The sequence below is a fragment of the Netta rufina genome (assembly GCF_964035555.1).
Source record: "Netta rufina genome assembly, chromosome: 26".
NCBI classification, from domain to species: Eukaryota; Metazoa; Chordata; class Aves; order Anseriformes; family Anatidae; genus Netta; species Netta rufina.
Window position 1 is genome coordinate 3,662,600 of NC_140150.1, and position 68,329 is coordinate 3,730,928.

The window sequence follows — 68,329 nt, forward strand, 5'->3', positions numbered from 1 at the left end:
CCAGGGGAAGAAGCCGCTTCCTTTTGGGGGGGGGGGCAGCAGCTCCCTCTCTCCTCCAGGCCTGCCCCCAGGATGCATTTTCTCTGTGATGAGCCAGAGATGATGAAATTTCAGAGCACAAAGGGGTGTTCGAGCTCGTGGCCTGGCTTCCTGTGTCCCACACGCCGCAAAATTTCACCCCTGCCTCGAGCTGAGTCCTTTCCAGCTGCCCAACTCACCGGCACCAGGGTGACCCAGCCAGCCCGCTGCACCGAGCACCTCCCAGCTCAGAAGTGACAACCCTTTGGGGTTTTCCCTACCCGACAGGTCCGGAGTCATCGGTTCCTGTTATTCTTTGCAGAGATGAATTTCAGCAAGCTTCACAGCTCCCCCTCTGGGGCTGTCAGTATCAGAATAACCGCCCCGGCGGGAGCTCCGTGAGGTTAATCCGCTCCTGGCTGGGGTCACACGGCTGTTCAGGACCTGGAAAATCCAAACTCCTCCACCTTCTTTGAAATAATCTGCGTGTGACTCCGTGAGAACACGTGCACTCCTGTCCTCTCTCGGTTTGATGCCGATCTGACTGGGTTTTGTTGGTGCTAAGAGGGGAAGCAAGAGGAAATGTTCCCATCTTTGGGATGCGCTGCGTGCAGGACGACAGTTTTCTCACCCAGATGACCGAGTTCACACAACTCCAGAGGAAACTGGCACCACAAACCAACCCTTTTTGGCCCTTTTTTTCCCAGCGGCGAGGTCTTTTCCCACTCCACATGGGCTCCAAGCTAAGGATGCTGCCCTCCACCTACCGGCACAGGCTGCCAGCGTGGTCCTGCCTGCTTCCAAATTCCTTCCCTTTCCCACCAGATCCCTGGCAACATCCCTGAGCGTGGCTCTGAAGCGTCCCTTTCTTCACCGAGTCCCCCCTTGGCTGGCTAGTCTCCTCTAGTGGCTGCGAGCAGCTACTTCAGAGACATGCAAAAAGAGAAAACAAACCAAATCACCAAGAAACTGGACCTTCACAGTAGGTGTTGCTTTGTTGTTTTTGTTTTTTTTTTTTAATCTCTCCCCTCTCCAGACAGAAGCTCTGCATCACAGAAGAATTACGCATCCATAAAAAGGGATTTTGTACCAATAATTTCAGGGCCTTCAGCAGACATTTAGACCGGCGGATCTCTGCCAGGCACTGGGTATTCTGCCCGTGACCGAGTCCAGCATGGGCTGCGCTGCTCTGGGAAGAGCCTTCCAAGGCTTCAAGCCCGTGCCATCAATGAGAGCATTTTAACGTCACATGGGGCTTTTTGGCATCTCTGGAAGCACCCCCCAAGGCATGCCAGGACTTACAGATGGGAAAGTGAAACGCAGAGGAGCAAAGGGAATTGCCTGGGGTCACCGGGCAGGCTGGAAGGCTGCAGAGCCAGGAGGAGAGCCCAGAATATCCCGAAGCAGCCCCAGTAACTGCAGCACCCAGCCTCCCTGCACCCCTCAGAACCCCCCCGCCCAAGCCAAAAGTTCTTGGAGTGCAATGAGCTGGAGACTGGGACAGTTTTATTCCTGATTTTTGCCTATAACATTTTGGAAGAGGGAATAAAGGCTATTCAAAAGCGAAAAACCCATCAGCACGGGGCTGCTAAGTGCTGTTATTTACACAACAGCTCCCACACGTGAATAAAGCAAGTAATGCAGCATGGAAAAGAGAGCAAAACGCATCAGATTCTGAGGGGTACACACAAGCCAGGCCTAACGGCTCATCCAGAAAATTGATGCTTAGGATGCAATTTCAGCAGCCTCACCTGCAGCAAGCTGCCTGCAGGGAGAGAGATCCCGAGGGGAGCACCGAGTGTGGCTGCTCGGGCAAGGAGGCACCCAAGTGGTGCACACCTGTGTGATAATCCATGCTAGGATTAGGCAAAACTTCCTCAGAAAGACTTAAATTAGCTAGCTGGGAACTGAGGACAGACCTGGGGGGCTCCCTCTTCCCCACAAACACTGAAGGAAGAAAGATGGTGCCCACGTTCTCCATCACTGCTCAGCCCCTCCGCTTTCTGCCTCCCCAAAAATGCCCCCAGGCTGCTCAGGAAGGCAGCAGATGCTCTCCATGTGTATGGAGGGAGAAAAGCACCACACGGAAAAGAGTCAGCAAAAGGGCAGGGAGATCCAGCGGTTAGATCTCCAGAGAGGGAGAGGGGTGCTGGGTCTTGTTCCACCTTCTTCAGGATTGTTTTTTGTGTGTTACATGAAGCAGTTAAAAGAATAAATACTGGGAGACAAGAAAAGAAAATCAGGATTGTTTCTTTCCAGGCACACGATGTAAATAACAGTGAAAAGTGACATGACAAAATGCTGGAGGCAAGAGATCAAGAAAAGACTGTCCTCACGCAAGCAAACAGGAGTTAAAGATCAGTTGTACTGTATTTATAACGCACCATTCACCATCTCCACAAGATAACACTGCTGATAATTCCCTCAGCCCCCCACGGTACAGACAGGGAAGCCAGGGCGAGGTAGCAGATAAGAGCAGCACAACGAGGTCCTGCCCTGCACGCGTCCCAAACACCCAGTTTTACCCCCTCACCCCACAGCATGCCCCTACCTGAAGTATTTCAGGGTCTGGCTCCACATCACCGACCACAATTTGCTTCTCATTTTTCCTTCTGCTGACTCTGACGGCTGGCATATTGTGTTACGGAGAGAAAACTCAGCCCCCAGCACTCCGATACACGCAGCACCTGGCCACCCTTGCACGTCCCCTGGATTTGCTGCAATCATCAGCACCCACAGACTTGTTGAATTAACCTGATGCTGAGCTGAGGGGCTTCACTCTCCTTGGGGTACCACGTCTGGCATCGACCAGCCCCAAACCCCGCGGTGCTCCCACGGACAGCTCCGGCTCGAGGTTTTTTTTTTCCAGCAGCATCACTGCACTCACGTTTTCAGCCCGGAGTTCACACCCCTCCCACCCAAACAACGCAGGTCGTGCACTTCTCAAGAGTTATAATAATAATAGTAAAATAATAATAAAAAATAGTAAAAAATAAAAAAAAAAAGTAAAATAATAATAAAAGAGATATAATAATAATTCAAAAAATAAAAAATAAAAAGAAATTAAATCTGTCACGTTTCCCCCTGTTTTGGCTTCGTGTGGCACGCCAGCTGGCTCCGGAGCATCCAGACCTCCAGGAGCCCCTCGGGTGGAAGCCCCAAGGAGCTCAGCACCTCCAAATGCAGTGTTATATCTGTTATATCACCCGGATATATCCATATTTATCTATATTTATCTATATATAATGTTATAACACCTGGATATATCTGTATTTATCTGTACCTGTTATAACACACTAAGGGGCAGAGCACCTGCCCTACTACGACCGCGCTGTTACGGGGTCACTGCCGGTGCCGAGCAACCCCACCGCCACCACCCCACGTTCCAGCAAGCCCCAAAACCCCAGGAATTCACACCAAAACCCCGGCCAGCTCCAAATCCCCCTCACAGCACACCCAACGCCCTCGCTGAGCCGCAGCCCGGGGGAGCTCGGCTCTCCCTCACCTCACTCTCAGCATCCGGGGCGATTTCGCTGCGATTTCACCAATTTCGCCGCGATTTCACCCATTTTCGCTGCGATTTCGCTCGTTTTCGCTGCGACTCCGTCGTTATGTCCCCGGTCTCGCTGCTTCAGGCCGGCAGCAGGCGGCGGGGCAGCCCCCTTTCCACCCCCACGGCCCCGGCAGCCGCCCCCTGCCCTTCCCCTCCCCTCCCCTCCCTTCCCCTCCCCGCCCGTCCCCCCCCCCGTGCCTCCTCGCCGCACTACAACCCCCACAATGCCCCGCGCGCACCCCGCGCCGCCGCCATGCCCCTTCGCGCATGCGCACAGCGCAGCCTACCTGCAAGATGGCCGACACGGCGCCCGGCGGTTCCGGCACGGTAACGGCGGGGCCCCCGCTGCTCCGGGCCGGTATCCGGAGAGGGGGGGGAGCCCCCGGGGGAACGGCAGCGGCTCGGGCTGCTCGCGGAGCCGCCAGGGCTGAGGCCTGCCCCGGGGGCTTCCGGATTTGTGTGGGGGGGGTGAAGGGAGCGGGGCGCTGATTGGCTGGAGGGAGGGAGGGGGCGGGGCTAGGCAGCGGGTGGTGATTGGCACGAGGTTGAGCGCTCTGATTGGGCGGCGGAGAGGGGGGCGGGGCGGTGGTGAGCGGGGGCGGGATTTTTTTTTAAAGGGGCCGCGCTCAAATAGTGAATGCATGGGCAGTTCGGGGGTGTGCACGCGTGTAGCGTGTGTGTGTGCACACAGATAGATGTGTGTGTCTGTGTGTCTGCATGGCTATGCATGTTTGCATATGTACATGTGTAGTGTGTATATACATGCAGATGTGTATGTGTAGGCGTGTCTGTGTGTGTGTATGTGCATGTGTAGGGTGTGTATGTGTGTCTGCAGATGTGTACGTATATGTGTGTGTGTGTGTGCGGATGTACATGTATAAGTATCTATGTGTGTGCATATGTACATGTATAGGGTGTGCATATATAGACGTTGATGTGTGTGCATGTCTATATGTGTGTGTGCATATGTACGTGTGTAGTGTGTGTATGTGTGCATATATGTGGAGGTCTCTATATGCATGTCTGGATGTGTGTATGTACACATGTGCATGTGTAGTGTGGATGCATATGTGTCAACGTGGATGTATATGTGTGTATATATGTGTATGTACCTGTATATGTGTGGACGTGGGTGTATATGTATGTATATATTATATATATCTGTATATGTGTGGACATGGATATCTATGTACATATGAGTGTATGCATATGGACACGTGTAATATCCATATATGCACATACGTATAGACGTGTATGCATGTCTATTGGATGCGTATGCATGTATACATATATAGGGTGTACATACATGCACGTCCAGGTAGATGTTTATGTGCATATCTACACATGTGTGCATGCATATCTACATGTAGTGTGTATATATGCATATACTCAGAGGTGTTTATGTACATTCACGTCTCTAGATGTGTGCATGCATATCTCCATGTGCACTGTGTGCATATATGCACATATATGTATGTGTCTAGGCATACAGACGTGTATAGTGTACATACCTGTGCAGTGGGGGACCTCTGGGCCCGTGCTGAGCGCTGGCAGGGTGCAGGTGGCCCTGCCTGGGGGTGCAGGGCAGGCTCAGTGCCCTCTGCCCCGTGGGTGCTGGTTTCATGGAGCAGCTCCGGGAGAGCTGGGGCTGGGCAAGCAGAACACTGGCGGGGCTGCTCCCTGGAACTGGGGTTCGTTTCCCTGAGCTCTGGGCTCAAGGTGTGGGTCTGTGTCCGCAGAGGTCAGGCAGCAAGCACGCAACCACGCCGGCGGATAACTATTACCTGGCTCGGAGGAGGACTCTGCAGGTGGTGGTCAGCTCCCTGCTCACCGAAGCCGGCTTTGAGAGCGCTGAAAAGGCGGCGGTGGAGACGCTGACGGAGATGTTGCAGAGCTGTGAGCATCCTGGGGGCGACTTGGGGCAAAATCCCGTTGGTCCCCTGAAGCTCCTTGTTCCTTGCTTTCTAGATTTGCCTTTGCTCTTGCTCTTTTTTTTTTTGGTTTGTTTTTTTTTTTTTTTTTTTTTTTTTTTGGTTGTTTGTTTTCATTTCTCTTATGTTCATGATGTTACCAAAAGCAGAAGGCCAGACTGGTGGCTAGAGCACAGCCACGGAGTCACAGACTTCTTTGACTGTGAGCAGTTTGTCTGAAGTGCCTATCATACTCAGAGGGCCTTAGGTATCCTAATTAGCTCTGCATATTGAGATGCTGCCAGAATAAATAGAGAAGTGACAAAGTTCCAGACATTTGGTGAGTGGTAGGCTGTAGTAGTAGCGCTGTGCTTGGCAGCTCTGCTCTTACTTCTCTGGGGGACGTGCCCCGATGTCAGGTCACACCACGTTCTGAAATCGAGGTGCTTGGGTTTTGTATTTTTCATTCTTGTGCAGCAGATTTGCCTTTTGCACTTGTGGAAGACACCTGACTTTCTGATCATCAGTGTCTCCATCCTTTGGCCCTCCTTTACTTTTAAATATTCATGCTGCAAGATGCTAGATTCTGGGAGCTATTTTTTTTCTTTGCTAGATTTGCTAAAAATTCAGGCTTTGGGCTGACTTCGAGGGCTGGGTGATGCACGTGTGGGCTCTGCCTGAACTGAAGACATAGTGTGTTTTCTTTTTCTTTCCCCCAGATATTTCTGAAATTGGAAGGAGCGCCAAGTCTTACTGTGAGCACACAGCCAGAACGCAGCCTACGCTCTCCGATATCGTGGTTACGTTAGTGGAAATGGGTGAGTAGTTGCCTCGTCCCACCGATTCCAGCTGCGTGCATTGCAGGAGATTCGGGTGTGCTGTGCAGGCAGGAAAATCTGATGCAGATGTTTCTGGTGCTTGTGTGGTGCCCGCTCTTCTAGGCCTCGTGCGGGTGCTCGGATGTCGCTGTTGATGCAGTCTGAATGCATCCAGAGCACACAATTTTCTTTCTTGTGTACTTTGAATTGTGGAGAAGCCTAGGAGGAGGGATTTTTGTCAGCGTAAACCCTTGGTGTGATTTCTGTTTCCTCTTCTTTTGTATTTCAGGGTTCAATGTTGAAACGCTTCCTGCATATGCAAAGCGTTCCCAGAGGATGGTCATCACTGCCCGTACATGAGAAATCCTTTCTTTTCTTCTGCGGGGAATCATTTGGCATTTCTGGCTGCTGGCATGCAGAGAGCTTCTGCTTTTCTGATGGACGATGCAGCCCAGTGCTCCTGGGCATACTGTTTGTGTTACGGATCCTGTAACAACCATGTAATAGGCGAAGGACAGGTGTCCTCTGCCAGATCAGTTGCCTTTGCTTCAGCATCCTCACTTCACGTGAGGTTTTGTTCTCCTTGTGTAGGAGAGGGGGGTCGAGGAATTCTTTTGGGATGCTAAACACGACCTGCAACTATTGCTCATGGGATATGCCGTATCCCTGCTGTAGGACCTGGAGACCTGGGTCGCAGCACAGTACAGGCTAGCGCTTCTGCATGCCTACCACGTGGCAGAATGCTGCTGGCTGATTTGTGTGTGTGTTTCTTTGTTTTTTTTTTAACTGTAGCTCCTGTGACAAACCAGCCCGTGACTCCCAAAGCCCTGACGGCTGGGCAGAACAAGCCGCATCCATCCCACATCCCTGGCCACTTCCCTGAGTTTCCGGATCCTCACACCTACATCAAGACACCCGTGAGTGACAAGAGCCTTCTGTGCCATTTAGGGTCTGTCTGAAGTCAGTGACACCAGGAAAGCAGTATACGTATTTTTATTGTGGTGTTAGTCCAGAATGTTGGTTCTTCTGGCTCAATACCTCACTTGTTGTTTGTGAGTTGTCCCTGCTGCAGATTTCTGGCTGGCTGACATCTGTAACTCTCTGAAAATCTGTACATGTTGGAAGTCAACACGTACCTGTAGCACCTGCATCCTAGTAGTGTCTTGAATGTCAGCTGCCTGCCCTGCATCCAGTAACTGTGTGTTTTTCCTCCCTGCTCCACAGACATACCGAGAGCCGGTATCTGATTACCAAGTCCTACGGGAAAAGGCAGCGTCTCAAAGGCGTGACGTGGAAAGAGCTCTCACCCGCTTCATGGCCAAGACGGGAGAAACACAGAGTCTCTTCAAAGATGATGTTAGCACCTTCCCATGTGAGTTATCTCGGAAACGTTGTGCTGTAAATGACAGCTGTCTAACAGAGCGTACGTGCCAGTAGAGTTCTTGTTACTGCAGGGGGACAGCGCTGAAGGATTATGTTGTGGTTAGCCTTCTGAGACACTGGAAGGGAGGGAAATGACAAATGTTCTATTTTAAACAGGGATAAAAACCTTGGGTTCATGCTAAAACCACATGGTAGGCTTCCACTCTAAACAAAGACTCCCTTTCTACTGATGGTGGAGAAGACCTTGGCTGACAGCTCCTCTCACGTGCTTGTTCCAGTCCTGTCCGACCCTCTGGAACTCGCACAAACCATTTCTTCTCTTACACATTTCTGTGCAAGGCAGTGAAGGTTGTCATGTTTCTCTGCCTGTAAAGCAGTGATAAGAATTCCCTCCTTCCCAAGCCTGGGAGCACAGATGCCGGTGTTACCTTTAGGGGGACTGAATGATGCCTGGGAGATGTTTGAACTTTTATAGTGTGCGATTCTTCTGTTCAAAACCAGAACCAATGAAAGAGTTTGTTGACACTGAAACTGGTTTACTTCGTGATCTCTGAGCTGAGGAGCCTGCTCCCACCCTGCTGACTGTGTTCTTTTCCCCAGTGATTGCTGCCAGGCCTTTCACTGTACCCTACCTGACAGCTCTTCTCCCCTCGGAGCTGGAAATGCAGCAAATGGAAGAAACAGATTCATCTGAACAAGACGACCAGACAGACACAGAGAACCTTCCCCTGCATATGAGCACGGTACGCCCACCTTCAGAGATCGAGGTCTCTCAGGCCCGACTCTCGTAAACATATGAAACCTCATTCTTTGTCTGTCTTCCTTGCAGCTGGGCAGAGTGGGTGGAAAATGGTGAAGTGGGTTGTGTTTTACCGGATGTAAATGACTAACATTGCCACGGTTCTCTGACTCTTTGCAGGGTGAAATGTATAATGAGGTTATCTAATGTTGGGTAATGAGCTTTCAGTGCAACTTCAGTTCTGTGGTAGAGCAGAGAGATTGGCCCAGGATCCCGTGCTGTTCTCAAAGGGGATCTGTTTGTATTAAAACCCAGGAGTCCTCCCTCACCTTTAATGCAGCTCTTTGAGTTCTGCTGTTTATCTTGACTATCTTTTATGTTTTGCCCATAGGTTTTGTGGTTTGAACTTCTAAAGCCTTGTTTAGCCCAACTTTGGTTGTTCACGCCTTTTTTTTTTTTAATATGCCAGGATGATTCAGGACCTGAAAAAGAGAATGCTTCAGTGTTACAGCAGAACACCTCCCTGTCTGGCAGCCGGAATGGGGAAGAGAACGTGATAGACAACCCTTACCTCCGGCCAGTAAAAAAGCCCAAGATCCGCAGAAAGAAGTGAAACGTAGTCAGCTGGCTGCTAAAAGAAAGAGGAGCCCAGTTCTCTGACTGTTCTGGGGTCACCTCTGCTGCTGCGGGTGAGAGGCACCATGGAGCAAGACAAGACAGACAATCCCAGGGAGTGGCAGAAGCGGAGGAATGATCACTGTCTGCCTAGCAAACTACACTCTCAGCACAGTTTGCAGTGCTCCCTCTTTCCCCTCCGCTCTCCTGCTGATTTGGAATGGTCAATGGTCAATTGCCTTAAAAGCAGTGAAGGCCACCAGGTTTCAGATGGGAATTGTCTCGTTTACTTTGCTTTCTCCTCACTGTCAGAGAGATTTGCTCTCTGAAGAGGCGAGGTTCTTGCAGCACAGTGCTTCCCAGCAGGCTCTACAGAACACAAAGGCATAATTCATTTCTGGCTGTCTCGCAGGCTAGAAGAGAAACTTCTGTAATCAACCCTGTCTGGCCTTATAATCTAAGGAGCATGAATTAAGAGACAGAAAAATCCCAGAGAGGTTTCTTTCTTTGGGTTGTTGGCAGGTAGAAGCAAACAGACTTTTCTTTTATAAACTAAAGGCATGTGATGTGCTGGTAAGAGAGTGAAGTGTAAATACAGAGCTAAGATGGCATTTTATTCTCACTTTTCTGACTGCAGCTGCACTTCTAACTTAAAAGCTCTAAGTGTGGTGTTTACCCTGCTCTGCTTTGAGATTATTTTCTAGCAGTATGAATAGCAAGATTTAACAGCTGCTTCGGGCTATTTTTCAGTTCTATTGTTAGTTTCAACACAGCACAAGTCCTTTGAGAGTTCACGCCTCCACCAGCTGTTTTGAAAGATGCTTGCTGAAAAACTTGGAATATTGAATAAATCTGTATTGATTACAGTTTGCAGGGCCATGCTATTGATCACACTTTTTAATTGTGTCACTTCTCAGATATGAGCTTTTATCAACAGAAGTTGCTCTTTTTTTCTTTTCTTTCTTTTCTTTTTTTTTCCCCCAGAGAAGAGCCTTTATTGCAGAAGTGAAAATAACTGCTGGTGGGAGTGTTGTAATTGTTATCCAGTTCTGGAGGCCTTTCTTTTAATTTTCATTCAGCCTTTGCTTAGGGAAAATATGGGTTGAATGCCTTTGACAAAAGACTTCTGTTGTTTCATCCAGTCTCCCAAGCATGACGAAATGATTCTGTAGTCCATACTACCCATCAGCTTTTTTTCCTTCATGCAAGTCCAGTCTGAATGGAAGATTGCTTTAAGCAGTAGACAAGATTGCACTTCTGGATGAAAATGTGGTGCTGAGAGAGGCAGTAAAGACTGGCTGCTACACATTACCAGACAGTTTATTGCTTCCTGGAGTAGTATCTGAGTGCAGGAAGTCTGTTGCAGTCACTGGGAAGATCAGAGTTGTGTTGTATGCATATGTTCACCTCCGTTCAGTGAAGACATCCCTCTTCCCCCATCACCCAGGGAGGAGGAAGACGAGGAGGAATTCTTTCAGTGAGAATAGGAGTGTTCCTGCCAAACAACCTGAAGCAGTATCTCTAGCAAAAAAGTCCTGCATGTGCCACTGCCACTTTTGCCGGTGCCTTGGTTGTACAGAATAAAAAAAAATGTACAAAGACATTGTATATATATATATATATGTATATATAAAAATTTATATCTTTTTTTTACTTGGATTAGGTGTTTTTCATAATGACAAAATCCCTCGCTGGGTAGGGGAAAATGCAGAGTGAAAACAGGAATTTTTATGATCGTAATAAAAGAAAAATTATCTTCTGCAATTAAAACTGGCCGAGTCCTTAAAGTTTCAGAAAGAGTGGGAAAACATCTGAATGGAGCCTGAGTGTATGTTCACTGGGGTCTGCTGATATTCTCACTAAGTGGTAGGTCTTGTTCTTTCCTCTATATCTCCTCCTTTCTCTACAATAACACTTGATTAGTGAGAAGTTTCGGAATTTTCCAACAAAAACTCTGGTTCATTACAAGTATGTTCAGTGAGGACAAGGTACCTTTTGAAATACCATCAGTTTTGCAAAAGTTTTATAAGAAGGTTTCCCCAGCTGCAGGTGGAACATGGTTGAAAAAGACCACAGAATCATAGGTACTTTTTAGTTGCTTTTACATCCGTCTCTTACACATGTATTTTCTTCCCAATTATAAAATAAAGTTAGATAGAGGTGAAGTGTGCAGTATCAGCCATGAATACAATGATGGAGCTGGAAACGGAGACATAACATCCAGGTCTTAGGGCAGTACAATTTCCAGTGAGTCGCAACCCCTCCTTCGAAAGATTGCACCAGAAGGGGCAATTGAGAATCGACAACAACATCCCATTTTGACAGCTGCAACTACAAAGCATCCTCTTGTGGTTGTGAGGGAAGGGGCCAATGTGCATTGAGAAGAAAAGCCCTGAGCAGCTGTTGCACTGCATATGCAAGAGCACTTGAAGACCGAAAGTGGGAAATTGGAAGAAAATGTTTTGTTTTTACAGTCAAAATTGGACTACAGGTGAAATTGCTGCAGGCACAGCTAAACAGACCTGGAAAATTTGAAAGCCTGCATTGTGATTGGTATTTATATCGAGTACAAATACTGTGAGTTCTCAGTTTCCCCCTGAGATTGAACAGAGTCTGATCAGCGCGTATGTGAAGGCAGGTTGCAAATATTTATAGAAATCCCTTCAGCCGGAGTTGTGCATTACCGAGACACCTGAGGGTAAACACCAGGACCTTCCTGTTTCAGTCTAAATTTATTTTTATTTGTGGCCAGATTCTTGACTAGCAGCTTGTTGGTTGCTCGAGAACCGCTCCTGTCCGTAGGGATGGTGCTGGTCATGCACAAGTACCTCTCACAGGCCACCTGGGCTGGCTGTTCTCAGCACAGCACTCTGTACCCAGGATGTTTACTGCCTGCTAGTTTAATACAGTTGCTGTGCTGGCTGTACCACGTATGACCCCACGTTTCTCAGCTCTCTTCAGGCTGCGGAGCTTTGTTCTGCTAGAGGGAGATCTATGGATGGGAAACTCCTCTGCGCAGCCTGGAGAGGAGGAGATGGTGGCTAGGAGGCTGGGGAAGGCACATGGCAGCTGAGAGAAGTTAATTTTGTGCCTTTCTGGTGCCAGCAAGGGCTGGGTTTGGGGGGTAAAAGCCGCTTGTGGCAGGGGAGGCCATGTTAGGTGTCTCCACTGTGACCTGCAGAAGATGGCGGCTGCCCCGCCTGGGCCAAAGGCTGAGGGAAGCAGGGCCAAAGGATGCTGAGCACCAGCACCAGTGGTACCAAACACCCTCAGGGGCAGGAGAGACCAGGCACCGCACCAAGTAAGCACAGTTAACAACAAGAAATGCCTCTTTTCGAGCAGGTTTTATTGGGGAGGCAGGGGAGTGCAGGTGAAGATCTCCACCAGCAGGTTGGGAGCTGAGCGGGCTGAAAGCTCTGCTGGATGTACCGTGGCTGCTCCTCAGCTCAGCTCTCATACAAACTCAGGTAGGCCACGCGGTTCCGATGCTTGATGAATTCTCTGTCCACCATCAGCTGAAAGAAAACTAGTAGCCGTTAGATAGTAGCAATGACGATTGCTGCAGAAAAGGAAGACGTGAGGTGGTGCTGAGAACTTCAAGCTGGTTTTCCAGGCAGTTTTCCTGTCCCTTAGCCAATGTTTTCACACTGGAAATGTTTGCTTTTTAGCAGAGCTGTGCAGAGACGTCTGTCCTCTGATTCTCTCACTTTGTGGTTGGAAACTAAACTTCTAAAGCAAACTACAGAGTGTATCTCTTTTTTTTTTTTTTTTTTTTTTGTAAACTGGCATTTTCTGACTGAAAAACACTTTCTATCTCATTCCCCTGGCTACTCCAGCTACATACCCAGCAGGCCAGACAGGAAAGGATGACAAGAGATAGTGCAAATGTGTTTAAGTAATCATCTCATTTCTTTTGTTGGAAGCACTGAGCTGGGAATAACATCCCCTCATCTGTCCGTACCTTCTGTACCTCTGTTTTTAGCATCCTCTTTGCTGGCATTGGCACTAAAGACCAGTCTGGAGACCCAAACTTCATCGGCCAAGTGATCTTCTTGTGTAACTGCTTGTCTGTGTCATAAGTTCCAGGCCTAAAGAAAATAGGGACATAATATCTCATTTCTGGGCCTGTATGATGTTTGTAATATGGAAAATTACCAGCCTTGCTTTGACCCAAGGGAGAAATGCCTCTGTGGTCTTGTAGTTTTCATGCTAGTTTAAAGACTAAAGCAAAGGAGATTTTGAAGATTAAAAAGCATTATTGGGAACTCAGTTACCCATCTCCCATTTGTGTCTTAGCATTTTTCTACTCTAGTCTTCCTGATTATTATTGAAAGTGTAAGAAAATGAGTTATATTACCCAGGGAAAAATTCTTTATCTGAAGGCTTATCTGGAAATCGTGATGTCTTAGTGGAAAATGGAGCATGGGCAGGCTGGCATTTTTGGTCTTTATTCCAGAATGACTGGTACATTCCTGGGTCGGGAGTCACAGTCTGTAAGAGAAAGAAATTTCAATACAGAAGATTTTGTTCTGCAAGCTATTCCTAAATGCTCTGAGCAGCATTTAAATCCAGCCTGATAGCATAAAGAAATCAGAGCAATTCAAATCTGCATTCTGTAACATTTACAGAAGCCAGGCGAGGAAACCTATTGGGTTTGTTCAGGTAGTACAGCTGAGTTCCAGGCCTGATTTTGCCTCAATATGTACATCTATGTGTGTGTGACAAAGGAATGTGTACATACAAATCCATAGGTCAGCGTTGCCAGAGCTCCAGCAACTGGCGATCAGCCTCCAGGCTCAACACTTACCACTAGGCTATCTGTAGGGAGATCTATGACTACCATTATTTTAAGCTGGAGGCAACCCCAGCACACATGATCGCAACTGTTAGTCTGTGGTAGGATCAGCCTAAAACGTCTTGTAAAGCTGCAGCTCTGCCTCTTTGAAATGTGCTTTTCTTACCTGTGGCTCTGATATGAATCGCTGGGCTGTTCTTGCTCCTATCACGTAGCCTTTCGTGCTCAGTATTCTTTTTCCCCATGAGTATCTGAGGCTGCTTTCCTGTGGTTCAAAAGCAAAAACATCGTACTAACATTTTTAAGACACCATTTGCATCAGGGGAATGGGAGTAGTATCTGAGCAGCAGATGTCATTCTTCTAATTTCTCACTAATGTAGAGTGCTAGGCCAGCTGGAGTTTTGAGGACTGGTACAGTTGGAAGGTGACTTTTCCAGAAGGGGAATTTATTTTTCAAGGTATATGTGCAAACCTTATACAACGGCTTTGCAGGGCAGGCATGGGGTACTCTGTGTTTGGCTGGCTATAGTGCTAGTTTTCTTATAATGTGTGTCTTCTGTGAAGGAAAAGCTTGGAGAATAAAAGTCAAACAACTTACCTCTTGACTCTCGTAACAGCCTGGCCCAAGGAGGGGGTTTCCCTTGATGGCTCCTAGCTGGATCCCCAACCTGTCTGGGGCATGGTGGAGAGGAAATGTTTTCCGCTCTTGACAGGACCCAAACGAGATTATCTTCTGTGCACCTGTGAGACCAGGAGAGGGAAATGCCAGCAGTATGATTCAGCCACCTGCAGATGACCACTTGCTGCTTTTCTTCCTTCTCAAGTATCCACAGCTCTCTGAGGCCAGCTGTCCCCTTTTTTCTCCCCTTATTATCACCCCAGCCCCTGGATATCTCCGAGGGCCTGCCCTTTGGATGTTCCCTGCTGCCACAAAGGCTTCTTTTTCCCCTGCCTGAGCAAAGAGGTGCCTAGCAGCAGGTTGTGGAGAAGATTGCTGGGGAAGCCTGGTGCCGCTGGACAGACAAAGCCCTCGTGCCGTAGACCCCCTGCTGCCTGCACCTCTCAGGGCTCACCTTTGGGCTTCCTCTGTGCATCCATGCCGCTGGTCAGGCGTGAAGGATGTCTGTGTACTGCAGTTGCTATAGACACAGGGAGGCCTGCTGGAGGGAATGCAGGCAATGGCAGTGCCTGAAGGACGCATGAAAAAGAGGAGGTTTGATAAAAGCCTGGTGGGTTGCACCGTGCTCCCTCCTGCTCCCAGGAGCTGCTGTTTGCACAAAGTCAGTGGGGGAAGCAGTGTGTCTATAGGCTGTGCAGTCAGGACCCTCTCTCTGTGTTCTTTCATGGAACAGCTTGATCTGCCCTGTTGTCTGCTCCCTGTCTTTTTCCCTGTGCTTGCCTGTCGTGGTAAAACAGCAAGAAACTCCTGGAAAAAGTCATTAGAACTAAGCTCACCTTGTGTAATCAGGCCTTCAGGGAGCACAAGTGTAAATACTGAGAGAATCAGGGAGCATCAAAATATGAAGAGCGAGACGAGTCAAGCAGTGCAGATTGCTCATTTTGCAAAACACTTTATTTAATCATTGTTATTCCACAGAACTGGATGAGAGGGGTCTGTTTGCTGTGATCGACCTGGAGTCTTCATGCCCAGTTGCAGCAGGAGCAGCTGGGATCAAAGACCAGCCCGGCCTGGCAGCTCTGCTCGTAGGTTTCACCGTTGTTGCAGTTGTAGAACTTGCTCTTGTTGGTCGGATCTGCATAGATGCCGTTGGCCTTGCCAGCACAGAATCCGCTCCCACCAGTGCCACCAGTATTGCTACCCGAGCTCCCGCTCCCGCTGCCACTCCCACTTCCACTTCCACTTCCACTTCCACTTCCACTTCCACTTCCACTTCCACTTGTAGTACTGGGAGCTGCAGTCACTAGAGGATTGGGTTGAGCTGGGGGCACACAGCCTGAAATAAAAGCAGAACAAGGCTTATCTTTGCTTTGCGGTTCTCCCAACACTGCCCTTCTGCCACAGTCCCTTTTGGGGTGGCATCAGCAGAACAGCCTTTAACCTTTGTGCCCCCAAATCTGGCTGGGTTCACACCGGGCCTTTGAAAAATGTCAACTCAGGTGCCAGTTACAATCTCACTCTTATCCTAGTGGATGCAGGGTGATGGGATGTTCCTAGGGCAATCTCTAGAAAATTGTTATCCCCGAAGTCCCTAGAAATAAAGGTTCTCAGGCCTCTGAAGACCTGCATCAGCCATGAGTTACGGGGTCCCCTTCCAGAAGGCCACACTTCTCCAGTTACTCACTGCTGCTTTGCAGGCCAAGAGCATTCTTCAGAGTGGTGATCAGGGGATATTTGCCCTGCTTGCAGAATGTGCCGGTGAAGTCATCCAGATCAATGGCCCAAACCATAGCACCTGCATAGTTGTTCTTCTTCAGCCAGTCAGCCTGTGTAGCACATGGACAGAAATCCCAGTTAGTCCAAGAGCTGCTGTTGCAGAAGGGCTCCCGGAGTGTGATTAGTACAGCCGCATCCCCACCGTACCTTGATGTTGAAGCTCTTGATGTTGTCGTAGCCAACCCATTCGTTGCCCTTGTAGGCATAGGGCACGTCCTGGGGGGCATCCCAAACTTGGGTGGCTCCAGAATTCAGCAGAGTGCAGATCTGGGCAGAAGGGCCAAGAGAAGAAAATTTACAGAGTACCATGCAAAAATGGGCAATGCCATTTCTTTGACTTTAGTCTTTAGAATTGTGCAGCTAATTTGCTCCTTGTGAATAATTACATCTTTCCTAGATTTTGTTAAATGAGCTTAAGAATTTCCATGGCTTACTTGGGCACATTAGATGTATTCCTTTGAAAAGCTCAAGTGTAGCATTCCCCGCTGCACTCCTTCTTACCTTGTGGGCGCTACCAATAATAGAAGTCATTTCACTTACTGACGTTTCCAAGTACTGGAAGCATCAAATGTATATTTCGGAAGAGGCTGTTCCTCTTTCAAACCTTCCCTGCTAAACCATGTGGTGACACACATTGTATGAGCAAGGTATTTATTTTAAGGCACTGATTCTATCTACTGGGCAAATCGACTTCTCTTCTGAATCTCTATGGACAACTTTCTGTGTGCAGTAGACATTTAGAAAGTTACACGGGTCTCTTCTGTGAAATTGTTTGAAATAATATCACAAATGTGGTATTACACACACCTCATAGTAAGCCAGTGTCCCAGCCTCCTGTGTGTAAGGTCCAGCAGGTCCAGGTCCCGATGCTGGTGCACCAAGACCATTGTTGGATGGGTTTTGCAGTCTGAAGGTGTTTCCATAGGTGGGGAACCCAACAACTAACTTTTCAGCTGGGGCACCATTGCTCTTCCAGTAGTTCATAGCGTAATCCTACCGAAAAGCATCACAGTTCAAGCCTGTGCCAGGATTTGTAAGCAGGATGGTGAATTCTGAAAATGATCATCGCTGGTCTGATCACAGGCACGACATTTCTGACACAGGCTCCTCAACTATACTTACAACGTTGAAATAGATATTGCCATCAGTGTCACCTGGGCCTTTGTAGAGAGGGCTGTTCTCCCCAGTTTGTGCATCCCAGGAGCCATGGAAATCATAAGTCATCACGTTGAAGTAGTCCAGGTACCTGTGGAGAACATTGCATGCGTCTGTGTCTTGGCAAGCTCACTCACCCAGACCAGGAGGTTCCTTTAGTCCTGGCAACTAATCCCCTCTGGCTGTGCCCCCACTTTCTGCAGACCACGTTTCTCCAGGATCCCTTTGGAGAAGCCTTCTAAGGGTGGGGACGAGTCTCTCATCCTGAGGAGTTCTCGCCCTGCATAAAGCACGGGGGCTCTGCAGGCAGTGGGGTTGGTTTCTGCCAGCTAATGTCAGAGCATCCCATAACTGCTGGAAGGGAGAGTGCTGGAAGGAATGGCCTGAAGGAGGTCACAGAAGGTGGACCTGGGGGCTTGCTACTCACTTGCCGAGCTCAGCGATCTCGTAGCCAGACTGGATGTTGGAAAGTCCTGCAGCAACAGCAGCCGTGATCATCAGACGGGGCTTGCCAACCTGCTTGGCTTCCTGCTCGAAGGCGGCCAGCATTTCCTGGGGGATGCCAAGGAACAGGGCTCAGCGTGGGCTCTTGGAGCCCCCCAGGGCTCCTCTGGACCAAGCTGTGCAGAGCAGAGCCGTTGAGCAGCCCCTTTGTGTCCCCCTACCTTCACCAGGACGGTGAAGAGACCCTTGTCCTGAGCTGGGCTGCCCCTAGAGCCAGGGTACTCCCAGTCAATATCCAGCCCATCAAACTGGTACTGGCGCAGGAATTTGATGACGGAATTGATGAAGGTCTGGCGGTTCTCTGGAGTGGAAACCATTGTGGAGAACCTAGGGAGCAGAGGAGGGCAGGGTTGGGGCTTGGTCAGGGCCTCTTTCTTCCTCTCCCTCTTTTTTTTTTGGGTAGAAGATGGCAAGAACTTACTTGTCTGTTCCAAAATTCCATCCTCCAATAGAAAGAAGAGTCTTCAGGTTTTTATTCCTGCAATGGTAAGGACACAAACACGTTTTGCTACAAACCACACTGTTGGATTGCTATTTCTGACTTTACAGAAAAGACCAACATCGAGCACAGTGCTCTTGCTTTCCTGGAAACTGTGATGCAGCTGCCTTCGTAGGCTGTGATGCCGTGGTGTGAAACCCAACAGGCACGTCCAGAGCACACTGACCAACAGTCACCGACCACAGAGGACCTGTGCTGGCAGCCTGAGCAGCCCTCCCTGCCCGTCCCTCTCTGCTTCTTCTCCTCAGCACCTCTCGCCCCACGGGCTGCACTGCCATAGCCCAGGGAATGTCACGTACTGGTTTTTCAGGCCGTTGAAGGATCTGTAGAGGGTCTCATCGTTCCATTCAATGGTCGTGATCTCGTTGTTGGACATCCCAGCGAAGGCGTAGAGCAGGTGAGTGCACAGGCATGGGTCGATGTTGTCTGGCATGAAACTTCCCAGGCCGGGCCTGTACTGGGCCCAGTTGGTGAAGTAGCATGACAGCACATAGGCAGTGCCTGCAGACACAGAGGAGATGGGGCAGGGATCGAGGAGAGCAGAGGGAACGTGTGTGGGCAATGCAGGTGGCCTCCTGTGCCTGCTGGCCAGGTAGCTAGCTGCACGAGGCTGCATTATCCCCTGTAACCATCCCTCAGTACACACAGTAAAGGCAACAGTTCCTGGGGCTGCTCTTAGGTGTAAATTACGACCTAAGAACCACTGCATGCTGGCCAGCTGCTGCCTCCTTCTTCCCTCTTGTAGAAGAGTTGGCTGGTAAGCCTGCTCCACGCACCCATACATGCACATGGTGGAAAGGGTTTGGTAGGGTTGTTTTGGGGTAGGGAGCACATACCTATCTGGGCGTTCAGCAGGAGGGCCAGACCTTGGAAGAAAGAAGTGTGGGATTAGTCTTTGAGAAGCAAGGTAATGCCAAGCTCTTGATCAGGTCTGTGCTGAACTTTATGTAATTTGTACCCCAGATTGTAATCATTGTGTTTCTTTAGGCACATTTATCTGAGTGTTCATATGGAAGTGGATGCAATTTGGGAATAATTTCAGGTAGAAGCATCAAAAACAACCTGAAGAAGTCAGAGTGCAGAATTTTGATCACTTGTACTTTTTTGTTTTGTTTTGTTTAAAAAATGATTTTCATTTTCAAACAACAATGAAATACATTCATTTCTAATGCATAAATTGTCCTCCCAAACAGTACTGAAAAATATAACAATCCCTTCTGAAAGTTGCTGCTATGTCTTTTTCTTTGAAAGGAGAGTAAAGAGACTGGAATTCCAAAGAACTTCTCAAACTCCCCAGTGTAACAGCGAGAGCCACAAATACTTGTCATGAAGGTAAAGAAGTGAGCTGGGAAGCAGGACTTACCGGTAAGCAAAGTGAGCTTGGCCATCTTGGACCAGAACTGATCTGGGGCAGGCTGCTTCCCTCTTTTATACCCTTCTTTTTTTTTTGTGCTAGTCTTCTGTCAACAAAGATGCCCAACCATTACCCGAGTAGATAAAAATATCACAAAAATGATACCAACATGATAAACCTTAAGGGTCCATCAGGAGGCACAAGGATTATCAGGGAGGATTATCAGGCTGTGCCATTTTGTGGTGCTGCCAGAGTAGTTGAAGAACAAGATTAGATGGCTTTTCTTCTTCGAAATCGTGTTTGCAACGAGAGGCTTTGAGTCAATATTGGCGACTAGGCAGGAATAGATGTCTGAAGTGTTCAACCTTGCGTTGTCATTGGTGGCAGGCGGTGCCAAACCAAAGGGTTTGCAAGGGTTTTGTCTCCTTGGCTGGGGCACTCAGCAAGGCAGGCGGAGCAGGGCTTGAGCTCACAGCCACAGGCTTTTTGGGGAACACAGGGACGGGGCTCACTTGGCGGAGCAAGGTGTTGGTTGGGATGCCAGGGTCTTTGTGGTCTGTGTTGTCTCTTGCCCACGCCACTTAAGCTTGCTGTCAGTGCAGGGAAGTGGGGTGGGCTTCGTGGTGTCCCAGCAGTAAGGCAAACCAAGTCAGCCTCTGCTGAACACTTCTCCCACTTGCTGCTGGGCCCGTTGGTGTGGACAAGTGAGCAAGGGCAGGTGAGGAGCCTTGCCTTGGCTTTCTGTGGAGCTCCTTAAGGTGAAATTGCCAGAATCTCTTACATTCTGCATGAGCTTGTCAGCAGTCATTGGCTGTTTTCTCTGCCCCGAGACATTACATAATTCCCGTTAAGATGATGTGAAGGTGAATTTCCAGGCAGTCGTCCAGACTTGGTGGAACGGGAGCCTGGAAAACACCCACAGGCTTGTCCTTATCACATGCTGGTGCTGAAGCCACTGAGCTGCCCTTTTATTCATTTGACTTCATATTTTGTGTATGCAGGCATGAGATGAGAAGTGGTGGATTATTCAAAGGGTTTGTTAGGGTCAGGGGCAGTGCTTACAGAGTCTTGTGCCCCTCTCAGCAAGCTCTCTAACGCCTGCTGTATCCCAGGAATATCTTAACCATCCAGGCCTTCTGCACATGAGGCACTGCTTTAGAGATCTGGATTTGTTCCACCTGCCCTTGCCGGGGAGATTAGGCAGGTCAGTGGGGAAGGCTTAAGTGGGGAGAGAAAAGTAAAGGTCAGTGGAATGGCACCGTGGATTTAGATAAATATGCCCTGTCCTAACCCTTATCTGGATCCACATGCACTGGCCACAGAGACAACCTGTTGCCAGTGTGGTCCTCCTTAGTGTGTGGTGGTTTTCTTAGAAAGTCCTTGGGAACTTTCTGATGGGAATTTACCCTGAATATGTCTATGTATCCATCAGCAAAAGCTCTGCAGCTTATGTCTATGCTGCCAGAGCTCATGCAATCAGTCATTGGAGTCCAGGCATAGCCCAGGAATTCAGCAGCCACCAGGTTATGTGTAAGATCTGTGACTGCCCTGCCACACTAAGGGTGGTATGAGTTTGCTTGTTTGCTTATCCGCTAAAGCTGACTGGTTTTCCATCTCTCTCTCTTCTTTTCCGTGTGTTTCTATAAAATATCTCAAGACCAATGAAGGTGAGAAGAAATAGCTGTGAAGGGCTGTGGCTTTTCTTTCAAAGCTGTGGCCCTGACCCCTTTATGTCTTCTATTCTTACCTGTGGCTCTGGGAAGAAATGCTGTTCTCTTACTCCCGTCACATAGCATTTCTTGCTCTGTCATTTGCTTTCAAGGAGTTAGCAAGGTTTTTAAAATGTTTTTTAAAGAACATTTTCAGCAGGGGAAGCACAGAAGTTCTTGATCAGCAGAACTCAAATCACTTCTCTAAAAAGATGCCAATTTATATTAAACTTCTGTTGAGAAGAAGAATCGTTTTGTGATTCAGGCCTTAGGCTGCTGCAATGGGCATGAAGCTCCTTGTGCCTCTGACCATACAGTGCACTTTCGGGGCTCAAGGACACATCAGGACTCTGTGGGAGCTGCTACGTGCCCATTCCTGCAGTAGGAGGGGAATTGCTGCAGCCATCTCAAGGCCAGAGCAATAGGGCTGGGGGACCTCTGAAGGCCGACTCCTTTGCAGGGTGACTTTTCCAGGAGGAGAATGCTTTTTCCTAGACAGCAGCAAAGGCTTTGCACAAGGGCTCTTGGAGAGGCAGGCTCCTGGATGTGTTACTGCCATTTTTCTTTGGGTGCTCCCTCGTGGCACAGCCCGCCCTGCCCTGCCCTCTCTTTCTGCTTTCTTCCCCTCTGACTGACTGCCCCACTGGGGAGGCAAGAAAGCCCTGGGAAATGCCTGCCTAGGGCTCTTCAAATGGTGCTTGGGGATTCAGGCCCTTCCCTGATCATGGATTTATGTATCGGGAGACAGTCAGGGAGCATCAAAATATGAAGAGCAAAATGAGCCAGTACAACATAGATGGTTTCTTTTGCAGAACATTTTATTTAATCATTGTTATTCCACAAAACTAGACCCAAGGGGTCTGTTTGCTGTGATCGACCTGGAGTCTTCATGCCCAGTTGCAGCAGGAGCAGCTGGGATCAAAGACCAGCCCGGCCTGGCAGCTCTGCTCGTAGGTTTCACCGTTGTTGCAGTTGTAGAACTTGCTCTTGTTGGTCGGATCTGCGTAGATGCCGTTGGCCTTGCCAGCACAGAATCCGCTCCCACCAGTGCCACCAGTATTGCCACCCGAGCTCCCGCTCCCGCTGCCACTTCCACTTCCAGTGTTAGGAGCTGAAGTGATGGGAGGATTGGGCTGAGCTGGGGGCACGCAGCCTGAAATAAAAGCAGGACAGGGCTTATCTTTGTGTTGTGGGTCTCTCAGCACTCCCCTTCCACCACAGTCCCTTTCGGGGTGGTATCAGCAGAACAGCCTTTAACCTTTTTTCCCCCAAATTCCCTGGAAATAAAGGCTGCTAAAGACCTGCACCAGCTGTGAACTAATGGAGACCCCTTCCAGAAGGCCACACTTCCCTAGTTACTCACTGCTGCCCTGCTGACCAAGAGCGTTCTTCAGGGTGGTGATCAGGGGATATTTGCCCTGCTTGCAGAATGTGCCAGTGAAGTCATCCATATCAAGAGACCAAACCATAGCACCTCCAAAGTTGTTCTTCTTCAGCCAGTCAATCTGTGTAGCGCATGGACAGAAATCCCAGTTAGTCCAAGAGCTGCTGTTGCAGAAGGGCTCCTGGAGTGTGATTAGTACAGCCACATCCCCACCGTACCTTGATGTTGAAGCTCTTGATGTTGTCGTAGCCAACCCATTCGTTGCCCTTGTAGGCATAGGGCACGTCCTGGGGGGCATCCCAAGCCTGGGTGGCTCCAGAGTCCAGGAACGTGCAGATCTAGGAAAAAAAGGGCAGAGAGTGGGAATGTATCGGATGTCCTACAAAAAGTGGCAGTTGAAATATTCCATGGATCCACAGGATAGAATTCCTTGCCAGGTAGTTTGAAGGGTGTTTGTGTTCTGGTATGCCTAGGTGTGAGGGAACGCACATACCTCGTAGTAAGCCAAGAACCCAGCCTGCCTTGTGTAAGGTCCCGCGGGCCCAGGTCCTGATGCTGGTGCCCCAACAGCAGTGTCAGATGGGTTCTGCAGGACGAAGTTATGTCCGTAGGTGGGGAATCCAACAAGGAGCTTCTCAGCTGGGGCACCATTGCTCTTCCAGTAGTTCATAGCATAATCCTATAAAAAAAGCATCACAGTTCAAGCCTATGCCAGGTTTTGTAGGTTGGAGGGTCGATTCTTAAAATTCTTATCAGTGATCTGTGGGAAAGGGTCACAAAGAGTACTTACAACGTTGAAGTAGATGAGGTCACCAGTGTCAACCGGGCTTTTGTACAGCGGGCTGTTCTCCCCAGTCTTTCCATCCCAGGAACCGTGGAAGTCATAAGTCATCACATGGAAGTAGTCCAAGTACCTGACAGTTAATGACACAGTTTCCCTTAATCGCTGGAAGGAACAGCACTTAAGTCACAGAAGGTGTACCTGGGGGCTTGCTACTCACTTGCCGAGCTCAGCGATCTCGTAGCCAGACTGGATGTTGGAAAGTCCTGCAGCAACAGCAGCCGTGATCATCAGACGGGGCTTGCCAACCTGCTTGGCTTCCTGCTCGAAGGCGGCCAGCATTTCCTGGGGGATGCCAAGGAACAGGGCTCAGCGTGGGCTCTTGGAGCCCCCCAGGGCTCCTCTGGACTGAGCTGTGCAGAGCAGAGGCCTTGAGCAGCCCCTTTGTGTCCCCCTACCTTCACCAGGACGGTGAAGAGACCCTTGTCCTGAGCCGGGCTGCCCCTGGAGCCAGGGTACTCCCAGTCGAGGTCCAGCCCATCAAACTGGTACTGGCGCAGGAATTTGATGACAGAATTGATGAAGGTCTGGCGGTTCTCCGGAGTGGAAACCATTGCGGAGAACCTAGGGAGCAGAGGAGGGCAGGGTTGGGGATGGTCGGGGCCTCTTTCCCCCTCTCCCTCACTTTACAGTTTGCCATTGTGGGATGGAGGTGGTTTGAACTTACTTGGCTGTCCCAAAATTCCATCCTCCGATTGCCAGGAGGGTCTTCAGATTTTCATTCCTGCAAAGATAAGGACACAAACATGTTTTGGTACAAAACAACCTTGTTGAATTGCTATTTCTGACTCTGCCTCTTCACGTCGGCACCCTTCACCCCGCAGGTTGCACTTCCATCACAGAGGGATTGTCACGTACTGTTTTTTCAGGCCATTGAAGGATTTGTAGAGGGTCTCATCGTTCCATTCATAGGTTGTGATCTCATTGTTGGACATCCCAGCGAAGGCATAGATCAGATGGTCACACAGGCATGGGTCGATGTTGTCTGGCATATACTTTCCCAGGCCGGGCCTGTACTGGGCCCAGTTGGTGAAGTAGCATGACAGCACATAGGCAGTGCCTGCAGACACAGAGGAGATGGGGCAGGGATCGAGGAGAGCAGAGGGAACGTGTGTGGGCAATGCAGGTGGCCTCCTGTGCCTGCTGGCCAGGTAGCTAGCTTCACGAGGCCGCATTATCCCCTGTAACCATCCCTCAGTGCACACTTTAAAGAGAACAGTGCCCTGGGGCTGCTCTTATGTGCAAATTATGACTTAAGTGAAATGTGATCAAAAAAGATTGGGCAATGCTCCCTTGTAGGTTGAAGAGTTGAGGGAAGTAGGACAGGGAAGTGGGCCTGGTTGTTTGTTTGGAAACTGGCTCTCCATGGATTGTCATGCGTTTCTTTCCTTCCTCCTTTGTTGCAGTAAATGAGCCCTCCTTGGAGCCTCTTGCACCCTGAACCTTAATAACTGGGGTGGTTGTGGCTGCCAAGTCTCCTCCCCAAACTGGATTTTTCCCCTTTAGTGCCAGTAAGGCACAGCAGAAGCAGAAGTGGATTCTGGTGAAGTGCCCGGAGGGAGGAAGCCTCGTTGTGTGCCTGCTGCTGCCTGCTCAACCTGCCCCTGAAAACTTCTGCCCAGCCCAAGCTGGTGGCTGTGCCCACGCTTCATTCAACCTGAGCAGGATGGGGCTGCTAAGGGGAAACCTGCATGAAATCAAGCGGCATATTTGCCCTTTAGGCTGAGCGTGCCATGCTTCATTAAGCTTTTGTCCTCAAAGACACCCTCACTGTGTGCTGCCAGCTTCTGCTTCCTCCCCCCCTCTTGTAGAAGGGTTAGCTGGTGAGCCTGCTCCTGGGACACGCACATGCCGATGGTGCAAAGGGTTTTTGGAAGGGTTTTTTTGGGGTAGGGAGCACATACCTATCTGGGCATTCAGCAGGAGGGCCAGACCTTGGAAGAAAGAAGTGTGAGATTAGTCTTTGAGAAGCAAGGTAATGCCTCACTAGCAGAAACCCTTTGGTAGATAGATACACGGCAATGCAGACATTAGAGCTGCTTCTAACTCTGGCCATTTTTTGTTTCTTTTCATAAGGATCTTTGTGAGCCCAACATTTCCTCTGCCACAGGTCAAAATTCATTCTGAAGGAAGCAAACACACTGAAAAGCTTATGGTCATTAATGGCTCAGTATGCTGCTGCTTTGATCAGCTGTGATTACTCAACAGGTGATTTAAGGAGTTGTGGTGCCCCTGAGCATGGCTGAAACAGCAGAAACCAACAGGCATACACAGACAGTAATAGCTCGTCTCTTAGCAAGACAGAAGATGACAGCAGGGCACTTTTGTTTCTCATACATTTTTTTTTTGGTCCAAAACCATGTTTCAATTAAATAAAGCAATTAAATTTTTAAAAAATGCATATCTAAGACAGGAGAAGATATCAAGTTGAAAGTCACGAAGCATTTAAAAATCCCCAAAATATGGTATTGATTTTTCTTTGAGAGAAAAAAAAAAAAAAGAATGCAACATCTTTAACTCTAAAGGACCCCTTTTCTAACCCCCACTATAACAGCGAGAGCCACAAATACTTGTCACGAAGGTAAAGAAGTAAGCTAGGAAGCAGGACTTACCGGTAAGCAGAGTGAGCTTGGCCATCTTGGACCAGAACTGATCCAGGGCAGGCTGCTTCCCACTTTTATACACTTCTCTAATTTCGTATGAGTCTTCTGTCAACAATGATGCCCAACCATTACACAAGCTGATAAAGTTAAAAAAGTATCACAGAAAATGATACCAATACAATGGCCTTAACACTCCAGCAGAAAATATCAAGATTATCAGGCTGTACCTTTGTGTGGTGCTGCCAGAGTAGTTGAAGAACAAGATTAGATGGCTTTTCTTCTTCGAAATCGTGTTTGCAACGAGAGGCTTTGAGTCAATATTGGCGACTAGGCAGGAATAGATGTCTGAAGTGTTCAACCTTGCGTTGTCATTGGTGGCAGGCGGTGCCAAACCAAAGGGTTTGCAAGGGTTTTGTCTCCTTGGCTGGGGCACTCAGCGAGGTGGGGCTGAGCAGGGCTTGGGCTCACAGCCACGGGCTTTTTGGGGGCACAGGGATGGGGCTCACTTGGTGTAGCAAGCTATCAGTCGGATGCAGCAGGCCTTGTGGTCTATGTTGTCTCTTGCCCATGCCACTTAAACTTGCTGTCAGTGCAGGGAAGTGGGGTGGGCTTCGTGGTGTCCCAGCAGTAAGGCAAACCAAGTCAGCCTCTGCTGAGCACTTCTCCCACTTGCTGCTGGGCCCGTTGGTGTGGATAAGTGAGCAAGGGCAGGTGAGGAGCCTTGCCTTGGCTTTCTGTGGAGCTCCTTAAGGTGAAATTGCCGGAATCTCTTACATTCTGCATGAGCTTGTCAGCAGTCATTGGCTGTTTTCTCTGCCCCGAGACATTACATAATTCCCGTTAAGATGATGTGAAGGTGAATTTCCAGGCAGTCGTCCAGACTTGGTGGAACGGGAGCCTGGAAAACACCCACAGGCTTGTCCTTATCACATGCTGGTGCTGAAGCCACTGACCTGAAGATTAACATGCATTAGAGCAACCCGCCAGTTTTTTTTGCTTGCACTGGATGAGATATGGTGGATAATTAAAAAGACGATGATCCTCAAGGATTATTTTTCCAGTGTGTTTCTGAGCTGATAAGGTAACACAGTACAAACTCAATAGGAATAGATTAGTAATATTGCACCCTCAGTGACCTTTGGAGCCTTGCAGGTGAAGGTCTCTTATCTGCAGAAGTGTGTTCCAGTGTGAAGAGGAAAGCACCTGCCGGTGGATCAAAGAAGGTAATTTGTCTGCATATGGTGGTAACAAACATCAGGGGGGCAAATCCTGGAATTTTTCTTTAGGAACTTTTCTGCCTATTCTCCATCATAAGAAATGTAACATGCCAGTGGTTCCCGGCAGCAGGCCTTGAGGAAGGGCAGAATTGGTCCCTGCCAGAGGCACTTTGCAGTCACAGTAAAAGTGTAGAGTATTCAGACAGAGATTTTGCATATTATTCCTGTAGCTGAAGTGTAGGGTTCCAGAAAGATCCAGAAATCTGGATTGTTTCTGCTTTATTTTCAGTTCATACACTAATGACAATTCCCATTATGGTCATTCTGTGACCATGCTAGGATTAAGTCTGTCTGCCCTTCAACTGCCTGGACTCTTTGCTGTTGAATGATGGAAAAGAGAAGGATTTTCATGCTTTCTCCACCTGAACGATGTCCAGGTGTCCCCATCCTGCTCTTCAGCTCCAGGTTCTTTACTCTTTCTTCCCTTTTCAGGCCCAGAGGTTTGCAGGGTTGGGCAAGGCACTTGCAGTCTTGCATCCATCTGCTGTGAGATGCATCTGATAAATGACTCTCAACAAACTCTGTAACGGCTGCTGTATTCTGGGAAGATCTTATCCATCCTGTCATTGCCAACCTCAGTACACATGAGGCACTGCCTTGGAGATGTTGGTTTGTTCCACCTGCCCTTGCCAGGGAGATTAGGCAGGTCAGTGGGGAAGGCTTAAGTGGGGAGAGAAAAGTAAAGGTCAGTGGAATGGCACCGTGGATTTAGATAAATATGCCCTGTCCTAACCCTTATCTGGACACAGAGGTGTGGGTATCAACCCCCTGATATGGGGAGGTTGGAGCTGACAGCCCATACAGGCATTTGTGCCCATGGAAATGTTTTGCTGGGCACGTGTGGTGTCAGCAGGGCATGGCCTGCGTGGCTTTCCATGCAAACTGGGGCTGCTTTAGGGCACCTTTGCTAGGCAAAGATGCTGTTGAGCTAGTAAAAATGCATTCTGGACTTATTTTTTGGAAGTGGGAGGCTATATGATATTTCCAATGAAGACTTGGGCAGAGTTGTGCCTGGTTTCAGCTGCTGCTCTGAATTTCCTCCCTGCAGGCAGACAGCTCAGTTTTTCAGCTGGTTTTCCAGCTCTCTCTCTGCTTCTCAGAGTCTGCTTTTAAAAAATACCTCATGACCACTGAAGGTGAGGGCGAAAAGCTGGTGTAGCCGATGTGCACAGGACATGGAAGGGTTTTGAGGTACTTTTCTGCATGTCTGCACATCGGAGGGAGCTGTAATGAAAGCCAAACGTGCCGAAGTGCAGCGGGGGCTGATGTACCCTCGGGCAGAAGGTCCCACAGGGCTGCTGCAGCGTTTCAGTTCTGCTTCTCACGGGGAGCTGAAGTGATGTGGGCAGCTGAAGTGCCATGCACGAGTGAACTGCAGCCCTGGCACATGTGAACGAGAGGGGTCTGTGGTGTGAACAGCCTATGAATGCTTGCAGGGCTCTGGCTCTGCTATTTTGAAGCATGTTCTCCTGACCAGTGACCCAGTATGAAACAGCAGGCTGCTCTTGCGTCTGTTGCATAGCCTTTTTTGCTCTTTGGTGTGTTTTCAGGAGTATCTGAGGCTCCTTCCCTGCATCTAAGAGCAGAAACATCTTACTGACATTTTAAAGACACTATTTGCATTGTGGAAGGGCAGTAAGTTCCTCAGCAACAGAAGAGGTTGGTTTTGGGGCATGAAGCTCCTTGTGCCTCTGACCATACAGTGCACTTTCGGGGCTCAAGGACACATCAGGACTCTGTGGGAGCTGCTACGTGCCCATTCCTGCAGTAGGAGGGGAATTGCTGCAGCCATCTCAAGGCCAGAGCAATAGGGCTGGGGGACCTCTGAAGGCCGGCTCCTTTGCAGGGTGACTTTTCCAGGAGGAGAATGCTTTTTCCTAGACAGCAGCAAAGGCTTTGCACAAGGGCTCTTGGAGAGGCAGGCTCCTGGATGTGTTACTGCCATTTTTCTTTGGGTGCTCCCTCGTGGCACAGCCTGTCCTGCCCTGCCCTCTCTTTCTGCTTTCTTCCCCTCTGACTGACTGCCCCACTGGGGAGGCAAGAAAGCCCTGGGAAATGCCTGCCTAGGGCTCTTCAAATGGTGCTTGGGGATTCAGGCCCTTCCCTGATCACGGATTTATGTATCGGGAGAGAGTCAGAGAGCATCAAAATATGAAGAGCAAAATGAGTCAATACAGCATGGATTGTTGCTTTTGCAGAATTCTTTATTTAATCATTGTTATTCCACAGAATTAGATCAGAGGGGTCTGTCTGCTGTGCTGGACCTGGAGTCTCCATGCCCAGTTGCAGCAGGAACAGATGGTACAAGGTCACAAGGTCTGCCCAGAAATTTTGCAAATAACTTTTTTGGTGTTCAAACACTGGTACAAGCTGCTCTTCTTGGGTAAGTCTGGATGGCTTTACTGGCAGAAAAGCCACTCACACCACAGCCACTGGAATTGCTACTGCAGCTGATACTCACACACCCGTTTCAACTTCTAGTGTTAGGAGCTGCAGGGATTGAGGACTGGACTTTTAATAAGCTGTGCAGCCTGAAATGAAAGCAAGAAGGAGGTTTCCTTTTCGAATGGACTATATTTCTATTGGTATTCTGTCCCTTCCCTCCTTTCATTGTCCCACAGTGCTCTGAGCACACCAGCTTTTTGTTGCTTAAAAAATTTCCACAAACCCCACAGTACCCAAGTTACTCACTGCTGCTTTGCAGGCCAAGAGCGTTCTTCAGGGTGGTGATCAGGGGATATTTGCCCTGCTTGCAGAAAGAGCCAGTGAAGTCATCCAGATCAATGGTCCAAACCATAGCACCTGCATAGTTGTTCTTCTTCAGCCAGTCAGCCTGTGTAGTGCCGGGGGAGAAATCCCAGTTAGTCCAAGAGCTGCTGTTGCAGAAGGGCTCCTGGAGTGTGATTAGTACAGCCACATCCCCACCGTACCTTGATGTTGAAGCTCTTGATGTTGTCATAGCCAACCCATTCGTTGCCCTTGTAGGCATAGGGCACGTCCTGGGGGGCATCCCAAGCCTGGGTGGCTCCAGAGTCCAGGAACGTGCAGATCTAGGAAAAAAGGGCAGAGAGTGGGAATGTATCGGGTGTCCTACAAAAAAGGGCAGTTGAAATATTCCATGGATCCACAGGATAATAATTCCCTGCCAGGTAGTTTGAAGGGTGTTTGTGTTCTGGTCTGCCTAGGTGTGAGGGAACGCACATACCTCATAGTAAGCCAGCAGCCCAGCCTCCTTTGTGTAAGGTCCCGCGGGCCCAGGTCCTGATGTTGGTGCCCCAAGAGCTGTGTTAGATGGGTTCTGCAGGTTGAAGCTATGTCCGTAGGTGGGGAATCCAACAAGGAGCTTCTCAGCTGGGGCACCATTGCTCTTCCAGTAGTTCATAGCGTAATCCTATACAAGAATATAACAGTTCAAGCCTGTGCCAGGCTTTGTAGGCAGGACGGTGAGTTCTTAAAGTTCTCATCAGTGGTGTGATCGCAGTGATCTGTGGGACACACTCCCAAACTGTACTTACAACACTGAGGTAGGCATTGCCATCACTGTACAGCGGGCTGTTCTCCCCAGTCTTTCCATCCCAGGAGCTATAGAAGTCATAGGTCATCACATGGAAGTAGTCCAGGTACCTGTGGAGACCATTGCATGGGTCTGTGCCCTGGCCAGTTCACTCACCCAGACCAGTAGGTTTCTTTAGTCCTCGTCACTGATCCCCCAACATCCCTGGCTGTGCCCCCCCTATCTGCAGATCAACATTTCTCCAAAGCCTCTTTGGGATAAGCCTTCTAAAGGTAGGGACGAGTCTCTCCTCCTGCATAAAGCGTGGGGGCTCTGCAGGCAGTGGAGTTGGTTTCTGCCAGCTAATGTCAGAGTGTCCCATAGCTGCTGGAAGGGAGAGCGCTGGAAGGAATGGCCTGAAGGAGGTCACAGAAGGTGGACCTGGGGGCTTGCTACTCACTTGCCGAGCTCAGCGATCTCGTAGCCAGACTGGATGTTGGAAAGTCCTGCAGCAACAGCAGCCGTGATCATCAGACGGGGCTTGCCAACCTGCCTGGCTTCCTGCTCGAAGGCGGCCAGCATTTCCTGGGGGATGCCAAGGAACAGGGCTCAGCGTGGGCTCTTGGAGCCCCCCAGGGCTCCTCTGGACTGAGCTGTGCAGAGCAGAGGCCTTGAGCAGCCCCTTTGTGTCCCCCTACCTTCACCAGGACGGTGAAGAGACCCTTGTCCTGAGCCGGGCTGCCCCTGGAGCCAGGGTACTCCCAGTCGAGGTCCAGCCCATCAAACTGGTACTGGCGCAGGAATTTGATGACGGACTTGATGAAGGTCTGGCGGTTCTGCGGAGTGGAAACCATTGTGGAGAACCTAGGGAGCAGAGGAGGGCAGGGTTGGGGCTTGGTCAGGGCCTCTTTCTGCCTTTGCTTTCCAGTTTGCCTTTGTAGGACAGAGGTGGTTTGAACTTACTTGGCTGTTCCAAAATTCCATCCTCCGATTGCCAGGAGGGTCTTCAGATTTCCATTCCTGCAAAGATAACGACACAAACACGTTTTGCTTCAAAACAACACTGTTGAATTGCTCTTTCCGACTCTCTGCCTCTTCTTGGCACTCCTTGCCCCGCAGGTTGCACTGCTATAGCCCAGGGAACGTCACGTACTGGTTTTTCAGGCCGTTGAAGGATCTGTAGAGGGTCTCATCGTTCCATTCAATGGTCGTGATCTCATTGTTGGACATCCCAGCGAAGGCGTAGATCAGATGGTCACACAGGCATGGGTCAATGTTGTCAACCGTGAAGCGCCCCGGGCCGGGCCTGTACTGGGCCCAGTTGGTGAAGTAGCACGACAGCACATAGGCAGTGCCTGCAGAGACACGGAGGAGATGGGGCAGGTCTGGGCTGCACTGCAGAAAAACTAGGAACTTAAAACACATTATTGTAACCAGATCTTGTCAGAAATGGTTGGGCAATGCTTCCCAAGAACTCCAGGGTGAGGAGTTTGGAGAAAGTGAGGTAGGGTTGGTTATCGTTCTGGGAACTGCCTCCTTAATAATAATATTTTTTTTTCTTCCTCACTTGTACCCTGAAACTCATGAATCAGGGTGGTTGTAGCCACTGACTCTCTTCCCCAAACTGTGTCTTTCTTCTTTGCTACCAGGTAAGGAAGAGCAGAAGCAGAAGGGATGCTGCCAGAAGGAAGAAAGCTGTTGGCGTTTCTGCTGTGCTGTCTGCTTGACTTCCCTGTGTATGCCCATGCTGAAATGAATTTGGTGAGTTGTTTTGGGGGAAAAAAGCACATACCTATCTGGGCATTCAGCAGCAGGGCCAGACCTTTGAGGAAGAGAAGAAAGAAAAAAAGTGATTAGTGTTTGTTTTCAGAAATACAAAGCTCTTGAGCAGGACTGGACTGTCCTGCAGGTTGCTGCTATGTCTTTTTCTTTGAAAGGAGTGGTCAGAGACTTGAATTCCAAAGAACTTCTTTTCTAACCCCCAGTACACCAAGACAGCCACAAATACTTGTCACGAAGGTAAAGAAGTGAGCTGGGAAGCAGGACTTACCGGTAAGCAGAGTGAGCTTGGCCATCTTGGACCAGAACTGATCTGGGGCTGGCTCCTTCCCTCTTTTATACCCTTCTCTAATTTCGTACAAGTCTTGTGTCAACAAAAATGCCCAACCATTACACAAGCTGATAAAAGTATCACAAAAATGATAGCAATACCTTAAGGCTCCATTAGGAGCCATGTGGATTATCAGGCTGTGCCATTTTGTGGTGCTGCCAGAGTAGTTGAGGAACAAGATTAGATGGCTTTTCTTCTTCGAAATCGTGTTTGCAACAAGAGGCTTTGAGTCAATATTGGCGACTAGGCAGGAATAGATGTCTGAAGTGTTCAACCTTGCGTTGTCATTGGTGGCAGGCGGTGCCAAACCAAAGGGTTTGCAAGGGTTTTGTCTCCTTGGCTGGGGCACTCAGCAAGGCAGGCGGAGCAGGGCTTGAGCTCACAGCCACAGGCTTTTTGGGGAACACAGGGACGGGGCTCACTTGGCGGAGCAAGCTATCAGTCGGATGCAGCAGGCTTTGTGGTCTATGTTGTCTCTTGCCCACACCACTTAAACTTGCTGTCAGTGCAGGGAAGTGGGGTGGGCTTCGTGGTGTCCCAGCAGTAAGGCAAACCAAGTCAGCCTCTGCTGAGTACTTCTCCCACTTGCTGCTGGGCCTGTTGGTGTGGACAAGTGAGCAAGGGCAGGCGTGAAGAGTGCTTTAACAAAGTGCCTCCATGTTTTGTGTACTGCTGGCCTGAAAGAGAATGTTTAGCAGTGTGATGGGTAAACATGGCAGTGTCTTGCCAAGATGATTTTCTCCAGGGCAAAGAGCTATTTCTTGGAGGTCAAGCACTAGGAGAGACAGCCCAGGGACAGAACATTTTTCAGGGCATATTAACATAACTTCATTTGTATCATAGAGGACTTCAGATTAGCATAGAAGCAAGTATAGGCATTGCTAACTTCTGTGTTCAGACTTTTTTCTCTTTAACTCTGGTTAGGTTCCTAGCAGTGGAGTATTTTCTCTCTCATCTCTTTTTATAGTTTTTTAATATGAATAATAGGAAGCTTTTCAGAACCGCAAATAGCCACTTGAAGCTAGTTTGCTGAAAGTGTCTGATGAAGAAAAGGCCAATGTGAGGAGGGAAAACAGAGCTTAGCTCTTTCAGCCTGCTTGCCATTTTTTTCCCGCATTTCTTAGGAAAGTCATTTAATCCTATTCATAAATTCTCTTTAATGGGCTGGAAACAAAAAAAAAAGGTAGTGTATGAAGGAAATAGTGATGATTAGTTTTTAGTGTGAAGCACTTTGAGGGTGTTAGAAACGATCTGCTGGTATGGTAAAATATAATAAATGTTTTCTTTGAAACCTGTGCTCTCTGCTTGGCTGGTTAGTACTTTCTGATATGCTCTGCAAGGTCTGTATGGGAACCTCATTTCCTTATGAACTAGAAGCTTTGACTCTCCTGAGAAATCATCCCACTCTCCCACTTAGCATATCGCACACTCTTCTCTGATAACAGCAGCGTTACTTATCAGCTCTTTCATTTTTATCAGCTAGCTTCATGAAAAGCTCTCACCGCCAAAGGATCACCTAATTCCATGAACTAAACAAAGGAAGAAATTGAGCTAAAGGAAGAGGTTTCCCTTCATATGCAGATGCTCAGTTTGCAATTAAGTGCACCTTGAAAGCACTGAAGGAGCAATAAAAGCATAAAAGCAAACTAAAAGTATCATCATGTAGTTTTAACTAAGGAGAGCATCTTCTCCTGGAAGAAATCGTAGACAAGAATCTTGAGTCAATGGTTTGGTACTATCAGCAATTAAAATATCCAACAGTAGGGGTCAATGTTGCTCGCTTTTCCCAGTCAAGTAGATGGAGTGCTTTTCTAGCAGTCCTCTGATAACATTTCAAGAAATGTGCTTGTGGCCAAAAGGTTAGTTGCTGCTCCTCTTTGTTTCATCACGAATAGAGATCTGAGATCAACAGTAGAGGTCTGAGATCAACATAAAATTGGAGTGCTTCCTTCTCTGTATAGAAAAGTAACAAGGATAAAGGCAAGTTTTTGTTCAGTTCACTTCTCCAGAACTGTATAACCCACATAAAACATGACTGTCTTATGTGAAAGAGTGAAATATGAACTATTAAACACGCCTATCCAAAAACTAGCCTAAGCTTGAGATGTGTCAGGATGCCTTTTAAGACATCAGTCATTGTGTTGATATGTCCAGTAATCGTGTCCCCATGGCCTCAGCAGGGTACTGATAAATCTATATTTTTGGCTATCTCACCTGTTTAAATCACCTGCTTATATCTCTAACAAATAATTTAGGCTCATTTTCTGTCTCTTCTGCCTTTCCCTACCAACACAGTAAATATTTACTGCGGGGGAAACTGGGCCTGACCGGTCAGATTAAAGACTGAAATTCTGTTCCCTGATTCCATGTGATGTGTGTGCATTCTTTACAACATGTCTAGATTTATTCAAGTGGATTTGGGTGAAACCGGTCTAAATTGCGTGTGGCCTTGGCACATGTCCCTTATTAACTGCTACAATAAGAAGATTTCAAACCATCTTTGATGTGTTTATGGTTCCCAAGCCTTTCCTTTCTATTGGACACTTTTTTTTTTTTTTTTTTTTTTTTTTTTTGCTGTGGAGCAACCCCTGGTTTTCACATTGGCAAAACATGAGACAAAGCAGTCGCACTGGATTATTCACTTCGGTGATAAATATTACATCCTGACAGCAGTTCAGCAGGTTCTCCTAACAACCGCCTGGTTTTGCTCAAAGCTCTATAGACTTGATAAGCATTCTATCATGAAGATCAGAGCAATCTTATCTACTTCTTCCTGGCAGACTACATCTAAGTACAGCCATCTCCTTCCTGGACACAGTAAGCAGCTTCAGGCTTCTGCCCGATGCTTGATCCATTTGGTGTTCAGCTCGTGCTTCAGGGCCTGTAAGGAGGAATGTGCTTCCTGATGCCAGCACATGTCAATGGCCTAAACTGTGGCCCTGCCTAAACTGCACTGTGTCAGATACCAAACCTCTGGGAGCGGCAAAAAGCAAGCAGAATAAAATCAACAACCCTTATGTGCATAAACGTCTGCGGTAAGACGTAACGCTTTGTTTTCATTTTGTTAAATGGTAAGAGAGGCTTTGTGCCACGATCAGGACAGCTTGACCCAATGCAGGTTTTATTTCTTACAGGGTCTTAGCTTTTACCTCGCCATCATGGCAAGAGTCTGTCTCCCTGCTTGATTTGGCTTAAAGTCTCAGGGAGGGGAATGTCAGTGAATCACCGACTACTGCTTTGAGTTGGGTTGCTTCCAATGCCCAGTCCAGGAGGAGTTAGGAGATTCCTGTTCTCCTTCTCTTCCTTTGGTTTCTGCTTTAGATGGAGGAATGGTGGAGTTTCTTCCTTGCAAAAGCAGGGTGAAAAGTATCAGGAGCCTGATCATCTTGGACCCTAGTGGAATGACTGGGAACATTCTTACCTCAACTTCTGCACATCCTGAGGTTGGCATAGTGCTGGAGGTAGGGGAAATAACAGACTGCATGCTGAAACACAAATCGAGGTGCATGGACAGTGTTTAAAGAGACCTGTCTGTCTTCTCTCAACAGCTTTAGTGATACTTCGTGTCTCTCAATGGCTTAACAGCTTTTTATAGCCGAGCTCTTCTTGCAGGGCACTGACCTCCTTAGAAAAACTATCCCTGTCTCTTCAGGAGTCTGACAGAGAATTAAGAAAATACAGCCGCAATATCAGTGACCAACCGTGTGAAATCTGGCCCCACGTTCAGATAAGTATGCTTACACTTGCTTAAGTTACTGCCACTATAATCCCATGCCTGTAAACGGAGTCACGGAAAGGATCTCTCCTGCCTCCAAGTCACGTAACCCTTGGATGTGTCCTTCACTGTGCAGCCCAGTGAGCTGCTGGTGGCTGGTGCAATGAGATCGCTGAAGCGCCTGTGGCTCTGGAATCTGCTGTTTTGAAAGTGATTTGGGAGCTGCCTTGATCCAAACATCTTTCTGTTCTTCTAACGAGATTATTTGGTGTAGCTGAAGGACTGATGTTGCTGGTGCCATCGGAATTATTCCGTGGGAAGCCCAGAATGAAGAGCCAGCAACACTACCTGCAGTGTGACGTGGTCTGTCCAGGAGCACAGGATGCACAAGAAATGTCTGACAGCTGTTCTTCTTCAGATTCATGGCAAGAAATTAGGAGCTTTTATTTCTGAAGATCTTTAGATCCTCAAATTCCCTCCTCCAAAAGATAATCACAGCATGTAGGCCTTGGGCAGGGACTTTGCACAGACTGGATTTTGGGGCATTTTGACTATATAGGGCAGCCAGGAGAGTGTCAGAGCTCTTTGATACTTAAGACACCAGTTCATTTGTTTAAAGATCTCTATTTTTAAGCCTGGTTTCCCCAGTACTAACTGCTTGATACGAGGGCTGAGTCTGTTCTGTTTCATGCCATCTTTCTCTGGCGTTTGATTTCCCTTCTCTCTTCAGCTCATTGACTGGAACTAAAGAACTGCTGATTTTCAGATACCAACCATTCCCTGCCTCCCGGGGGAAATTCTTGCCTTCTGCATGTACGTTCCCAGAAATACACCTCTGACTCAGTCTGATTACGAAATGCTGCAGCCATTTCCCCAGCTACTTCTACATAGTGTCATCATTTATTCACGTTCAGTCCCCACGTAAATTTTATTAGGACCTTGAGAGGTCCTTTTCATGAGGAATTTGGTGCAGTATTGCAATCGTGCACAGCGTATTCTTTCCTTACAGCACATCTTTCATCTTTCCTGATTCTCTGTTGGCACTAAACTGCTATAATTAGGCGCTGTAAACAAATCCTCAGCTTCTCTGATGTTGTGAAACACTCAAACTTGATTTCTGACTATCCTGTTCCTCAAATAAACCTTGGCTCTCTACTAAAGGCATCTCACTAACGTTCTCGGGTGATCAGGACTGAGGCAAGGAGTTCACCAGCTCTCGGTGGGGGCGGTTAACCCCAGCAAACAGGGAGCTGGATCCTGCCACTCACCCTTGTATCCAAGCGTTAGTCCCAACAACAATTTCCTGGTCTGCCAGCAAGTAAGAACAGGCCTTCAAAAGTGGGCATATCTGCATGTGATACAGGTTCACAAATTGCTCACTTGCACATAAATATCTGTGCCCGAATGCAGGTGTGTGCAGGTGAGCAAAACGTATTGCAAAAAATTATATATCTGCATGAATGAATATGCACATGAGTGTTACTTTAGCTCAGGGAGCAGCGCATGAGAATGCTTTGTTGCAGGTGCTCTGGATTTTTCTTTCTCTGTTTTTATGCAATTTATGTTACATGCTTTTTTTTAGTGTGATCTTTTAAAACTTGGATTTACTACAGCATATGATCTTGAAAAATCCACTTAAGATAGACAATACCTATTAGAGTCTAAACTATTGCTGTTTATTATTGTAAAAATAAAAATAAAAATAAAAATCACCAGGCTTGCAGATCTTGAACTTCTTATGGTCGGGATTCAATGAGGAAGGTTTAATCAGTAACGTGACCTCTTTTCCCCATCCATCTCACCCAGTCAGTCCCCATTATCAGCAGGGGAAGAGCAGATGCCCTGGACTGTGAGCTGAGACTAGCTGAGAGTACTGGGTGCTAATCCCCCGCCGAACGCTGCAGCCATCATCAAGCAGAGCTCTGAAGTGTGGGCATCATCTTGCATTTGCATCCCGTGTTCACGAGGTCTAGTCTTTACAGGTAATTAATAGGAAGGCTCGAGGAAGATCCTTTTGGGCTCGTCCTTTTTGCTCCGAATCCTTCAGAGGTGGCTTCGCCCCCTCACCAGCATCCCGGCTCATCTAATTACTTACATATTAAGCTCTTTTTCTGGTTAGCTGACATCTGCCCATTTCCAATTAATCCTTGCACACAAGCTCAATAACCTGAGCCATCTGTATAGGTAAGAGAGATAAGCTTCCCATTAAACATTTACAGGACATAACAACAGAGCATTGAAGCAACTGTTGCTGAGACAACCCAGGCAGGCAGGAGGGTGTCTGCGTGCAGGGGAGTAGCTGACCCGGTGCCTCTGACTGCCACGCTGCAGCCAAACGAGAAAAATGTGTGCACATCTGAGCACAGGGTACGTGTGCTCCACGCACCACCAGCACCCAGGGGTTTGCTCTTCTCCCCTTCCTGGGTGTCCTTGCTCCATTAGCATGACAAAGGCTTTTAAAATAATGCAACAGCATTCGGGGCCCTAGAAATTCTAGCAAGCAAACAGCCTTTAAATAAAACATCCACTACTTACGCAGCAGCTCTAAATGACCTTTAACCTGAAATGCTTAAAATAGTGCAGAAGTCAGTCTGACCCCTTTGTTCAGCTTTCCTGAACAGGGTGAAACGTGTCCTTAATTCTAGACAGTGGCATTATCTTCGTCCCTGCACTTCATCAGATACTGGCCTTGTTTTGAAAGAACAGTTCTGTTTCAAAATACTGCCGGGATGGGGTTTTATCTTGCTCTGAGTCTTCGTTCTTTTTCCCATTCAAGGTTTCCATCTCCGGGGCAGCACAGAGGACATCTTTTGCTGGTATATCTCATTCCCTGAACAGTGAGTAATGCCAAGGGAGGGTGAAGTTTTGCCTAAAAACCTTCATGACCTAAGGGGTCATGAAACTAAGGGGCTTACCACCATCCCGCCCATTTTCTCAGGAATGAAGCCAAGGTGTTTACAACTTTTTAAGAAATCTCAAGATGTGAGATCTCAAGGGTTGGCAGCTAATTGCTTTTAAGGGTGTGAAGAGTACAAGGGGCCACGAACGGGGAGGCAGTCCCTCCTCTACTCCCTCAGAGCCAAGACAAAGTACAAGCAACCAAGGCAGAGAGTTTCTGAGCTGTGAGCGAACTTGGCCGGGACATCAGAGCCCCAGACAGGCACGGTGACACGAGTACAGTGCTCAGCAGTTCCCAAGCACACGGACACGCACTCAGCTCCACCAAATGGAAGCGAGCCAAAGGCAGACACGGCCCTGGCGGCGTCTTTACCTCCAGCATGGGAGACGATCCAGAGACCGCCCGAGGTCAGCTCAGAATTTTGTCCTCATAATGTGTTTGGCACAAGGCGTTACGAGGAGAGGCCGTGCAGCCCCTGACCCCGATCAGACCCATGCTGGAGACGGCTCCAGCTGCTCCCCAGGAGAATGGGCAGGAACAACCCCAGGTATCTCCCCCAAGCAGCGGCCCTGCACCCAGCTGGGTTTGCAGAGCTGAGGCCGAGGGGTGGATACCTGGGTGCTGTGCCACGGGGAGATGCCACAGGGCCTGCCGCAGGTTGTGACGCACCCTGGGGGCACGGGCAGCAGCCAGCATGGCCCTGGGCCGAGCCGAGCTGCAATCGGATCCGCGCTTTGCAAGCTGATCCTTGCTGCCAGCTGGCCTGACGCAAAATCGAGGGCACGCAGCGCAGCGGGGGCACGCAGCGCATCGAGGGCATGCGACACATCGAGGGCATGTGGCACATCGAGGGCAGGCAGCAGCCAGGACATCGAGGACACACAGTGCCCAGCACATTGGGGGCATGCACAGCGTGGGTTCAAGCCTGGGTCTGTACTGGTGCCTGCGTGCTGCTGGCTGGCGAGTTGCTGCTTGCATAAAGTTGGTTTGGAGCTAGCTCTGGAGAGAAGGCTGATGATCAGCTCTCTGCCTCCTCCGCACAGAGTCCGAGCTGCTGGCGTGCTAAACCCATAGGCACCTCTGCAAGATCACTCATTTCTGATCACTAACTGCTACGGGAGGCTTCTGCACTGCAGAACCAGTGCAGACCAGTCCAGATCTCTTCCAGCACACATTTGCATCAGTAGCTTTTTCCCACTGATGCTGCAGACTTGTCAGCATGATTATCTCAGCTGCTCTAAGCTGGGGTTTCCACTGCAAGGGAATGTGGCTGAGCTACCAGCCCTGCTGTGCAAAGCTTCCTGCTCTGTGGCTGTGCTGCTGCTCTGCACTTTGGACCGTGGTGCTACGAAGCAGAGGGCTGGCACGGCTCGTGGTGCTGCTGGGTCACTGTCAGCACTTTGTGGGAGAATCCGTGTGGCCTGGGGACAGGAGACTGGGTGCTTCATCATGGTAGGAACCGAAACACCCAGTGCAGCCAGCTGGCTGCCCGATTATATCTAAAGGCAGCTTGCATTCACAAGCCCCAGTCTGTGCTAACCAGTGTCACCCCGAGTGTATTCAGCAAATAATTGTGAATATTGCAGACAGGAGAGAAAAACCAGGCAGGCTGAGGACTGTGGCTAACTTGAAAGCAGTAAAAGTGAAATTCATCAAAGAGACTACCAATTACTGACGTTACTCAGGGCCATGCTGCAGGGAAGGAAGCACCAGGTCCCTAGCGTGTGAACACATTTCTGCTCCGCGCCTGCATGCTGGCCGGCCTCTGCAGCGGGGCGTGGGAGTGGAAAAAGCTGGGGTAGGGAGGGCACTGGCCTGGGTTTAATCTCCTGTTCCTGCCTTCCAGTACGGGGGCTCTCCTGTGGCTGCTCCACTGCAGAGGGAGCCTTGAAAGGCTGCCAGGATTTTCAGGGGGTGGAGGAGGAAGTGGAAGTCGAAGCATCTGTCTTAAAATACTCTTCAAACAGCAGCCGTTCCTGCTCGCTGATCAAACAGAGGGGTGTGTGGAGGGGCTTCCTTCTCATTTGCTGACCCTTTGTTTTCCCCGCAGGGAAACGAACACACCCTTGTCCCACCCGAAGCAGGGACACGAGACCCCAGCTGCTTCCTGTGCTGCTTTTTCCCTTCCTTCCTAACCCACGGGCTGGAGGCAGTCACCCCTTCGGGCACCCAGGCACCCTGACCAGGCTTCTCACAGGTACCCCTTTGTTCTCGTGCCCATCTCTAGCAAATCTTCACCACCTGCCAGCACCACGAGCCCTGGCAGCGACACGGCCAGCTCGGCAGGCTGCTGCTGTGCCTTTGCTGCCACGGGAAGAGGCGTGCAGGCTCTCCTTCTTTGGAAGCAAGGCTCTGCTCCACATCCCCGCGCTGCTCTGCCCTCCGTGCGGAGGGCTGAAGCGAGCTGCGTGGCCGTGTCCTACGTCACTTGTTTTTAAGAAGCTCTTGCCAGCTTCCTGCTGGGGAGCCGATCCTGCTGACGTGTGTGGCCAGGCCACGTCAGGCGCAGCCGGGAAGGGAAATACAGTCCTTTTTTGGGCTCAGGCTAGAGCGAAATCTATTGGCCCGAGCAGAGAGGAGGGCTGAGATTCGGGAACAGCTGGGCTCTGTCACTAATTTAGCACTAAGAGCTTAAACAATGCCCAGAATAAACACACGCCAGGACTGGCAGATCTCCCTCTTTTTGCTCAGCTCGGCACAATATTTTCCTTTCTCTTTTAAAAATGTTATTTCACTGCTGATAATTAATTCGAGTGGAATGCTCTTCCAGGGTTATATTTAGATTTTCTTCCCCGATGGCACTCCCCCGTTCCAGCTTGTGTGATGCAGCTGTATCGCTGTGGGTTTTGAAATGGAAACAATCAGTCCACTTCTACAAAACTTAGCAGTTTCATGTCCCGAGGCAGCACCTGAACTGCAGCACTTTTGGGGATTCAAAAAGGCTGCACATTGCGGGGGAGAACTAGCACAGCAGAACCCAAACACTTATACCTGCAGCTTGGTCTGGGGGCTTTCAGGTGCCTGAAAAAGGGGCAAGAAAGCAGCCCTGGATCAGAGCACACTGAAAACGGTGTGTTATTTGGTGTGGGTTATACATATGTATGCACATTTGGAAATCTGGGCACTTTACAGCAAGTCTCTGAGATAGTTTTATGTCAATTCTCCGCCTGACAGCTTCTCGGCTTCGGGGAAAACCCCATGCCAGGTTCAGAATCCCTAGCAAGGCCCCCAGAAAATGCGTCCTACCTGCCTGGCAAGGCTTTGCTCCAGCTCTGCCTGGCACAGCTTTGCTCTCTGCCCTCCCTCCAGCTCTGGCACAGCTGTAGGCTGCGTAGTTCCTCCTTTCACGTGGGTGGCTGCGCGATAAAACAGCTCTGCTCCGTGCCTACGTGGTGTAGGTGAAAAAAACATAAATAAATCAGGCTACCAAGGTTACAGAGCTATGAGGAGGAGAGAGTTAATCTGCAAAAAGCTTTCTACCCCTGCATGAACAGCCCCAAATGAAGGACAATTACAGTGCTGCTGTTGTGGGATCCAGGCTCAGCTGGAAAGTCCCTTTCCAACCCCAGCCTGAGCCCAGGGCCTCCCAGCAGCTCCTGCCCTGCTGCCGTAAGGGACGGTCACACCCCGGGCCCTAATCTTATCACAGCCCGGTGGAAACTTGTTCAGCAGGGCCATGGAGCAAGATGCAAAGTGGGTCCGTGAGGAATCCTCCTGCTTTTCTCATGTTGGTCAAGGCTTGGTCAGAATCTTTTCTCTCCCATGTGCGATTCCTTTCTTTGCTTAGTTCAAGCTGCATCGAGTGTAATTAGGCAGCCCCATATAATTAAGACAATTATGTAAGGTAAGCACCCCACAGAGTAATTGTGGGCAATTTTTAGCATACCCAGGGGCGGTTGTAGGGCCCAAGGTGGCCCTTCAAATGATTTACCTGCTCACATGTCTCTAAAGCACTCATCCTAGGTGTGTCCTAGGTGGCCTCTTTGAAGTGGACGTTATTGTTCTGCTCCTGCTGAGAAACAGCTGGCTGGAGAAGTGCTCTTTTTTTTTTTTTCTTCTGTCTTACAAAAAGGGAGTTTCATATCATGTTTCTATTCTGACGGACTGAAACTGAGACCCGAGTTGCGAGTGACCCAGATTCAGATGAGACCTGCCAGAAGCAGGGCTTGGAGAGCTCTCCCTCCACAGGTGGAGCGTGGGTTGCTCTAGGCGCAGGCTTGCTTGCTCATTGTTCTCCTTTCTCTTTTTGATGAGAAATTCCACCCAGGGTCTGGAAATCTTCCCAAGAAAATGGTGCTGACACGAACAGACTTCCTTGAAGTGTTTTGTTTGTAGTGGAAGGCACGTCAGTTCTGCTGCAAACACCACGAGGCTCCCCCTTTAGGTCCTGTACTTCTGAGAATAAAGGCAGCCCTCTGCTCCCTGCTAGCCCTCTGCCGCGTTCCTTGAAGCCATTTTATCCCTTCCCTACCTGAAGATTGACCTCTGCTCAATCAGCAAAATGCCCGAGGCACACCAGATCCTAATCTGCATCTCAGCTCTGAATCTGGAGTCACTCTGTTCTCATCCAGGGAAATGTGAGCCCGGACCTGGCTGTGAACTGAACACCAGCACCAGTCCTGGTACGGCCCAGCTAGGAAGGATTACAATTCAGGGGCTCTAGGAAGTGGTGGGTTGGAAAAAATTGCCTCATTTCCCACCCCCACTTTGCAGGCAGAGCCCTTCTGTGGCTGCACAGCCACCTCTGCCTGTGCTTCGAGGAGGGGGCGTCATGAGCACGAAGGATTTTTGTCCCCAAGGCAGCAGAGATGCCCACAGGGCACAGGTTTGCTCTTGGGCTTGTCCAGATCCTCCTCTAACTTGCCAGCAGTGCATACCTGTACATCTGGGGTGCTTTCCAATGCACATGTTCCAATCTACACGGAGCTGAGACCTTCCCTTTGTGAAAGGAAAGCTGAGAGGGCTCTGAGCTCGTTCTGGGACAGTGCAGGCTGTGGGGAAAGGCTGAGGTATCAGCGTGTGGTGTTACGATGTCTGCTCACTAGGCCTGGTTTTCTGCAATGCATCTGTCCAAGGGAGCTCCAGGGATGCCAGTGAATGTAATAATTTTGGTTGTTTCCGAGGGGTTTAGGATCACACTGGGTTGTCTCCCCTCTCCCCTCCCCAAGACGCACATCGGCCTCCAGAACTGACGTCTGATTTTATGCTGTATTCTTTTTTCTCTGCCTGTTTTAGCTGACTCCTATGGCTCAGCCCTTACCATGGATGCACCGAGCTAGCTCGTGTTTTCAGTTTTCCTCTTAGCAACAACCTTTTTTTAATTAAAAGCTCACCCCTCGCAGGAGGGGAAGAAAAGCATCCAACCCGAGGAGACTTGTGATGAGATCTCAAGCACTGGCAATTCTGAGCTGGAATTTCTGATGGTGGAATGGAACAGTTTGGGCACAATGTGGCCTTGCTAAAAAGAGGGAAAACAACCATTTATGGCAGACAAATGGGTGCAATCGCCAAGCAAGGGCTCTCCTGGGCTCTGGAGCAGGCAGGGTGAAGGGTGCATGGGTTATTATTAGCTGCTTTGTATCGTAAAGAGGGCCTTCGGTTGCCTGGTCTCTGCGAAAGCTGCTGCACTCAGGAGTACTCTTGAGAAGGAGGGAGTGGAAAGCAGGAATTTCAGCCCCTTTTAAGGTCTGTTTACTCTTCCAGCCTCCGCAGATTTCAAGGGCATTGTATACGAAGCAAATCCGACATGGTTATCGTGGTGAGAGCTGGAGGCGCAGGAGGGACTGGTGATCCCTGGGGCCCTGTCAGCCAGGAGTTATGGGCTACATGGAGATGTTTTCCTGCTCCACGGGGCCATTTCTATACCGAGTGGCCATGGCCTGGGTTGAGAACGGCTCCTGGCTCCACAGGGACCATAAAAAAAAACAGCCCCGTGCCTTGTGCTCAAAGGGCTTGTTGGTGCCAGCAGACTGGAAGGTGACTTTCCCCTCTCTTCCCTCTTGCACAGTGTTTTCTGTGAGGACACCACAGCACTGATCCTCTATAAAAGGTGATGGTCTCATCGCTGCATTCCCAGCTCCTGCACTAGAGGTACAGCTTTTCAGGCACAGAAGTCTCCAGGTGCTTTCATAACCAGAGGCGAGCCTCCACGTGCATCAGGAAACTGAGGCACCTCGTGAGCAGAGAGTTGCTTTTGCAAACACCCAGCAGGTGGGTGCCAGCAGCAGGACCAGCCCCGCTGTGCTTGTTCAGCTGCTTCTCAGGCCAGCTGGGAGGCACGCCATCCCAAACACACACCGCAGAGCTGGGCACTAAGGGATCGCAGCCCCACTTCGCTCCTTACAGTGGGTACCAGGGATGTAGTTAGATCTTGAATTCTGGGAGCCTCCAACAAATGCCTTGGTAGATGTCCAGGGTCCAGTACTGGAGGTAGCAGAAGTGTGAGCTGCAGCTATGAGTGGCCGTCACCTTGTGTGGTGGGACAGGCCATTCCCCCATTTCTGCTGGGGGGCAGAAATGACTTTGTGAGCTGCAACTCCTGTTTTACACTGCCACGACATCCCCAGTGCTGAGATCCAGGTTCCCCAAATGCTGGTGATCAGTTTTGGGGCAGCTCTTACAGCACGGGCATTACATTTCAAATCTTGGGTTACCAAACAAGACTTCACAACCAGACTTGAGTACAGTCAGGGAGAGCAGACGGCTGGGAATGGCAGGCAAAAGATCTTAGCTGCAGATGTGCTGTGCCTCCACGAGGCCCTCACATCACACACCGGGCTCATCTTGTCCCAGAGCTGCTGGGGACAGAAAGGGGATGACCGGGGGGCGAGGAACCTGAGCTGTGGGGGGACATCCCAGCTGAGTTCCTGGCTCCATCACAAACTGCTGGCCGGCCCCAGGCGTGACATTTTGCTTCCCCGTGACTCAGTTTACCTTCTGGGAAATAGAGGGGAAGGGAAGAAATAACACCTTACCTTGTCAACTAATTTTGCGGGATACTCTATTAAAGTCACTTTAATGGGGCAGTTGAGGACCCTGTTATAATGAAAATTAATAAATCTGCTGAACTCTGACTGCAGTTCCCAGGTCTGGGCCCCAGCCAGCTGCAGTTCCTCTCCCAGTTTAACGTAGCCAGGTTTTACTTCACTGATGGTGAGGCTGGGAGCGCATCTGCAAGTCCTGGCAGACGTGGCCCTCCTGTCTTGCAGTCCTTGGGGTACCCCGGGAAGGTGGGCACAGTGCTGAGATGAGGGGGTTGCCCAGGCTATGAAGGGAAGCAGCGGGATGCATCCTGCTCTATCAGAGGGGCTCTGATCTCTGCCTGGCCCCTCTGTCCCCCATCCCTGGCCCGTGCTGATGTCTTGGCTGCTGGCAGATTGGATTGCACGTTCCCAGCTGGGAGGGAGGTTTCCTGACAGAGCTCCATGTATAATTCACTCAGCATGGCCTCAGCCAAGACTCGGGACAGGGAGGGGAAAATGGCTTATTGTTTTTCCAAACCTCCTTTTGTTTCCTAAGGAATGTGGCTGCAAAGCCCTGCTGCTGCCAGAGCCTCTCTCGAGAGCCCTGCTCCAAAGGTAGGTCTTCCGTGGGACTGCTGTGCCCAGCGGGGGATGCCAGCAAGTGAACTTGTTGTTTCTTTTGCAACCCAGCAGCTGTTCCCCCCGTAACACAGCTCGCCCCACTCTCCATCCTCCCAGGCACCGTGGCGCTCGGCGTTCCCTCTGCACAGCCTTTTCCTCTGTCACCTCACGGGGACCGGTGGCCATGTGCTGCATTTCCAGCCCTTCTTCTTGGCTTGTCTTAGCCACCTCGTTTGCTTTTTAGTGCCTGCTCAGATTCCAGAGGTGCTGAGAGATCCCGGACAGCTTCGCTGACCTCCCTGTGGGAGACGGGAACATAGCTGCCGAGGGTGGGAGTGGGACCGTCCCTGCCATTACTGCTGGGTGGGGTGGGGCAGGGCTGCGGGGTAACTGGGCTCCCAAAGCATTAATTAGAGCCTGAGCTGGTGATGAGCATGCGGAGGACAATCGTTTCAAGGAGCTCTGGGGAATGCTGGTCAGCACAGGCAGGACTGAAGTGGCCTGGTCCCGGCTCTGGCAGAGTCCCCCAGGCCAGCTCTGTGACCATCACAGCCCTGCCATGCCTCAGGGGCAGCCTCCCAGAGGCCATTTCCAGGACGTCGATGTTATGTTTAGCTTAAGCGGGTTAAAATGTACCAGTTTCATTCCAAACCTAGCTCCTACGTGAAGCTCCCGGGTTTTTGTAAAGGGAGACCGAAGTCCTGTGCGGGAATTGAGCAATAGGGCAAGGCCTTGGACAGGCACCAAGGTCTGACCTGAAAATGGCTCAGGAATCCAGACCCCACCTCCTCTCCTCAAATGTACACAGATAAAATCACGACTGCTTTAATTCCTTTAAATACAAGTGGAAAAATGCCCCCAGAGACTCTGCTGAAGCCTCAGTTCTTGCTGAAATGCAGAAAGGCGAAGAGAGAGCTTATGTGCTGCCTCTGTGAGTAATAGATGTGGCTCTAACCTGAAACGTGGGATCCAAACCCAGATGAACTCTGTGTGCAATCCACAGCCATGCCTAAACCCAGATTTTTGAGTAAATGACCCCTACTTTACTAACTAGCCACCTCCCTCGCTGCACACACCCTGGCAGCTCAGGGCGAGTTCCAGCTCCCAGGCCAGCCATCTGGTCGAGCCCAGCCTCTCTGACCTTCCTTGAACAACAAAACTTTCTGTGTGACTTCTGCAGCAGGTTGAATGAAGAAAACCACATCAGCTTCCCCCCTGAAGCCCACGAGGCAGCAGTAAAAGACGTCAGCAAGCCGAAACGAGGGGGGCGTTTACTCCAGTCTGTAGGATTTGGGCTAGGGGGGAGGTTTGGGAAGCACCCGTGGGTGGCTACATGCGGTACACCCAGCGCAAGTGCAGCACCCACCAAAAAAACAATTAGCTGGCTTTGCTGGGGAGGGCTGGGAATCCTTGGGAAGAGCCTAGAGCAGTCCTGCAGAGTCCACCTGCTGCTCGGGAGGTCTCTCTCCGCGCAGGGATCAGCCTGCCTCTTGGGAAAGGGCACCACCCAGATCTAAGCCCTGCTAGGGTGTTGCCCTGCTTTATCTGGGCCGTCTTTGTGTGCTAATTGATGTTTGCAGGGCTGGGGAGGTTTGCTGGGCTCTGGGAAGCACGGGCTTCTTTCATATTTGTGGGTGTAGCCTGAGAAGAACCCCAAGGACCTTCTCCCAGTGTCCCTTCTCTCCCACGCTGGAGCCTGGACCATCTGTGTGCTTCAGCTCCCGATGGCCGTGAGACAACAGGTCCCCGGGGATTTGCTGTCTGGGCACATAAAGGCCACAGGGAGATGGATGGATTGGGCAGAGCTTTGTCAGCGGAGCAGCTAGAGATAAAACCTGACATAATCCATGTCTTGGAGTCGAGCTGGGAACCAAGACGAGGACTGGTGGGGAGGGAGAGAAGGGCAGCCAGACCCAGAGCTTGTGATGGCCGGGAGATTCTGGAGTTAGCCACGGCCAGGTCAGGTTGCCATAAATGAATTGACTGTGGTCCTAACAGTGCTGGTGTAGGCCAAAATCTGGAAGTTTTGGAGCTGCTTGGCTTCTCCTGTTAGCAGCACCAGCCACGCTAACGCTTTAAAATCTGCATGGGACAGGCTTGAACTCTTCAGCCTTGTGGGCAAACACAGCTCTTCCCTGAAAGATCCCATTTCTTTTTGACACCGTATGTCCTACGGAACCCTTCAGCAAAGGACCGAGTGGGGGTAGCTCAGGTCCCTGACGCTGCAACAGAAATCACTTGAATCCCTAACCATCTCCTCCTCCTCTCGAGTGTGGGTAAACCAGCTGCTCTTCGTGGGCTGTCAGAAAACAGCCCCAAGCCCCGCAGAGACTCCCGGCTTTGAGCAGGGGCGGTGAATTCACTCAGCGGCTGCTACAGCAACGCTGCCGCCGGTGCTCCTGCCCTTGTTTTGCTGCCGACGACTGGGGTTGCCATGGTGCTGTGAGGCACGTTACCCCGCATTAATGCTTTATAAGCAATAAACGCCGATTTCGGCAACGTGCTGCTCAGGCAGCTCGTCACAGCGTAGCTCCCCGGCCGAGCCGGAGCTTGGCAGGCGAGCCGCCCTCTCACCACTTGAAAAATCCCGTCTCGTGGTTTCAGCCAGAGGGTTTTTCTGAACTTCTCATTTCTAAGAAAAGAAAAATCCCTTTTTCGTAGCACGGCTACGTTGGAGTGAAGTGTGAAAGCCCTATATATAGCCCTCTGGCCTGCCCGAGAAGGAGGGGTGTGAGGTAGGCCCCAGCAGGGAGCTTTGCCTGGAAAGCTCTGGGGAATGCAGGCGCTGCGGCACCGGGGCCTGCAGCTCGCAGGAGGGGCCCCGTGCCTCGCCTTTGTGGCTTTGAGCAAGGCCCAGCATCTCCTAGGGCTCCATTTCCAACCCTCACGGCTGCCTGCCCCCCCGTAGATCCTAAATCCCAGTTCACATGGTCGTGCTGAGGAGGATTCGGCTCCTGCATCCTGTGGCGTTAGTGGGTTCGCCACCAGTTGCTGGTGTATTTACCTATCCCCGGCTACAGGGAGGGAAATCATGTTTTGACTGGAGCTGTGTGTGTGTTCGGGGACTTTCTGGGGCAGACACACCCCAGGGTGCTGCAATAGGGGCACCGTGCACACCCCGGTGTCTCACACGAGCTGTTCACCTTGGGTGCTGTGGGGCTGCTGGGGGGCAGAGGGGTGGAGCGGACGCTGCTGTCCTCCCAGAGCCCCGCTGATCCTTGCTCCATTTCTGAGTACACGCCAGGGCTCTGAACTCCTTTTTATCTCGGGGACTAACAAGCCCGTTCCAGGCTTTACAGCTGGAGACTTTCTCTGGACCTGCCCGTGCAAAGTCCTCCATCCCCACCCTGCTCTGGGCCTGACGCCGCGCTGAGCGCCCTGCTGGACCCCTTCCCTCGCCCCCTTCAACCTCCTCCGGCTTTGTTTGACAGGAACAGGGGTAGGCGGAGGCAGTGGCATCCTGCAAAGAGGATGTGGAAAAAAACAATAACCAAATGCAGAGAACAGGAAACCATCTGTGAAATCAGCGTGAGGTCAGTGACGTACCTTCCCCGACATGGCAGCTCCAAGAGGAACTATTGTCTGAGGCTTCTCCTCTGGCCGCTAAGGTCGGGCGTTGAGCAAATGTCCCCTTGCACAAGGCTCTGTCAATATGGGTTCAGCGAGAAGCTAGTGAGGCCAAGGAGAAAGCCTCCAGAGTGCACTTAAGGCAGCTGGAGCCAGCGAGTGCTCAGCACTGTTGGAAAAACTAGGCCCAAAGTCCTCAGAAATTCGAAGAAAAAGCAATTACAGTGGTTGCAGCTCCCTCGAGTGTGGCAATGTTTGCTTCCTAAAATACTCCCGAACAGATGTGACATTCGCAGCAGGTCAGATATGTTGTTTGCCATGAGGAAACAACGGCCTGCAATATAGAAGGAGGCTCGGAGGGAGGTTGTTCTGAGGAGGGCGTCTCCTGGGTCGCTGCGGGCAGTGGCAGAAGCCCCGGGCTCGTGCTGCAAAAGCTGCTGTGCTCAAATGCTGGAGGGCATCCAGCCCTCAGCCCGTGTACCCTCTTCAAATGAGGCAGAGAGGAATATTTAGCATCCCGAGAGGCTGCAAATGGAGCTGCCCCAACATGCCTGAAGCGTGCCTCTGCATGTCCCATCCACGCTGCAGATGCTGGTGGAGGGAGGGCGGCTGGTTACAGGCAGCACAGGCAGGCCCAGCACAGGACCCAGCTGCCAATACGCATTCAGGCCCCAAAATAAGGGGCAGGGGGCACGGCACAGCGCACGCCGTGGGGGCACGAGGGCTGGTGAGCATCCAGGAGCTCGGCCTGGCAAGAAGATGCTCAGCGCTTCTCCTGGCTGGGCACCCGTGCGTGCTGCAAAACCAAGGGCTAGTCGAGGGAGCTAACAGGTTAAAGAGGCTTCGTTGTCTGTCCCCATCTCCTTCCCCCTCTCCGATGCGTTTCACACGGTTCGCTCAGTCTTATTTCACAACCTCGTGTTTTGAAAGGACTTATTAGCTCTAAGTGTAGGCTGGGCATCAGACTCTTGCTTTATTGTTTACCCTGCCTGCTAGGCCTGTTTCTGGGGTCAGACCTGGGTTACCAATTACAGCCCTGATTAAACACACCAGCCCTGCTTACCCCTGGGCTTTTTTTCCCCTTAAATTCCCAGTGACTGCGCTTACCCGGTGCTAGCACCCAGGTGGCTGCTGGCAGCACGATCCCCATGTCTGCGCCTTCTCCGGCAGAGCCAGATAATGAGATTTGAACGGGGCCAGTACATTTATTATTTTTACAGTTGAGAACAAGAGATTTATTTTTTTTTCCCCTTAACATAAAGCCAGTCAGCCCTCGCCTTCCCAAATCCACCCAGCTAACCTTAAAATCCTTCCCAAGCACTAGGGTAATTGGGAGGGACCCAACCAGGAGAAGTGACGGCTAATTTAGCAAGCCGTGGGACACGTCTAATCGGGAGGATTTCAAACGTTAATTCTGCATGCAACTAGTTCGCTGCTGATAACGGGGGGCACGGATTCATGCCTGTTGGACTGGTGGCTGACCCGAAGGATATTCCCGAGCTGGGTTTTGTGCCTCAGGAACTTCATCCCACCGTGGTGAGAAAGGTGCCCCCTCCAAAATTACCAGCTCAGAGCCGAGCGTGGGAACAGCTTTCTTTTAGGTGTACGCAAACACCCCGAGCTGCTGACTCCTGCAAAGCCCCAGTCCCTGTGAGCAGTGCCGAGTTTTAACCCTTGATTGCAAGCCAAACGCTCCCCTTTTATTGTAAAGCTTCCAGCTCGACTGGTTTCCAACCTCCTTTGGATAAGCGGAGGGTTTGGAAGCCTATCTGAACGCCTCCTTCCTGCCCAACCAGTCCCCAGGCTGGTCTGGCCGATCGCTATGGTGAGGTTTATTGTTTTGGTGTGCTTTTTTTTTTTTTTTTAAATTGAAATCTAAATGCTCTCAGCCATTTCCAGCTAAACACAGGGCGGAAACTAATCTAGCCAGAATGACATTAAAGCCGCTCTGCCTTCGCTTTTTAAAATGAATTTTATTTTCTAATTGTTTGTTTACTCCCCGGCTCCTCAAAGCGGTCGGAAGGCGTGCATTAAGCCTCCTGCCCCGTCTTTAAGCCTGCCCGTCTCGTTGTAACAGGGCCAGAAGTTATGGGCGCGTAACCCGCTTAGAGGCCCTTGAGCTCCACAGGAAATCTCTTATTGGGAGGGCTTAACGAAGCCAATCTGATTTGGGGGAGCCGGGCCTGTGTCAGCCCTCTGCCCGGAGAGCCCCGGTGATTAGGAACAAACGGAGGACCTGAATTGGGAGGATGGTGCCGCGCTTACTTCATCCACTTGCGGAGCAGGGGGGACCAGGGGAACCTGCTGGCCGAGGCCACATCAGCAGCAGCGCTGCTGCTCCTGGCAGCACACCGCGCCTGCTCCCCGTGCTACTCTTGGCAGGCCGGAGGACAGGACACCTCTTGCTGCCATTGTCATCCAGTGACTCAAGGCTGGGCGATGCCATCCGAGTGCTTTTGAACGTGATCCTTCTGCTGGCCGGGGGCACAGCCCCTGCTCCTTGCCCGCTCAGTCGGGTTGCCAGCTCCGCTCAGGCCTCCTGGGCTTCACCACGGCAGAAAAGTTGGTCTCACTTTGCCTTTTCCCGGTGCGTTTACACGGAGGTGTCTTCTGCGCTGATGGCTTTGTTTGCTTCCTAATTTTCCGCCAGTGATGACCGTGCCCACAGGCTCCGAGGGCGTTTGCTGGCTGGCAGCACAGGTGTGTTTGAAGCAATCAAGCTCTGTGTGGACGGGCTCGCGCTGGGTGTTTTATGCAGCCTCTTCCAGGGGCCCCCCGGCTGCTGCTGCAGCACAGATCTCCTCCCCCCGCATTGTGCCGTGCTCGCATGGACCCATGCGCTCTTTCATGTGTGTTGCTGACTTAAAAAAAAAAAAAAAAAGTCCTTAGACTTTAATCCTCGGGTTTATTTCAAAGCTTACAAAGACAAATCTGGTTTATAGCAAGAGATTTGCCTGGTTCCTTGTGCTTTGCGGATGAATGGAGCAGCAGATGGAGCGGGGAGGGAGGACCCGGGGACCCCTTGGCTCTATCTTCTTGCAGGCTTGACCCTACTTGTGCGCTGCTGCCTTTCTTCTGAGCTGTGCAGAACAAGAAACGGGGTCAGTACAGACCTCTGCTTGGGCACTACCTTTTCTATCGACGTCTTCTATGATTTCCAAAGCTATTTTCCTATTCTTTTCTCCTGTTTGTGGGCTACGCACTGCTACGTAGCCATCCCCTTGTGCTTCAAGTGCAAAGTCCCAAGCACAGAGCCTGCACGAAGGAACGACAGAGGTGTGAATAAAATGAACTGCAGACCCTGGAAGCAAAAAAGCCTCAAAAAATCCAGCTTGGAGTCACGGAAAATGATCGGAGCCTGGAGACCTGCTGTGCTAAGAGCTGCCCCACAAACTCCCCTCTGCTGAGTGCTCTCGGATGGCTCTTGCCAAAAGCGGGATGCCCAGGTGGGCCAGGACCCCGAGGGGTCCCACGGCAGCCACGATGGGGTGGGGGCAAGCAGCGTGCCTGGGGCTGCACGCTCCTCCTGCACCTTCTGGGGAGCGAATGCAATGCTGGGATGGGAGCAGCATTTGGGAACCGCTGTGCCTGGGCTCGCAGGGCATCAGCTCCTCGGGCAGAGGCAGTGGCAGTCTCCAGCTGCACTTGCTGCCAGGTGAGGTCCTGGCCATCGAACCCCTTCCCACTGGGGACCGCACCAGATCTGCGCCCTCAGATCCTCCCCCAGAGCACCGGGAGAGGTGCGGGGCTGCCAGACGATGGCTCACAACAACCCCACTTCTCTGCCAAGGGATGTTCATTCAGAAAACCCATCCTGTTTTGACACTAACTCTCTCAGGGCTGATCAAAGCGCAGGCAAGAACAGAGCCTGGCCTCCTACAGCTGCTGCTGTAGCTTCGGGCCAGTTTCAGCAGAGGCTGGATCCATCCCGGGCAGCAGGGCCGGCAGCGGGGACAGCTGCTGCAGCTCCTTGTTTTTTGGTGTTTTTCGGCTGCTGCTCGCATCCTACTCAGCACCGGGGCCATGCTCTGCTCCCAGCACTTCCCCTCTCCTGCTGGGCTGGATGCAGGCACCCGAGGACGCTTCCTTCATCTCGCTGCCTGCCTCGGCTTGCTCGCCCCGCTCCGTGACGGGACACGTCCTGGCGCTGCAGCCACCTCCTCCTGCTCTCCTGGGGCCCTCGCTCCTCGCCTCGAATGCTCCCTGGGCAGGAGGACAAAGGCGGGTGCTGCAGTGTCCCCCTCGCCCCCTGGGGTGCTGCTGAGCTCTCCCTGACATTTTGGGGATCTCCAGAAAGGCTTTGGCCTTGCCCAGAGCCCGGTGATGGGAGCACAAGGACCTGCGATGTGTCTCGGGGGATTTTTGGGGATGGAAACCTGCCCGTGCGCCCCTGGGGAGGTGCGGTGCCCCATGTGGGGTGGCAGCACCCAGCTGTGCTGGAGGCAAGGGGGCAGAGGGGACGGAGATGGGGACGGTGACAGGTGGCTGAGCCGTGGTGTCCCAGCCCAGAAGTGGCACCGAGAGCTCCGGTGCTGAGCCGGTGTCCTGGGGACCACCAGGACCCCTCGAGCCAGCCCCGTCCCGCAGTGCCACAGGGTTGTGGGGTTCCCTTTGTGGGGGCAACCTGTGCCTGGGGGTCCGTGTCCGTGTCCATGCAGGCACCCAACAGTGGGCAGGGGAAGGAAGCCTGGCACTGGTGGTCCCAAATCCCCCCGGCTGTGGGGCCGGGGTCCCGCACAGCACCCACCACCCCACTCCACAGGGTGCACAGCACCCAAGGGTGCCTGGCACCCAAGGGTGACCTGGCACCACCTCCCCCAACACCACAAAGGACCCGGGGAGCCGGGGTGCCCCGCAGCACTCGGGACACCCCGGGGGGACCCTGCCCGACCCCTTTCTCCCATGGGACCCCCAAAAACCCTCATGGGGCCCTGGGGCTGGGGGGTGGGGCGGCGAGGGCCGATCCTGGTCCTGATCTTGATCCCGATCCGGATCCGGATTCTGGTCCTGATCCCGATCCGGATTCTGATCCAGATCCTGGTTTCGATCCGGATTCTGATCCTGGTCTCGATCCCAATCCCGATCCCGATCCCTTCCCCCCCCCCCCCTTTTTTCTCCCCCCCCGCCCCCCTCCGCTTGCTCCCCCCGCCCCCCCCCGTGCTGACGTCACTCCTTCCATGGCGCTGAGCTCAGGCGCTATTTGCATACCGCCGCCCGCCTGAGCCAATGGGAGGCGCCGCTCCGATGACGCCGCCCCCCGGCGCTCTATATAAGGGCGGCCCCGAACCCGCGGCCCCCGTGAACCGAGCCGGGAGCAGCGGGGCCGCCACGGGCCGGGAGCAGCCGGGACCCCCCCCCCCCCTCCCCGGGCCGAGCCGGGATCCTCCGAGCCGAGCAGAACCGAGCCGGGACCCCCCGAACCGGGCCCATCCGAGCCGAACCGGGCTGATCTGAGCCCAACCGGGTTCCCCCGGGTTGATCTGAGCCCAACCGAGCCGTACCGGGACCCCGGACCCCCCCCAACCCCCTTTTTAACCGCACAGCCATGAGCCCCCGGCGCGGCCCCCCCCGGCCCGAGATGCTGCCCGAGATCGCCGCCGCCGTCGGTTTCGTCTCCGGTCTCCTGCGGACCCGGGGCTGTGTCAGCGAGCAGCAGCTGCAGGTCTTCGGCGGGGCGCTGCGGGAGGCGCTGGCAGGTGAGGACCCCCCCCAGGGACCATCCGAGCCCCCCCCGGGGCTTTTCTCCTCGGCAGGACCCGGAGCCCCCTCGGGGGTTTTGCCCCGTGGCCGTCCCGTCCCGGTATCCCCTCCCTGGGTGCCCCCATAGTGCTGGGTGCCTGGTTGTGCCCCCCCCGTGCCCCCCAGGGGGGCTGGTACCCATCCGTGTACTTCCCCCCCCCCTTCCCCAGCACCCACCCGTGTTCCCTTGGGTGCTGGGTGTCCGCCTGTGCCTTGCTTGGGTGCCCACCCGTGTCCCTCTGGGGTCCTGGGTGAGCAGCTCCTGCTTCCCCCAAAGGTGAGGAGCTGGACCCCAGCTGGGGGGGTTTGTGTCTCGGCACCCCGGAGCCGGGGTGGCCCCCAGCTGCTCTCCGTGCCCTGTGTCTGTGGGGTTTTGGTGCCCCCCACGCACCCATCTGGTGCCCAGCACCCGCTGGGTGGTGCGGGCGTCCCCTCCCAGCCGAAAGCAGCCTTTGTGTTATCAGCCCCGAGACGGGGTGGGTTGCTCGGTGCTGCCCTGAGATAAGGGGCAGCGACCTGCCCCTGGAGGCAGGCTGACCCGGAGGCTGCCCCCCGGCCGTGCTGGGGTGGTGCTGCTGATATTGTATCCCAAGTGGCCGGGGGGAGGTTTTGGGGTCCTGTCTGCAACCCCCCGCTGTCCTGCCTGGGGTTTTAGGACCCGAAGAGCGACACCCCTGTGCCTGGGAGCAAGCGGCAGCCAAACAGCCCAGCTCTCTGCCCTGGTGTCCCCGATGGAGGCAGCCGAAGGAGGACTCGGTGTGCCCTCTGCCTTTGTGGGATCCCCTGGGGACTGCAGCAGGACACGGACCTCGCGGCGGCTGCTCACCGCTCCCCCCCCTCTCGCTTCCCTTTGCAGAGCACTACAAACACCACTGGTTTCCCGAGAAACCCTTCAAAGGCTCCGGCTACCGCTGCATCCGCATCAACCACAAAATGGACCCCATTATCAGCAAGGCAGCGAGCCAGATCGGACTCAGCCTCCCGCAGCTCTACCAGCTCCTGCCCAGCGAGCTCACGCTCTGGGTGGACCCCTACGAGGTCTCGTACCGCATCGGGGAGGATGGCTCCATCTGCGTCTTGTACGAAGCGACCGCCACGAAACCCGGGAGCTCCTACGGGATGCTCACCTGTAAGAACCAGATGATGTTCGGTCGCACCAGCCCTTCCAAAAACTACATCATGACTGTCTCCAGCTAAATACTCCTCATGTCCTTACACTGCCAAGACACGGGCTACTGTATTACCTCACCTGAGGATCTATTTTTAAAATGAAGAGCTATTTATATTTTTTAAGAAAATCCAAGAAAATCCAAAATTAAAATATTGGGCACTGCTTCAGACAGGAGCAGTGTTTTCGGTGCCTTTTTTAAAGCTGTTGCAAGCTTATGAGTTTTTATTATGAAGCCGATATCTACCTAATTAGTGTTGGATGGCAATTGCAGTAGGCTGGCTCGCTCACTTGGGCAGCTCGGAATGGAGGAAAAGGGGGAAGAGGCAGGCTGGGACGTGTGGCTGGTGGGGGGAGATGTCACCCCCCTGTCCTGGTTCCTAGCAGTGTTGTCACCAAGTGTTGTGATGCTGTTTGGGAAGGGACAAGGGGGAGTTGCCATCTGTTCTTCACCAGTTTCACTTCCCAGCTCGGCTGATCTCTGGGTGCCTGGAGAAATCGTGCAGGGGAACCTTGCCCTGAGGGCTGGGTGATGCTGGGGGCCCTGGGACCTCTCCTGCTCTGGCTTTTCTGGACCTACCAACTTTTGGAGTGCTGCAGCTCTGGGCTGCCCCCCTGGAGCACAAAGCAAGGGGCAGCGCATGGCTGGTCTCCAACCCCTCCATCTCCTGCCTGCTGCTGGGCTGAGGGGGCCCTGGGGGTGTCCTCGCCACATGAAACACCCGAGGCAGAGATGCGGTGGCTGGGGAAGCACCAGGCTGTGCCGTGGAGGTCCCCAGGATGAATATTGCAGGCGCTGTGGTGGCACCGGAGTGCTCCTTGTTCCTGGTGCTCCCTGGTACCTGGCTGTCACCACAGCTTTCTGCACAGGCAGGGTGCTCCAGACCCCAAAATCAGCTCTGAATTACAAGGCCTGCCTGCTCTGGAGGGCTCAGACACCCAGCCCGTGGCCTCTTGCGTATAAAAATTGCCTAATCTGGTGCTGACGACCTGCTGCGTCACTTCTCCGGAAGAGCTGAAGCAACTTGCCTTGTACCCTAGAGGTTGGTGTCGGATCCTCTCTTGCCTTCTCTCCTAAAATCCCAAAGTTTTGTGGATTTCCACCCCCTGTGCTTGCTGCAGTTCGGAGCTGGGATGCTCAGGTGCTTTGGGGTCAGTGTTGCTTTTAAATTCCCCCCTCTCCTCTCCCCTCTCTTCCTCCCCTGGGTGCTCAGCCAGAGGCTGACCCCGGGAGCTGGCTCAACCGAGACCTCGCTGGGGGCACCGCCTGGTTCCGATCTCTTGGTCCAAAACCATTTTGCACAACTAATGCCTGGTCCTGGGCTTTGCCCCTTCAAGCAGAGCTCGTGGAGTCCCCGTGGTACTTGTCTTCAGGGGGATTTCCTGAGCCTTGTTTGGGATTTAGCCCTTAAACTGCTCCAGCTCCCTCAGGTTGGGTGGGAACCAGCGGTGCTGCCCCAAAAACTCTACCTGCCTGCTGGGGAATGAGCCTTTACCGGGATGCTCCGTGTCCCTTGCCTTTTTCCTAACCAGCTGGTGCTCCTCCAGGGATCCTGGGAGAAGTGATTGAAAAACCAGGGCATTGACGTGGTTTGCTCTTGACGAAACTTTCCCCGAGCTGTTTCGCAGCGCGCTCTTTACCTTCCTCTTTTCTTGACCCAGCAGCCGACTGGCATAACCAGAGTTGTTCTTTCCCAGCCTTTGATGAATCAAGTTCTCAGACAATTGTGCAATATATTTCAAAACCCCGAACGCTCTGGGAGAGGAAGGAAGCCTCCTGTCTGCCACAGTGCTTAGCTTTGTTTTTAATATTAAAAATAGCATCGCTTCCCCGGCTCGGACTGCTTTTCAGGTGGAAAAGTATAGTTCAGATTTCTGTAGCAGTTTCAAATCGCGATTTCCTGAACTGGAAAACCAGCCTCGATGGGTAACAACTCCCCGCTTGACATTTTAGCAGGATCTGTTTGTCCCTGGGCAGTTGCAGGCGGTAGCTCTGAAGTTGCATCACTTCCCTCTGCACCGCTCGAGTCTCTCACATCTCCAGAGCAGAAGCTGAAGGAGGCGCCGGGGCTTTTCCCCTGGTGACCTTGTGCAAGGGGTGACATCACCCGGAGGGGAGTGCTGGGGAACTTCCAAAAAGCAAGCTCCTTTTTCAAGGAAAAGGGATCTGAGCTCAAGTCACTGCTTAAATCTGGTTTTGTGGGAAGCTCCCCAGGAGCTGCTGTGTGCTCTGCTGGGTGGGAGTCCCCTGGAGGCTGCCCCTTGGCTTGTAATTTGTCCCCATCGCTGCAGTCGGAAGGTTTTTCCCCCTGTTTCACCCTCTTACCAGAAAAAGAGCTGGTGAGGAGCGGCAGCCCACACCAAAGGAACACACTAACCCTAGCGTGCCCCCGCTCACGAAGCAGAAATAGCCGAGTTCTCCGTCCCCAGGTGGAGGAGTCTGGTGTTAAAGGTGTCTTGTTAGCTCCAAAGCCACCCGGATCCGGGTGCGACCCATTTCTCTTGTAGCTGGTTCCATGTAAAAGCTGTGAATTAGTGTGCTGTTGCCTTTTTTTTTTTTTTCTTGCCTACAAGCCTGATGCTCACTTTTAGGGCCGGATGGTGTGTGTTTTAGGAGTGTGTCTTGGGGGGGTTCCTCTCCCCGGTTAAACAAGCTGGACTGTTGAACGGGACCTGCTTCTTGTGTCTGGAAATGGTAGCGAGTCTGTAAGCTGCGCTGGGAGGAGGGAGTGGATGGTTTCTCGTTGTACAGTAGTGTTTTTATATACGGGATGTACAGATCCTTCGACAGACGTAATGCTTTTGTTACTTTAATAAAAATGTAGCAGTACCAGAGCCTTGTCGTCTTCCTGGGAAGTGCTGAGTGCTCACAAAGAGGGTTGGGATCATGGCTGGGATCCCGCAAGTGCTGGGGGCTTGGGTAACGTGTGGCTGGCTGCCAACACCCGGCTGGGAGGAAGAGGAGGAGGAGGAGGAAGAAAGCTGCTTACTCAAGGTGCTGACTCGAAGCCTGACCCTCCAGCCCCAAGGAGCAGAGGCTGGGAATGTGGATGACTAACCCTGGGTGTCCTGCCACAGCTCCTTCCCACGCTCATTTGGCTCTCCTGGGCTGGGCATCGGGGGCTCAGGGTGGATTTTGGAAATCCCAGCTCCAGCCAGGGCAGCGAGGTGCTAGGGCTGACTGCCAGCTCTTCCCCGACACCATGAAGAACACCAAAAAATCTCGGCAGCAGGCGATTCATGGCACAGAGGCGGCTCCTGGTTGCCTCTAGAGGAGCTGACCCCATGGGGTGGCACCAAATCCTATTGCTGAGCCTTCCCCGCTGCCCTTCCAGGCTGAGTCAGCAGCCCCCGGGGCAGGAAGGGCACAAAATCAGAGGATCGAAATGTTGGGGACAGTCACGGCAAAGGCAGCCGGGGCTGATTCAGGACAGATCCTGTTTTGCTGTGCTGACTGCAGCAGGGAGCTGCGACGGGGGCGTCCACCTCGTGTCCTTACCCCCACCTCCCTGCTCAGCTTCAGGCCGACCTTATTTCACCAAAAATTCACCCAATCAGCTCAGGTGGGTCCCAAACATTTCTGTAAAGCCCAGGAGGGCTTGGATTGAAGCCTGTGGGGTCCTGGCCCCCCACCCCAAATGCTCCCAAGGCTGAGGGCTTCCCAGAGAGGAGCTGCTGCCGAGGGTGGGCACCCGCCACCTCCTCCCCTCCTGCTTTTATCACGCCGGGGCCTCCTCCAGGAGGAAAAACAATTTGCGGGCTGCTGCTGGGGCCGTGTCAAAGCCACTCCTTTTTCAACTCATCCCGTCATTAGTTTCCAGAAACACGCCCAAAATTGCTGCTGCTTGTGAAACCAGGCTGTTAGGGAGGAATGGGCGTCCCGCTCGGCCGCTGATTAGCCCGGCAGTCACGCAGGTTCAAAGGCTTCCTGCAGTCAGCTGATGGTGGCCAGACCTTGCCTGGCTTGCCCGGGCCAGCTTGCCACGGCCCCTGTTTGGGCCAGCACGGTCCTTGCCCCAACCCGTGCACCCCAGCCCGTTTTTGGGGCCGTAACCGCGAAGGCTGGGCCAGCAGAGCTGAGATCCTCGAAAATTCGAGCCACTGCTAGCCAGGATAAAAATACGGCTCTTACGCAGGGCGGCGTTTAGCGAGGAGTCAGCTCCGTGGCACGGCAACCAGACCCCCCCACCAGCCTTTGGATAGCTGACTCATCTGCTATTTTTATTTTGTTTGCCGTGTTCCTTCTGCTGGGATCGCGATACCTGGCGCTACACGCTGCGTGAAACCAGGTCCCCCCCCAAACCTTTCCAAGCCTTTTGGGGCTGGGTCTTAGCCCTCAGCCTGTTTTCCCATCACGAGGGTGCTGAGCACGTCCCAGGACCAGCTCTGGGCATGGCTGTGCTGTACCCCAGGGACCCAGGTGCTCCCCTGCGTGCCTGGAGCAGCTCCAGAAAAAATGGAAAACAAAGAAAAACGCGCCCACCTCTGCCCACCTCCCGCCTGCTGCAGTTTGGGCTCCTTTTTTGCTGGATTTCTGCTGGGATTATTATTTATTTTTTTTTCATTTGGGTGTTTCTGGGAGGACAGGGAAGTGCCTGGCTCAAGGAACCCGGGTCAGATCGTGTCCCTGTAATCAGAGATCGGCGTGATGCACAAACGAGCACGCGTCCCTGACGTGGCCTCGGCGAGATCACAGCCCTTTGGCCCTGCTGGCACCTCCTGCGTCCTGCAACCAGGGGGAAGGCTGAGTCCCCACGAGGTGACACCCACCTGGAAATGAGTCTTCCCCCCAAAACCCCTCCGTGGGCAGTGCTGGGTCGAGCTTTTGCTGCCTACGGGGAGTGAAAAGGGTTTTCATGTCCTGTCCCCAGCGCTGTGCTGTGCCCCTGCTCGCTGTGCCAGGCTGCCCAGGCGTGTGTGTGTGCAGCTGCAGCACCGCCTGCCCGTCCTCCAGGGAGCTGGGGGTGCGGGGGGCTGTCTGCTGGAGGAACACCCTTTGTGCAAAGCCCAAATCAGCCTCGGGAAATGCCCTGACCCGAAGGCAGCGACCACCACAGGACAGGATCTCCGCAGGTCCACGCAGAGATCTCGCCCAATTCACATCAAAGCATCGTTGTTTTTTGTGCGGGTGCATTTGTTTGGCTCTTTCCCAGGGCCCCTCCGGCAGCAGTTGGGCATTTCTCAGCTCTGGGTTATCAGAAAAGCAACATCAGCAGAAATGAAACCGGGCGCCGCCGAGCCTCCTCCTGTGGCTCACGCAGGGCTTGGCCTCCGCCAGGTGCTTCCTGCCCTTTGTTTGCCATCAGGGCGAAGGCACCGGGTTGGGACCGACTATTTCGGGTTGGGACCGGCTGATTTGGCTCAGCTGAGGCCAATCAGGCACACTGTGGGTGCAGCCACGCTCGCCTGTATCTGGGGCGAAGCAGCCGGCAGCTCGCTGCCCTGCCCCAGCCTTGGGGTTGGGAGGGGAAGGCACAAGCTGCGGGGCACACACCGGTGCCTGCGGGGTGCTGCAGCACCCAAATGATCTTCCCAGGATCTGCCAGGGCTGTAGAAAGTTTGCAACCACGTGGCCCAGCAACGGGAAGGTGGTTTGTGGGCTTTGCAAGGGTTGGTGCTGCGCCAAGCCCGCGGCGCTCTGGGTGGCAGCGGGGCGGCAGGGCTGCGGCATCGCCGCCCTTGGCAAGCTCGGGGTGCAGGCAGGGGTCCCTGGGTCTTGTTTTGCACACAGGCTGCTGGTTTCGTCCCTTAGCAAGGCTGACGGAGAGATTTCTGGCTGGAGACTGCGATCCTCACCTGCTCTTCATCCCGACAGACCGTCCTCTGCCTCTCCGGAGAGCGGAGGGACCCGCTCATGAGCTCCCCGCAGCCCCGACCCTTCCTGGCTCTGCTCTTGGACATCCCCGACAGCCCCACGCACACCAGCACGAAGGAGAACACCCGCCTCTGCCTTTCCAGCCCTCGCTAAAAACTGAACCGAGACATGGAAAAAAAAAAAACCCTCCTTCCCACAAAGGTCACCGGCAGATGCGAGCGCGTCGCGGCCACCGCACACCCACTCGCCTCCCCCCACGGGGCGCAGCGCCCGTCTCAGTGCTCACATCTCCGCCCTCGCGGCTCGCTGGGCTTGGAGGGGCTCCAAGAGCAGCCGGGGCAGGCTGCAGCATTGCTTCGTGCTGACTTACCCCGAAAACCTTCCCCCTGAAGGAGCATAAAGCTCGGGGCTGAGCCCTGTCTCCGCTCCCTCTTGCTCCAGCGCAGAGGTGCAGAGCAGGTCCCGCACAGAACTCCGGTTTATTAAAAATTGCAGCAGGGAGAGAGAGGGGATGGGGCCGTTCCTTGCACAAAGAGGGAAGGAATCTGCTGCTGGTGCCCCGAAATTGTGCCCTGAGCATGTCCCTTGGCACGCGGGGCATTGGCACGGCCCCCAAAGGTGGTCCCCCTTTGAGGTGAACGCCTCAAATGGCACAAAAGTGGGGTCTGGAGAGGGCAAACCCCCACTGAGGATGGGACAACCCCACAGGACAACCTGTCTGGCCTCACAAGGCTCCAAACGCAGCAGGACCCCGCATCTCCCTGCTCCCACAGTGCCACCGAGGGGCTCAGGGTCCCAGGGGCTGACTCGCCCCAGCCACCCCCGTGCTGCATCCCCTGGGGAGAGGCTCCCGAGGTGCAGACAGATGGGCAGGGGGCGAGGAGCTGCTTTCAGCTGCTTTTTTGTTCTCCCTCTGCGCATCCCACGGGGAGAGCTGTCCCCGTCCCCATCCCTGTCCCCATCCGGGCCCCTCCGCGGCTGCTGCCGGGCTCCGGGGCTCTCATTTACGACCTGTTGGGGGATAAAAGGGGCTTGTTGGCGGCGGCGAGCAACTGGTGCGCGGGGACAACTGTTGCCATCTGTCTGCTGGGGCGGTGGGGGGGCCGCGGCTGGGGCTGGGTTTTGTTTCTCCTTTCATGCACCACTAAACTTTGCACCTTTTGTTTCCCAGCGAAGGGTTTGAGAGAGCCGGGGAGAAAAAGAGGCCTCCCCGCGCCGCGCAGGTCAGGGCAGAGCTCGCTCAGCTCGCCGGGGGGATTTGCATACGATTCTTCTTAAATATTATAATAGTAATTACTGGTTTTTTTTTTTTTTTTTTTTTTTTTTTTTTCAGGAGTCTGTCAGCATTGGGCAACCAGAACCCCTCCGTCCTCCCCCTGCACCCTGGGGGCATCCCGGCACCGTGCTGCTGGTGGCATCCGACGGCAGCGGGGCACAAACCTTGGGGACAGGAGGCTGTGTGTCCCCCGAGCAGCAGCGGTGCCCTGTAACCCCCCAGGGACGCTGTGTCCCTGTCCCCAAGAGCGTCCCTGTCCCCAAAGGATGCTGTGATTTTGATCCCGAGGGATGCTGCGCCCCTGTCCCTGGGGATGCTGTGCCCCCTGTCCTGGTGGGATGCTGTACCCCAGTTCCCAAAGGACACCGTGCCCTTGTCCCCAAAGGATGCTGTGCCCTGGCAGCAGCAGCAAGGCGAGGGCAGGGCGCAGGCAGGGCTGTGGGAGCAGCCGGGAGCGGCGCTCGCTGCCCTGGGGCATTTTGTGCTTCCTCCTGGAGCGGTGTCAGCGTCTGGGACGGGAGCGCAGCGCCCGGGGCGAGCCTCAGCCGGGCGTGTGAACCTCTCCGGGCTGCCTGGGCTTCGTTCAGAGCCTTCAGCTCCTTGCTTTGCTCCGCTCGTGCCACGTCCAGGGGTCAGCAACAGCATCTGCCCCCCGGCACAAGGTGCAAGGAGCAGCCCGGGTTCCCCCAGGCAGATGGGTGCTGCCCAGGAGAGGGACCAGATGGGGGGACACGGTGCCAGGCCGGCCCCGAGAGGGGACTGGCACCTCCCTTGGGCTCTCCACCCAGTGCAGAGCCCGGATCGGGTCGAGGTGTACAGTTCTTGAGGGATGGGGATTTCAGGGAGATGCTGGGTCTGCGTCCCAGCCTCTGCTGGATGAGAGAGGTTCCCCCGCAGGGAACCGCCAGGAGCTGTGTTATGGGAACGGGCCACGGGCAACAATGTCCCTAAGCCCTGCACCGTCCCCCTGCTCCCAGCTGCCAGACGAAGGGCGAGGCCCCTTTTCCCTCTGACAATGCCCTTTTACCGGGGAGTTTACATCTATTATAGCACCGGATAAAACAGAGAAGGGGAAGGACGGGGCTGAAGCGGAGCAGCTGCCCTTGCTGACTGCTTTGGGGCTTTGTTCGGACTGAAAAGGCTGCAGCCAGGCTGGGACAGCGGCTGCTGCTCCCCGAGGAGCGAGGGCTGCTGTGTGTGTGTGTGTCCCAGCCACTGGGGGTGGCTCTGCAGGGGGAACAGCTGGAGTTTGCCCCACAAAATTCCCCCCTGGGTGCTTACCAGGGGCCGTGGCTCCATTTCGGGATGTCGCAAACACCCAGCGAGCGGAGCAAGGCTGAGCCTGCGCTCCCCAAACCCCGACCCCACAAAAAAAAAGCTCAGCAAAGGAGGCAGTGGGACCGCCGAGCCCCCCAAGCCATGCCAGCCCCCTGCATTTTTGAGGCTGCCAGGCACTGCTGGCCGTGCCTCGGGGTCCGCTGCGCCTTTTGAAGCAGAGACAAAGCCCGTCTTGATATTTACGGCACGTGCAGCGGGAGCGCGGGGCTGCGCGGGGCTGCGGGACAGATGGCGAGTGAAACAAAAGGGGAGGCAAGAATGGGAGCCGAACAGATTGGGAATTTCCTGCCCGTCCCTCGCCCCCCTGCCCAAACGCTGCTGGGGATGTGCGGGGAGGACGGGTGCCAGGTTTGCAGCACAGGGGGGCACTCGAACCTCCGATGGCCCCCAAAGTGTTCGGACCGAGTCCCACCATCTCCTCTGGCCTCCCCAAGCCCCCTAAATCCTGATCCCCCGAATCCCAGGCTCTGTTTAACTCCTGGCGTGGAGCTACGAGAGCTGAGAAGCTTCGTGTTTCCCCCAGGCCTCAGTCTGCTCCTCTGTGAAATGGGACCTCGAGCGGTGCCGGGTCCGTCCCCACACCCCACACAGCGTTCCCGCTGCCTCGGCTCTTTTCTTATCTCTTCCCAGCAATGTCGCAGCTGCCGCGGCCCAGATCCAAGCGGCTTATTAATAATCAACTTTTATTGCTCGGCACGTCGCGGGAACGTCTGCAGCCAGCCAGGTGCAGGGGGAACATTTGCGGCCGGCCCTGCCCAGCCCCGGCCACGGGGTCCTTTTGTCCTCGGCACCATCCAGCGGGCGAGCGAGCGCACGTCGGAGCAAAAAATGGGGCCGTGGCCTCGGGGAGAAACCAGAACATTCAGACGGTCCCGGTCCCAACCTAGCCCGAGAACAATAAAGGTTTTAGGTTAAGGCTGGGGAGAATTGAGCAAAGGGAAGTGCTGAAGGACAGGACGCCGCCGGGTGCACGTCCCGGGGACACACCGACGGCGCCGTGCACGGCGTTCACGTCCCCGGGGGGCTTTGTCCCCCCCCAAAGCCCCCAGTCGTGTCGGTGCTGGCCTCAGGTTGAAGCCACCCCTCGCCTGTTTCTTGTCCCCAGAGGAGGGGGTTTTGGGGGGTTGTTTTCAGGCACAAATCCTGCCCCTCCTGAAGCGGTGCTGGGAGTGCTGGAGCAGAGGGAGGCTTTGGGGGGGGAGAGCAGAAAAACGGGGAGGGGAAGGGGATCGGGGGGGAGAGCCTGGGAAGGGGTTGGGGTGCTGGAATGAGAGGGGGTTTAGGGGAGCTCTGGAGGAACCCTGCTGTCCCCACGGGGCGCCCTGCTGGTTTTTAGGGTCTGGCGCAGAGGTGACCCCACAGAGGCTGCGGGGCACAGCCCTGGGGGGCCGGGGGTCTGCGTGTGGTTGTTTTGGGGCTTCCCCTCCTGTAGGCTCCTGGGTGGGTCCGGACAAAGCCCCACACTCGGCATCCCCCTCCTCCTCCCCCATAGTGGGACACGGGCTGCTGGGGGGCCCCCCGGAGGAGGAGGAGGAGGAGGAGGAAGAGGAGGAGGAGGAGGAGGAAGGGGATGAAGCCCCCACCCTGCCCTCCCCTACACAGCAACAGGGCAGCGATTGGGCACTCAAGGGCTCGCAGGACCAATGGGGTCTCCTCCTTTTTTTGGGGAGGGGGAGAAAGGAGGGCGCAGCCCCTCTCCCCTTCGCCTCCCCCCCCCTCCCGGGAGGCAGCCCCCGGCCCCCAGCTGGTGGAAAGCGGCAACTGCAGCCGCGGGGGGTGAAGCACCCTTGGGGGATGCTTTTGGGGTCCCAGCAGGGCCAGGTCCTCCCCTTGGTCCCCTGCGCCGAGCTGGCTTTGCCCCAGCTCTCACCCAAGAGATGCGCTTTGCTCCTAGGGTGGGCACCCCTGGGGGCAGGGTGGCTCCCAAACCCCATTGCCAGGACCCCTGGGTGCAGGGTGGCTCCCAAACCCCATTGCCAGGACCCCTGGGTGCAGGTCAGATCCCACACCCCACTGCTGGGGGCTGTGGAGAGGGGGAGAAAAGCCGTGGCCACATGTGATGGGCAGCACCAG

The 68,329-nt window shown here is 52.5% G+C and overlaps 5 protein-coding genes across 5 annotated transcripts; 2 read left to right on the plus strand and 3 right to left on the minus strand.

Annotated features, from left to right (window-relative positions):
* Positions 1 to 3,838: 3,838 nt before the first annotated feature.
* TAF8 (TATA-box binding protein associated factor 8) lies at positions 3,839 to 10,693 on the plus strand (the record flags this gene model as incomplete). The annotated part of the gene is made up of 8 exons (XM_084301804.1): positions 3,839 to 3,898; positions 5,311 to 5,467; positions 6,201 to 6,299; positions 6,589 to 6,651; positions 7,092 to 7,216; positions 7,524 to 7,671; positions 8,283 to 8,425; positions 8,891 to 10,693. The coding sequence occupies 8 exons, from the start codon at positions 3,839 to 3,841 to the stop codon at positions 9,032 to 9,034; spliced, it is 939 nt and encodes a 312-aa protein (XP_084157930.1). The 3' UTR covers positions 9,035 to 10,693.
* Positions 10,694 to 12,482: 1,789 nt separating this feature from the next.
* Positions 12,483 to 14,930, minus strand: CIMAP3 (ciliary microtubule associated protein 3; the record flags this gene model as incomplete). Its single annotated transcript, XM_084301942.1, has 6 exons — positions 12,483 to 12,551; positions 12,998 to 13,124; positions 13,394 to 13,527; positions 13,998 to 14,096; positions 14,431 to 14,573; positions 14,906 to 14,930. The coding sequence occupies 6 exons, from the start codon at positions 14,928 to 14,930 to the stop codon at positions 12,483 to 12,485; spliced, it is 597 nt and encodes a 198-aa protein (XP_084158068.1).
* Positions 14,931 to 15,456: 526 nt separating this feature from the next.
* LOC311218948 (acidic mammalian chitinase-like) lies at positions 15,457 to 19,773 on the minus strand (the record flags this gene model as incomplete). The annotated part of the gene is made up of 11 exons (XM_084301877.1): positions 15,457 to 15,787; positions 16,136 to 16,277; positions 16,375 to 16,494; positions 17,035 to 17,220; positions 17,350 to 17,473; positions 17,810 to 17,934; positions 18,048 to 18,213; positions 18,308 to 18,364; positions 18,685 to 18,886; positions 19,222 to 19,251; positions 19,749 to 19,773. The coding sequence occupies 11 exons, from the start codon at positions 19,771 to 19,773 to the stop codon at positions 15,474 to 15,476; spliced, it is 1,491 nt and encodes a 496-aa protein (XP_084158003.1). The 3' UTR covers positions 15,457 to 15,473.
* A 2,562-nt stretch (positions 19,774 to 22,335) lies between these two features.
* On the minus strand, positions 22,336 to 36,722 carry LOC311218997 (putative chitinase 10; the record flags this gene model as incomplete). The annotated part of the gene is made up of 23 exons (XM_084301943.1): positions 36,586 to 36,722; positions 32,839 to 32,868; positions 32,200 to 32,401; positions 32,010 to 32,066; positions 31,745 to 31,910; positions 31,507 to 31,631; positions 31,069 to 31,177; positions 30,759 to 30,944; positions 30,484 to 30,603; positions 30,245 to 30,386; positions 28,074 to 28,213; positions 26,504 to 26,700; positions 26,286 to 26,413; positions 25,578 to 25,607; positions 24,532 to 24,733; positions 24,341 to 24,397; positions 24,072 to 24,237; positions 23,834 to 23,958; positions 23,623 to 23,746; positions 23,326 to 23,511; positions 23,051 to 23,170; positions 22,812 to 22,953; positions 22,336 to 22,601 (listed from the first exon to the last, which is right to left on the minus strand). Exons 1-23 carry the CDS (start codon positions 36,662 to 36,664, stop codon positions 22,336 to 22,338), a joined length of 3,099 nt encoding a protein of 1,032 aa, XP_084158069.1. The 5' UTR covers positions 36,665 to 36,722.
* A 19,541-nt stretch (positions 36,723 to 56,263) lies between these two features.
* BTG2 (BTG anti-proliferation factor 2) lies at positions 56,264 to 60,662 on the plus strand. Its single transcript, XM_084301843.1, has 2 exons — positions 56,264 to 56,616; positions 57,516 to 60,662. The coding sequence occupies exons 1-2, from the start codon at positions 56,466 to 56,468 to the stop codon at positions 57,854 to 57,856; spliced, it is 492 nt and encodes a 163-aa protein (XP_084157969.1). The 5' UTR covers positions 56,264 to 56,465; the 3' UTR covers positions 57,857 to 60,662.
* Positions 60,663 to 68,329: the final 7,667 nt, after the last annotated feature.

What these genes read in the sequence shown, in the direction of transcription:
- BTG2 (XM_084301843.1), top strand. Translation starts at nt 56,466, where the DNA reads ATGAGCCCCCGGCGCGGCCCCCCCCGGCCCGAGATGCTGCCCGAGATC. An exon ending in GCTGCGGGAGGCGCTGGCAG is followed by an intron (nt 56,617 to 57,515) that starts GTGAGGACCCCC and finishes TTCCCTTTGCAG; the next exon opens with AGCACTACAAACACCACTGG.